This window comes from Cygnus atratus, chromosome 28, assembly GCF_013377495.2.
Source record: "Cygnus atratus isolate AKBS03 ecotype Queensland, Australia chromosome 28, CAtr_DNAZoo_HiC_assembly, whole genome shotgun sequence".
Classification (NCBI taxonomy): Eukaryota; Metazoa; Chordata; class Aves; order Anseriformes; family Anatidae; genus Cygnus; species Cygnus atratus.
This window is the reverse complement of record NC_066389.1, coordinates 1,427,336-1,495,052: the sequence shown is the minus strand read 5'-3', so window position 1 is coordinate 1,495,052 and position 67,717 is coordinate 1,427,336. Positions and strand designations below refer to the sequence as shown.

Genomic DNA, 67,717 nt, shown 5'->3' with positions numbered 1-67,717 from the left:
AATCGGTTTGATTTTCCCATCCCTGCGTGGCACCGGGGGCTTCAGGCTCCTGGCGTTTGGGTGCTGAAGCCCCCCTGGCACCGGCTCGGTTCCCGGCTGGTCGCAGGTCACCTCCCACCCTCCAGCTCGCCGGCACCTGCCCAAGGGTTGTTTGGGGCCAAAACCCCCAAGCTTGGAGCCGAGAGCACCCAGAGGTGTCTCCCGACCCCATAGAAGTGGGGAGCAGCTGCTGGGTTTGCCCTTGGGCGAGCTGGCGTCTCGAGTCCTGATGGGGATGGGGTGGGATGGGATGGGATGGGATGGGATGCAATGAGATGCAATGAGATGGGATGGGATGGAATGGGATGCGATGAGATGGAATGAGATGGGATGCCACCCGTGACCCTGCTGCAGGGAGGAGAGGCGGTGGCAAACGGAACCAGAAAGGCCCGGCCTCTCTTCCTGGCAAAACCCAGTTGCTTTTGACACCCGCTGGGTGCTGCAGCGCTGGATGGAGCTGGGGCTGCCCCAAAACAGGGCGCTGGGGCCTCGGGACCCCACAGCCCTGCTTTGGGGAGCCTCCACCACCCTCCTGAGCCCTATGGGGTCGGCAGCTCCCCCGCTGCTGCCCCAACGGCACCCAAGGGTGGGCACCCTCCCGCCCGCGCCTGGACCTCTCCGCCTGCCCCTGCAACGGGCTGCTTGCTTTTTTCCCCTAAAAGCATCCCCGGCGCAGCTCGTCCATATTTCAGCCTTCTTCTCCCTACCGTTCTCGCGCTGAAGTCTATAATGCTGAAATTATAGCATCACCGCCGTTTCCGTGGCAACTCTCAGGGATGTATTTAAAAAAAAAAAAAAAAGAAAGAAAAAAAAGAAAAAAAAAAAAGGACCAGAAGCCCTCCGAGGATTATGACTTCACCGAGGGATCAGGCTGGAGGGGAATCTGGGTCAGGCTTTTCTGCCAGCCTGTCCCCGGTAATTCCCGCTGCCGCCGCGGGGCAGAGCCGCCCTCAGCACCTTTGGGTGCCCCCGAGCACCCCGGGGTGGCCGTGACCCGGTTGGGGTGCCCTTGGCCGAGCTCTTTGGCCGTGCCGGAGCTGGCAAAAGGGGGACGTGGTGGCGACCCCGTAGGGGGGACCCTCACGGAGGGAGCACAAACCTTCCCGTCCCGAAGCGCGCCGCGGCTGCAGGAACGCCGGAGCCGCGCTCCCCGCCTCCCCACAGCTTGCGTGTTGCAAGTTTTCTCTCTCATCCCCCAAAATAAACAGGACTTTTTTTTTTTTTTTCCCCGTTTTTTTTTTTTTTTTTCTTCTTTTCCTCCCTTTTTCCACACCCCCAGAGCCGCTGTTGCTGGTGGCAGGAAGCCCAGACTCCGTAGGAACTCAGCAATGCTGCAGATCCAAGCCCCGGCTGCCCTCTCGGTTTCGCAATCCTGGGGAAGGGTGGGGGGGGGGGAGGAATAAAATGGGAGGGGATTTTATTTTTTTTTTCTTTCTTTCTTTCTTTCTTTTTTTTTTTTTTTTTCTTTATTAGAGATTTATAGACTTTCCCACCAGTAGGGACAAGCAGCCTGGTGGAGCTGGGCGGCCAATTTCCTCAGTAAGTTTCCAACACCGGGTTCGGTTCTCCGGCTGCGCGGCGGGCGGTGGCTTTGGGGCATCCTCGGGGGGCGTCGGGGCGGGGGGGCTGCCGGCTTCCCCCCTCCCCTTGAACCCCGCCGAGGCCGGGGGGGATCGGCTCAGGTCAGCCCGAGCTGTCAAAATCACCAAAATCGGATTGCCGGGCGCCTTCCCGCAGCGCGGGTGCCGTCGCCGCGTGGTGCCGAAGCCGCGGCGGGTGGGTTGTTTTTGGGGGACGGCAGCGTCCGAGCGCTTCCTCGCTCTTCCGCGGTGGCCGGACGCGGGAGGGTGGTGCTGGCGAGGGTGTTTTGAGCGCTGTCACCGTCCCCAGGCCCCGTTTTGCCGAAGCGGGGCTGGCACGGGCAGGGAGCGAGGGCTGCGGGGCCGGATCCGGCCGGCGGGCAGGGCTCCCGCTGGGGAAAAATCCTCCCTCTTACTCGGAGGGTGGGATTGGAGCCCCGGCCGCTCGGGGCCGAGTGTCCAGCGTGCAATGGGATCGCTGGTTTTAACCGGTGGTCGCCGTGCTGGTTTTTCTTTTCTTTTTTTTTTTTTTTTAAATCCGTTTCGCATCTGGTTTTCTCGAGCCGTTTCGGGCAGGGAGGGGACAGGGCCGCGTCGCCGCGAGATGCGATTAGATAAGGGCGAGGAGCCTGCGAACAGAATCCCGGCCGGCTAATTATTTATACCTCCGCCTGCGTCACCAGTAAACAGCTGGAGCCGCTCCAAACATCTTCGTTTGATTTGTTTTGGTAGGCCCTGACGGGGGTGTTTGTCCGATCCCCTGCCGGCCCTCCCCAGATCCCTCCTGGGCGCCTCGGTTCGGCGGCTCGCCCGCAATTTTGGGCTGGGTTTGAGAGGTGGCCCCGGCTGCTGGGACGCGGCCCCCTTTTTTAATTTCCACCCTTTTCCATTTCGGGGCGTCGCCGCCGTTCGGGCACGTGCCCCAGAGCCCCGGCTCCTGGCTTCGTTCGTGCGCGCGCGCACGAGGCCGTCGGGCGGCCGCTTCTTGGGAGCCGAAAGTTTCTGGTGTTTGCGGTCGTAGGAGAAATGCGCCGGGCAAAACAAACAAAGAGCAACCCCCAGCGCGCTGCTTTCTATTTTGGAAGCGCGGTGCCTTGCTTTCGGACGAGGCAGACTCCTGACCTTTGCGAGCGCGCGGTGCTGGCAGTCGCGCCGAGCTCTTTGAGGCGAGGGCTGACTCCTCGCTCCGTTTGTGCAGAGCCAAGAAATTAATATTAATAACTTGCCCTGAATGAGGGCTGAGTACCTGCTTCCCTGGGGCTCCTTGGAAGGCTCGGGGCTCGGGCGGATAACATCAGCAGTCATTACGGCCGGGGCCGGAGCATCGCGGCGCGCAGCTGGGATGCAGATGGAAGGGCTGGGTGTGGGAGGGGAGAGATCAAGGGAGCCACCGGCTCCGTTTTAGGGCGCCTTGGGCAGGGCTTCGCGACGCCACTCGCGATTTTGGTGCGCCACCGTCCTTCTGCAGCCCCCGCCCCCCTCTCGTGAGCCTCAGCCCCTAAAAGCCACCCCGAATCCGCAGCCCCTGGTGGAGGCCGCCTTTTGCAGGGGTTGAAATCTGGGGCTCGGAAAAACCCTCACCCATAAAACCCCCCAGCCGTCTCGGTGCTGCGCCCAGCCTTAATCTCTTTAAACTGCCTTTTGCTAATCCTTCATTAGGCTCTCGTGTGGAGCTCGTTATCCCGTTAGGGCCTCGAGCTGCTCGGGGCGTTATTTGGTGGAGCCGGGGTGGCACGGCCGGGGCCGAAAGCGCCCCTCCGGGGTTTGGTGGGGGGTCAAGGAGGGACGCAAGCGGCACGGGGGCACCCCCTGTGCCCGCATTCTCGCTGCGGGGCGTCATCGTGGCCATCTCAATTCTTTGTCACCCCCTCCATCGCTCCCCGTGCCGTCGCGGTGCCGTGATGTTAAACGCGCCTGGAGTTTGGTTTGGTCGAGGCTGGGTGCTCCCGGGGGGGTATTTTTGGGGGCTGCAGCGGCCCTGGGCTCAAAGGGAGAGGTGTGAGCGAGCTCGCCAGTGGTGCCGTGGACGGCTCGCTGCTTCGGATGTGCCCCCAAGCCCTTCCCCTTGCTCCGAGCCTTAAATAGGGCATCGGGCAAGCGTGTGCCACAGGGCGGATTCCTTCCCCGGGGGAGCAGCCGCCTTCCCGCAGGGAGTCTGGGGCCGGTGCCTGCTGCTCCATCCCTGCTCCGTCCCTCCTCCCCGTGTCCCGTCCCCGAAATGCTCCGAGCTGGGGTCCGGGAGCTGTGCTGGGAGGGAGAAGAGCAGAGGGAGAAGAGCAGAGGTCCGCAGGCAGAGGGGCGGAAAGCGCGCCCGGCCGGATGATGGAGCGGGGCTGAGGAAGCTGCGATCTGCAAGGCACCGGGAGATGGTCTGCAGAGCGATTGCAGAAAGCAAAACAAAAACCACACACCCACACATTCCCACATGCGCATGCAAACAAGGAAGCGAGCATAAAAGGGATAAGCGAGCAGTCAGAGTTTAGGCTCAGTTTTATCTGGTTGAAAATGAAAAACCATTGCGGCGAGGGAGAGGGCTGCTGGCTTTATTTATTTATTTTTTTTATTGCGCCCCCCCCCCCCCCCCAAAAAAAAAAACAACCACGTTTGGTGGGATTTCTTTCTCTCCCTGCTTCTCGTTTTGTCCTGGAGGTTGAGGAACGTGGCCCTGAAGAGGAGCTTCGGTGGCTGAAACGTCACCGCCTCTGCCACCGCCTTCCTGCCCGACCTCTGCTGCTGGTGGATCCCGAGGGCACCGTGTCCGCGTGTCCTTGTCCCCACCAGCCAAGCCCAGGTTCCTTGTCTCACCTCGATGGAAAGCCCTAAAAATCACAAGAATCAGCCGGTGATTCGGGCACGACGCCTGCCGTGGCGTTCCTTCGCCCGTTTCGCAGCTCGTGCTTTCGGGGCGCCGCGGGCGCGGCGAGGGGGGTCCGGCACCGCCTGGCGTAACGGGGTCTCCGCGGGGAACCCCAAACGCTGAAATTCCCGGCGTGTGGGTGATCGGGTGGGCTTCGTGCGGCCGCCCGTGCCGCCGCGGTGCCCCTCGCCAGCCCGATTTCTGCGGGGTCCCACGAGCGCCTCGCTCCCCTTTTCCTGCGCTCTGCTTAGCGCTGGCTCCCTGCCACCGCGTGCTGCACGATCCTGGAAAGAGGTCGCGGCTTTTCGGCGGTTCTTGGGAACGGAGCTGCCTCGGCAGCTGGGAAAGCAGCGCGGTTTCCAGGCTGATAAAGAAATAGGGCAAATGCAACCCGGCTGGAATTCGTGGGCAGCTTCGCCCCACCGCGGTGCTGGGGGCAGCGGATGGATGCCTCTGGGCGTCCAGGGTGAGATGCTGCCGGGTCCGGGCTGGAAAAAGAAGGCAAATCCCATTCCTGGGTGTTTCTGATCCTTCACACTCCTAAAACTTTCCGTTTTCCTGCAGTCCCCGGATGTTTCTGGGCCTTTGCGCTCCTAAAACTTTCCGTTTTCCTGCAGTTCCTGGGAGCTGCCTTTGCGGCGCGGTTTGCAGCCGGGTTAGGAGCAGGATCGCGTTTTTCTCCCACGAAGGAGGGAGCGGAGAGGGCCGGGGGGGGGGTTCCTCCTCCCTCTGAGCCTTCCCGTGCCGAGCGGGGAAAACTCAAAGCGAGAAGAGTATTTTTAAAGTACAAAACTCCCTTCTTCATAAAACGGAGAGGCGGCAAGAGAGCAAAATCCCCTGCTGAAAAGTTTCCAGCCGCCCTGATGTTGTGTCTCTAGCCTCGCACAGTAATTCTGAGAAAAAACTCGGGATAAATGCGAGCAGAGAGGGCAGGAGGGGAGAGCGAGGGCTCAAGCCACGGGCCTGGCCGGGGCGGCACGGCACGTGCTGCAGCAGACGAGCCCGCCTGCCCGTTCCAACGGGGAGATTAGCTACAAAAAAAAAAACAACAACAAAAAAAATCCCGAGATTACAAAGCAAACCGCTTTCCACTTGTTTTAATTGGCTCCTGGGCCGGGGAGATTTTTCTCTCCCTCCCTTTTAAATCGGAAAGCTGTGATTTTCGCTTTAAATTACAGGACTTCGGAGCTGGGGCTTTAAGGGGGGGGGGAAAAAGCACCGAGGGTGCTGTGCTGTGAAGCCGAGCTTTGTGCCAGAGACCTTCCAGCTACGACCAGAGGCCACAGAGGACGATTTTTGGGTGCCCAGTGCTGCCGTGGCCGAGCTCCCGGGGCTCTGGGGGCTGTGTTTGGGTGCCTGGAGGGGCCGAGGGGGGCAGCCGAGCCCCATTTCCTACGGATCCGTGCTGCTGGGTTGGCTGGTTAACCAAATTACCCAGCGAGATCTTCTGTTTGCTCCATAGGTGCCCACAAAAATCCCCCTTCTGCTTTCCCCTCGCGGCGGCGCGTGGCGGGGGCGGTGTGGGAGCCGGTGACGACGGCGCCGAACGCGCCAGCGTTGCGCCGCACCTCGACGGCGAGCGGCATCGTAATCCTGCCTTCAAAGAGAGGATTTCCAGCCCGGGGAAGAAGCAGGTGGAGGCCGGGAGCTGCCGTTGGGGTGGGCGTGGGGTGGAGGTGGTGAAACCCCGGTGGGAATTCGTCCTCACCCCATAGAGCGGACGCGGAGGCTCGCCAGCCCCGCCGTGCCGTGGGGAACCCGAGAGCCATTTGGGGGTTTGGACCCGCGGCGGGGGTACCCCTGGGGCTGGTTTCCTTCTCCGCGTGGGGGCAGCTGCTTGGCCCCCAGTTTTTCCTGGGGGTCCTGGCTGGTTTTTGGATGCTCCCGCTATGTTTTGGGGGGACGAGCAGGGTCCGGAGCGCGAGCCAGCGTTAGGTGCGCCCCTCCGAGGCATCCCACGCCCGACCGCAGGCTCAACGAAGAATTTTTCCCTCCCATGTGCAAGCAGGTTTAAAAAACCCTCTTGGCTCCCAGCGTGGAGCTGAGCTGGGATTTTCCAGCCCGGGGGAGCGTGCGGGGGGTCCCCGCGCAGGGCTCGTGCCCACCCTGCCTCCGTCCTCCCCCTGGTTTGCGAGGTGTCGGGGGACCACCGCAGACGTTGGCCCCCTCCCAGCTCCCCCGCTGCGGCCAGAGGGTGCCGTACGCCCTGCCGTGTTTGTCAGGGCTCGGGCGAGCGTGTTTGTTTGGTTTCCATAGGGAGAGCAGGGCTGAGCCGCCCGGGGAGGCTGCGGCCGTGCAAAACCTCCCGGGGGGGGCCGGCGGCTGCTGCTGCTGACTCAGGCGACAGCCGAATGCGGGCGGCGAGGGGTCCGGGCTCCTAATTGTCCTCCTTTTTTCCCCATCCTCCCTCCCGCCGTCTCCGGTACGTGCCGGCACGCCGCCCCGGCCGCCCGCTCGCCCCGCCTCACCCGGTGGCCCTGGAGTTTGGACCCGATGAGCCGGGGCCGTGCCGAGCGGTGCTGGCGGGCGCGGGGTCACCCGGGGCTCGGCCCGTGCGCGGGGAAGGGGCGAGAGCTGGAAGAAGCCCGGCCCCGGTAGCCTGTGCCCCGCGGGTGCGTGCCGTGGTGCGGGGATGGTGCCTGGTGCGGGGATCTGTGCCCCGTGGGTGCGTGCCGTGGTGCACGGATGGGGCCCGGTGCCTGGATCCGTGCCCTGTGGATGCGTCCCCCGGTGCGTGGATGGTGCCCAGTGCACGGATGGGGCCCGGTGCGTGGATCTGTGCCCCGTGGATGCATCCCCTGGTGCGTGGATGGTGCACAGTGCATGGATCTGTGCCCCGTGGGTGGTGCCCGGTGCGTGGATCCATGCCCTGGTACGTGGATGGTGCCCAGTGCGTGGATCCGTGCCCCGTGGATGGTGCCCAGTGCATGGATGGTGCCCGGTGCGTGGATGGTGCCCGGTGCGTGGATCCGTGCCCCGTGGATGCGTCCCCCGGTGCGTGGATGAGTTTCCTGGCACCCTGGCTCACTTGGGGGGCGTTTTGGACAGGGTCCTTTGCGCTGCCACCCGCCCGTCCCCGCGGTGCTGGCGCGGGCGCAGGACCACACGGCAGCTCCAGCACCACCGTGGCTCGTGGTGCAGCGAGCTCCTGGCCGGCCGGCGCCGTGAGAGCGGTCCCGGCACCTCTTCCCCCTCCCTCCCTCCCTCTTCCCTCCGAAAAAAGCTCGGAGGCGATTTTCTCGTGGCCATACGCGCTGTGGGTTCGCGTCCCCGGCATCGGGTGCGGGGTTTTAGGCCGGAGGGGAGCGGTCGCAGAGGGGCTGCGCAGGGGCAGGATGGCCAGGGCTGCCCCCGCTGCTGGGGACGTGCCTCGGAGCCGCCTGCGGGAGCTGGAGCTGGAAATCCGGAGGGAGGAGAGCGGCGCCGAGACTTTGCTCAGCCCCGTGGGCTCCTCAGCCAGCCCGGGCTGCCGGTACCTGGGTGAAAAAATCAGTTCAGTAAAAAAAAAAAACAGTAAAAAATCAAAAACTGAAGCAGTGGCTGCTGCGATGGGACCTGGGCACCTGGCGCCCTTTTGCCTGTGCCAGTTTCTGGTGGAGCAGATGCTGAGCTGTGGTTTGTTTTTTTTTTTTTTCTGGGGGGGGCAGCTGCTTTTGGGGGGAGCGGCGTGCTTTCAGCTGCCGAAATCTGGAGGCTCTGACTTGTGGGGAGCCTTTCTGAGGCTTTTTGCCGGTCTTGCGGGTTAAACCCTGCAGGTGGAACCTGCGTTTTCCCACATCCCTCCCTCGGGCAGCCGAAGTCCTGGCGTGGGAGACGGGAAAACCCCAATCCCGACCCCCGAAACCTCTGCGGGGCGGCCTTCCCGGGGAGGTGCTCGGTGCTTTGGGAGCAAAGGGTGCGGGAAGGGGAAGGTGCCACCCGTGACGGGGTGCGTGGGTGCCCGGGGGCCCCCCCGGGATGGTGCCAGCAGGTGGCAATGTGGCCCGAGGCAGCGCGGGGCGAGGGCAGATGCTGAGCACGTGGGGTACGGGGCGCCCCCGTTCGGGTTTGTGGGCAGGAGCCCCCTCTCCCCTCCTCACCCAGGATGTCCTAATGTGGTTTGGGGCTGTTTCAGGCGCTGGGGTGGTGCTGTGGGGTGGGACAAAGAGGCTGCGGGGGGGGGGGGGGGGGGAGGTCGCGTTTCCAGCTCTGCTGTTGGCTTGTGGCCCGCCCCCTGCCTCAGTTTCCCTGCTCTGGGAGGACCGAGGCCCCGGGACCACCCCGTGCGGGTCCCTGCCTGCAGCCTCAGCGGGTGCCCGGGGATGCCCTGGGGCGGTGTCGCCACCAGGAGGGCTTTCGGGGAGGGCTGAGCTAAAGGGGCCACCCCAGGTGCGGCCCCCCCCCAGGTTCCGAGGGGCGTTCCTGCCCCAGCCAGCTGTGCAGGGCTCAGCCCAGCTGTGCCGGGGGAGCAGGAGCAGGGTGAGCGCGGCGAGCCGCCGAGGAGCCCACCTCTCGTCCCACGTGTGTTTTCCGCCTCCACCCCCCCCCCCCCCGGCATCCCCGTCCCGGCCACGGCACCCCGGGGTGCTCCGGGACCCACGCCGGTGCCTCTCGCCCCGCCGCCCCCGCCCGCCCGCGTCCATCCAGCTGCAGGTTTCGCTTCTGCATCTCCGCCGCCCAAGGGGGAACTCGGCTGGCGAGAGCGAAACTCGGCGGCTGCAACGGTCGCACGGGCGCACCGCCCCCCCCCCCCCCCGCCATCACCCCCACCCCCCACCCCCGGCACCCCCTCCGCATCCCCCAGGTCCTGGCGGGGCCGTGCCACGCGCTCGGTGACCTCCCCGGGGAGCCCGGAGATGGCTCCGGGGTTCGGCGATCGCTTCCCGGAGCTGGAAGCTGCCCTGCTCCGTCCCTGAGCTGGGGGAGCACCGGGGGGGGGGGGGGGCGCCTTCGGCACCGCGTGGAGGTGTCCTGGGTGCACCTGGGCCGTGGTTTGTCCCCGTTCCCGTCCCACCCAGCCGACGTCCTCGTGGCCCCGCGGACCGCGTCCCTCACGCCTTCTCCCCGCTGCTCTCCCATCCCCGTTTCCGCAGCCCCTGCGGGCTCCTCGGGTTTAATTTCTTTTCTGCTGCAGGCCGGAGGCAGGGCGACGACGCCCGAGGGGCTGGAGCAGTTTCGCGGGCCTGGAGAAATGGCGGAAGGTTTGGGGACGGCTCCGCGAGCCCCCGAGGCGGGGACGGCGAGTGGGATCGGCCAGCGGCCCAGGGGGAAGTTTGGGTTTGGAGCCCAAATGTTTGCGGCCCCGGCCCGTTGCTAGAGGAAACGTGAAAAAAGGGAAGGAGAGATTGCGGTCGGGCCGCTCTTCCCCTCCGCAATCTGCGCCTCCGTCTTGGCCCCTTGGCATGGAGAAGCCCCAAGGGGGGGGGGGGGCAAAAATGCCCCACGCCCGCCCCCCCCCCCCCACTTCCCACTGCCCCCCTGCCTTTCCCCCCCAGTTCTCTGCCATCCCCGCGGTGGCACCGGGTGGCGGTGGCCCCGGGGACGCAGGCGCCCCGCGAGGAGCCGGCCGTGGCAGGGCTTTCCTGCGGCGGCGTGCGGCGGCGGCAGCTTAATTAGCTCGGGATTGATCTAATGACGGGGCTGGGGCCTCGTTTGTGGGATTTAGCGCCTTCCAGCCCCCTGCGCCAGGCGAGGAAGGTTGCCCCGGCCACCCTCCTCCAGCAGGCCCTCGGGGATAAGAGCTACGGCGCGAGGCTGCCGGGGCGGCGAGGCTCGTTTTGCCCGATTTCGCCTCGTTTTGCCCCGTTTCGCCTCGTTTTGCCCCGTTTTGCCTCGTTTTGCCCCGTTTCGCCTCGTTTCGCCTCATTTCGCCTCGGGCTGGCTTCCAGCAGCAGCGCGGGACCGATCCTGCTGGGAGGCCGGGGCGGCAGCGCCGTGCCGCAGCCCTGTGCTCCTGCTGCCCGCGCCACGCGGGGCGAAACCGAAGCTCGGGCTTCCGAACAGGAACGTTTTTTTTTTTTTTTTTTGCCCGGTCAGCACTTCTGCGCGGCCAGACAAAAAGATCGCCTTCCCTTTCCCCCTTTTCCTCCCCTCATTTCACTTCGAAAAGGGAATTCGCTGCCCTGTGCTGCCTCCGTCGCTCCCGTATGTTTTTTTTTTTTGTTTGTTTGTTTGTTTTCTTTTTCCAGCTTGACACACAATTTGGAACACCCAATACCTTTTTCCCCCAGGGGGGAAAAAAAGACAAAACAAAAACCCTTTTCGCCACCGTTTGGGGACAGTGGCCGAGCGCCGGTGCTGCTGCCTGCGTTAGCGGAGGTGTTTCCATGCTGGCGGGCACGACACAGGTGCTGGCACACGGGCACGGCTCCAGGCTCCGGTGGGCGCACGCGGGGTCCCCGCGGGGGCTCGATGCGATCTCCTCCTCGGTTCTTTTTTGCAGGCAGGGGCCGGCCGGCAGCCGAAAGCGGCAGCGCGGAGCACAGTCCCCGTGTTCGCACGTCCTCCACCCAGCTCGCCGCCCGGAGCACGGGGCTCTGCAACGCGGCGGCGCCTCGAGCCTCGCCGGGGGGCCGGGGGAAGGAGAAAACCCCTGGGAGGGGGGCTTGGTGCGCACGCCCCGGGCGGGATGGGGACGGGGACGCCTCGCAGCCCGGTGTCGGGGCTTGGGCGCAGCCCCCAGGGCGAGGGTGGTGCCGTGGTCCCGCCGGTGCTCCCCACCCACGCCCTCCCGGTCTGTGGGTGACGCCTGGCTCTGCTGCGGTGACACCCGGCCGGGCGGCGAGCTTCGAGGGCGGCAGCGGCCCCGGGGCCCCGGGGCTGGCAGCTGAAATGAGGCGGAAAGGAGATGCGCGGGTAGAAAGGGCAGGGCGAAGCTCCCGCTGGTTGTCCGTCCGTCCCGCTGCCCGGCGTGGCAGGACACGGCTCTTTTTGGTAACAGAAACCGAGGGGTGGCCCTCGGGGGGTCGTGCTTGGCCACCAGGTTGGTCGGGCCGGTAGTTCTTTCGATACAGCAGGTGCAGCAGGGGGAGAGGCTGAACTCGGCATCCCCGTCCCCGGTGCTCTCCCGTTGCAGAGGTGAAGGGTCCAGACTTGTCCGTCTGTCCTGCAGCTGGGAATCCTGCGGCCGATCTGTCCGCAGGGCCCCATCCTGCGTGGCGTGGGGACAAAGACGCGGCCGGGAGCTGCTGCGGGGTCTCCCCAGGACCCCTCCAGCCACATCCCTTTATTTCTGGGGGGGGGCCGGGGCGGGCGCAGCCCCGGTGCGAGCCGCGCGCTCCTGGGTCCCTCTTTGTTGGGGCTGAATTTTGTAATGCCAGGAAATGAGCTGGCCGTGGGAGGGGGAGGCGGCCGGGGAGAGGAAGGCTGGTTTTGTGGTCGAAGCGGAGGACGCGGACGCCGGAAAGCCGAGCACAATTCCTTGCTTGGTTCGCCGGCGCCGGGGGGAGGCTGCAGCTCGGCTTGGGAGCGCAGGCGCGCGCGCTGCGCCACCGCGGCCCCACGCGCGCGCTTCGCCGTGCCTCAGTTTCCCCTTGCAGCGCTCCCCTCGCCCGCCGCGGGCAGAGCTGCCGTCACCTGGAGGACGGCGGCGGCCGCACCAGGAAGCGAGCTGGTAAATGAGTGACCAGCACCGGGCTGCGAGCCCTTTTCTGCCCCGCGTGGGTCGTCTCCGCGGCCGGCCTCTGAGTCACGAGTGGGATGAGCTTCGCCGCCGCGCTTCCTCCCGGGCTGCTTCGTTCGGTTCCCCGCCAGGGCCGCCTTTGGCCCAGCTCGCGCGCTTGCGTTCCCCGGGGGGAAGCGTCCCGGGGCTGCAGGTCGGTGCCGTTCCTCGGCGGGCGCGCGCGAGGCTTTGCAGGGAAACGGGGAAGTCGGTGCCGGAGCCCCGGCGCCGTGCCGCAGCGCCCTGCTCGCGCGGAGCGGCCGCTTGCCCCTGCCCTGGGTTAACGATCACTTGGATTTTACGGTTGCTTTCATTCCCGGGCTCCTCTCAGTTTCTTTTTCCCCCCGCTGTCCTTACACTCATCTCTCTCGCCTTGCTCATGTCCCCCTTTTCCTTCGCTTGTGCCCCTTCCCACCTCCTGGCACCGACGCCTCCTAGGGTCAGGGCTTTCGGCTGCTTCCCCGGGGCTCCGCGCAGGCTGCCCCCGGTCCGGCTGCGGGGTCACCGCGGGAGGGGACCCCCCGGCCGTGCCGTGCCCTGCTCGCTGCCTCCCTCCCCTCAGCCTCACGGCCGTTCCCTTTTTTCTCTTGCAGCTTGACTGACGAGCGGTGGCCGCAGCTCCTCGGCTGGCAGGAGCCGAAGATGCAGGAGTCCGCGTAGCAGGTAGGGGTGAGGGGGGCGGGGGGCGAAAAAACCTTTTCCTCCCAGATTTGCTTTCCACGGGACGAGCATCTCCCCCCCGGCCCCGTGTTCGCCGGGAGCTCACGTCCCAGTTTTTTGCAGCGGGCGCCCGAGGGGCTGAGCGCCGCGGCCGCGCTCCTTGGAGCAGCCGCTTGGGCACGCGGCGGCGTGGGTCGGGGCTGGCAGCGCTTCCAGCCCCCGTGGCAGGGAATTTTGTGGGCAAGGCTGTCCCGGGGCAGTCGGCTGGACGAGACCTGCGGGCAGAAGCCGCTGTTATTTTGTCCCCTCGCCTTCCCCAGAAATAAGGACGGAGGGAGGGCGTTGCGGTGCGGCTCAGAAAGGGCTCGGTGTCTGCGCGCTCTCCCTTCCTGACCTTCTTTGCCTCTTTATTGCTGTTACGGTAAATGTTTGCATCTCCGCTGGCTGTAACGAGCTTGTGGGAGAGCCGCAGCCGCGTCCCTCGCTTGTGCGGAATCTTTGGTTTCGTGTAATGCATGTTCCCTATCTGCTCTTCAAATCAATAAAAGGAAAGATTTTAAAAATAATCTGAGCCCAGCTCCTGAAAGGAGGGGACTCTCTTCCCTCTGCTTAGCAAGCACTTTTGCTGGCTTGAGATGGCTTTTTAGTGCCGGAGAGGGGGCAGGTGAGCTGTTTGGAGGCTTCGGGCTGGGAGATGGGAAGAGCTTTGGCCATTTCCCTGCAAGGTCGGGGCCAAGGACTTCTCTCCTGCTGCCGTAAATCCGCGGGGCGAAGCGGTGGACGGGCCCCGCCGTAGGGGGGCAGGCGAAGCGTTGGGCGATGCCCCCGTCCTGCCGCGTGTGACAGCGACGTGGCGAGCCTGGGGACACGGCGCAGGGCTGGGCGAGGACAGGGCTGGCTCCTGAGCACCGCGGTCCTGAGGCACCCCCTGCCCCGCTCAGGATGCCGGCGGGCAGCAGCGGGTTCTCCCTCTAAAAGCCTTCATTCGTCCCCAAATGCTGCTGGAGGCGGCCCCACGGCGGTGTCTCTGCGTGTTTTACGCCAGCACAAGCGCTTGGTTTTGGGGCTGGAGGTGCCGCTGGTGGTGCAGGCGCTGAGTTTGGAGCCGGGGAGGAGCAGCTCAGCAACCCCCGCGCCTCCACGGCCGGCACGTCGAGCTCGCCGCTTGGCGAGGTGGCTTCCGAAAACGCCTCCGGGGGCTGCTTTGAAACTCGTCCCCCCCGGCTCGCCGAGTGACAGGAGCGGAGGGATGGCACAGGCGCTATCGACCCAGCCTCGGAAGCGTGCGGCGACCAGTGCCGGGCGATTTTATCCCCTCGAAGCCACGTCCTCGCGTCCCGTGGCGCTCGGTGCCCGCGGTCGATAGGCATTTTGTGTTCCCGGCTCCGGCCCCATTTGCGGCGCACCAGGAAAGCCTCGCTCTGCCCGAGCACGGCTGATGCAGGAGCTCTTCTAGGGACCGTGACCTTAAAGGAATCGACTCCTCCGTGTCCTGAAGACAGTCGTATCGCCGCTCAGGAAATCACGTGCCCGGTACCGCGTGCGTGAGCTGCAGGGGCCGTGCCAGCCTGCCTCTCTCTCTCGATGGGATTTTGCAGCAAAAGGCTGATTTCCCTCTGACGGGGAAGAGACCTGAGGTTGCCGGGTCCGGCTCGGGCATCGCGCCACGTTCTCTTTATGAATTTTGGAGGTTTAGTTTTGGTAGACACCTGGGCTTGCGTCCGCTGGGTTCCCACCGTGCCGTAGCCACGAGCGGCCCCTCGCCCGGCGCACTTGGCACGGGGCAGGGGGGGCGCTGGAAAAGCTGTAGGGTCTCGCCACAATCCCCCCGGGGTGCCCTCCTCGTCCCGCAGGAGAGGTGGAATTGGCAGGGCGATGCCTCCAGCCCCGCAGCCTGAGGTCTCCTTTCAGCTCCGGGGGCGCCGAGCGACGCCTCTCCGGGTGCCAGAACCCGCGGGCGCCCTGACGCCAGGAGGGGGGGGGGGGGGCGGTGAAAAACATTTTTTGGGGGGGAAATCCTCGTCTTTGGGGGCAGAGCCAGCCCTGCCGCACAAAACCACTGCCCTGGCCGCGTGGCTCCGGCCGGGGGCTGCGTCCCCTGCCCCGGCCCCCCCCCCCTGCCCTGCGCCCCGTCCCGCGCTTCCTCCCGGCCGCCAGCGCCCCGCGGACGTGGAAGGGCCGCAGCCAGGCTGTCTCCTGTAAGTACCGCTCACTCTTTCCACTGGAGAGTTAAAATTAGCAGCTGCTTTTTTTAAAACAGGCGTCGCTTTAAAAACCCTGCCAGCCCAACTGGGTTTCCTTTTATTGCCCCCCCCACCTCCTCCCCGAGCTCCTTTTTCTCTGGAGTTCTGTTGTTGTTGTTGTGGACCGTGTGCTGCACTTTTCTCCTTTTTTTTTTTTTTTTTCTTTCCCTCCTCACTTCTTTATTTCATTTTTGATTTTTCTCCCCTTTTTGTCCCTCTCTGTTAAGCGCGGGTGCAGGGTTTGGAGCCAAACAAACAGCTCGGGGCCCCCCACCCCGATCACCTTACGGGATTTACAGCCCTTATCTCTCGTCAGCCTCCCCGCTGTGCCGGGGGGGGGGGGGCTGCTTCCCCTGCACCCCCGTTTGCTCTGGCACACAGCTCCAGCATCCCGTTAGCTCCACGTAGCCACAACCTGGGGTGCATGGGGGGGGGGGGGGGTCAGGGTCCCATATCAGAGACATCAGCTGCACGGGGAGGGGGAAACTGAGGCACGGGGGGAGGACGCGGCTCGCTTATGGGATTGGGATGGGAGAGCCGGGATTTCCCCAACAACTGTAGGAAAACTCGCTCAGAGCCCGGCTGCTTGGTTAACACGGGTAAAACCCAGCCGGGGCGGGGGGGGGGCACTTTTGCCCCCCACCCATCATCACAGCGCCCCAGGGGGACGCTGAGCGATGGCACAGGACGGATCCGTCCTTCTCCCCTCTCCACGGGGCTCGGGCAGGAGGTGCCAGGGGGGGACCCCACTCACCCCAGGGGCTCACAGGCGCCGAGGGGACCCCGAGGCCGGTGCTCGGCGCTGGCCGTGGCAGCCCGGATCTGCGAAAGCAAACAGGAAGCCGAGCGGGGAGCAGCCCACCCTATTTACTCGCCCACGGCGCTCTTGTTTACTGGGGGTTCCCCCTGAGGTCGGTGCTGGGGTTTTTTAACACCTTCCTGCTCGGCGCTGCCCTGGTTCGGGCCCCCCCGGGGCGGGGAGGGGGCCTTTTTTTTTTTTTTTTGGGGGGGGGTGGGGGGACCCAAAATTTCCTTTCCTTCCAGCGGATGCGGAGGCGCTGGGGGTAGGGGCTTGGCCCTGCGGGATGCAGGGATGCTTGAGGCCGGCCGGCGTGGCTTCTCCAGGGTTTTTTTGGGGGGGGGCAGAAGGGAGGTGAATTGGGGTCCAAAAGGAGCCGGTGCTGGCGGTGCTGTGCCCAAACTTCCCCAGCTGCTGGGCGTGCAGGAGGAGTGGGGTGGGCTCGCCAGGGGTTTCGGCTGATGGTGCCGTCCGAGGGGGCTGAGGGTGACCAGCGGAGGTGGAGGGGTCTCAGCTGTGGGCTTGCCCCCCAAGAATAAGAAGTCTCGGAGGCGTCCGAGCCTGGGGATTTCCCGTGACCATCTCCTGGTGTGGGGACGCAGGGACCCCAGGGGTTTGGGGACGGACGCCTCTGCCCCTGCGCTTCTTCGGGGTTCCTCATGGCTTTGGGGCCGGGACTGCTCTGATCCTGGGTGGGCCTGGGTCAGAGCGAATCACCCCAGTAATACTGCTGCTAATACCCGTGGGAATTTTAAGATCCATTTCCGTGAAAACTTAGGTGCACAGCCTGTAGGAGGGAGGATTTTTTTAGGACGAGTTTTAGTTCTTTAGTTCTTTTAGTTCTTTAGTGCGCCGCCCTTGGAAGAGGATCTGGGGAAGGACCAAAACCAGCTCAGAGGCTTCTCTGTGGCCACTGAGAGCTTGGTGGCGACAGCCGTGGGGTGGGTGAGAAACGCCACGATTTGGGCTAAAAACCAACGTTTAGCCCGTGCTGGGGGGGGGCTCTGTGGGGTCTTCGCTCTGGGTTTGGTACCATTTGGGGACGGGGTTTGTGGCCACGGGTCCCATCCCTGATCTTCTCCTTTGGAAACCAAACTTGGGTCCCGCTACCTGCTCCAGGCCTGCTGGGAGAGTGCTTTCCTCCTCCTGCTCTACCCCTTTTTTTAATTATTTTTTTTTTAAATTTTATTTTTAAATCCCCTTTCTTAAGCCAAAATTTTGGCTGAAACGCTTTAACTTCTACCCGCCAACTTGTTCCTCCTGAAAACCACGCATTTTCTCCCCCCCGCCCCAATTTGGAAGCCTGCAGAGAAAAAAAAAAAAAACGCCTCGTGGCTGCATTTTCTTTTCTCTTTTTTTTTTTTTTTCTTTTTTTTTTTTTTCCCTATTTTCCCTTTTCCGAGAGGACTTTCCCCCACTGGGACTCTCCTTCACCCACAACACTTGTGCAACGCCGAGGGCTCCCGGCTGCCTTCGGGTCCCGCGGGTGCCCCCGCCGGGTGCGGGAGCATCTCCGCAGCTTCCCCACGTTTGGGGGACTTCGGGGGCGAGCTGGGCACGGGCATGGGGCCGGGCGGTGACTCAGGCTCCTGCTTTCTATTCCTGGCAGGGCCAGGAAACGCGTCGGGAGCGCGGGCGGCGTCGGGCTCACGGGGCCGTGACTGCAGCCTGCGCTCCCAGCGCCGCCGGGCCGGGCATCTCCTCGCGCTCGCCCCCGCGGCTCGCTGGGGTGGCTGAAATTGCAGGCCCCGCGGCGTGCTGAGGCTTTTCGCAGCCCGGCCGCCCATCCCTCGCGGAGTTTTGGGGTTATTTGCATTGTTTTGGGGTTATTTGCATTTCCCGAACGCCCTCGGGGAGAGGTGTGATGTGACGTGGGCGTGTGCGTGAGCAAGTCACGGGGACACCCCAGCGAGGGATGGGGACGGGCGTTTTCGGGGCGCAAGCAGCCATGTAAACGTGTCAGAAACAAACCCAAAAGCTTTTCAAAACCCAAGGATTAGCTCCAGGGCCGTGGGACACGGATGGGGTTAAAGCAGCTCCACGTTTGCCTTCCCCGCTAATAGGAAACACACCGCAGCGGGGCCGGCTGGCGCAGCCGGCGGCGGCCCTCGGCACGGGGACCCTGCACGGCTCGGTTTGGTTTTGGCTTTCCAGTTTGGCCCGGCTCGGCCCCAGTCATCGCCTGCAGCAGGGCCAGCTGCGTGGGGCGGGGGGGACAGGTTCTGTGTCGGGAACGGGAACAGGAATGGGAATGGGAACGGGGCACTTGAGAGTGAGCGGCAGCAGCTGACGGCCAGCTGTCTCCGCGAGCCGGGGCCGGATCCTCACCCCCAGGCCAGCCTGTGCCGCCGTCTTCGCCCCGAGGAGCGAGGGCTGCGCGTGGACCTTTTTTCCCTTTACTCCCCAAATAGCTCTGTCTGGTGGAAGGCTTCCACCGAGGGATGGGGAGCAGAGTTTGGGGCTGGAACCAGTCGGGGAGGCGAGCAGACGTGCCTCGGGCTGATTTGTGCCGTGAGAATGGGGTCTGGTGGCTGGGATGGAGGCGCAAACCCGGCCCTGGATGTTCCCAGTGCTGCTGCCTGAGTTCCCCCATCCCTTTTGGGGATGCTCCGGCGTGCTCTGCCCCACGGGCATCCAGCACGGCAGCAAGCTCTGCGTTCCCATTGCGTTCCTGGATGGCACGGCGCAGCAACAGTAGCCAGGGCTCGTGGAGTTTCCCCTGGGTAAAACCCACCCTGCGGAGAGATTTGTCCTCGCTGCCACGGGGGGAAAACCCGGCCCCACTCCTGGAGAGCCCCAGACTTTCCTTCTGGGCAGGTTTCGCCCTCCTCCCCCTGCAGAATCGCGGTGCGGAGCCACGCTCCCGTGTCCTGGTCGAGGCGGGGGTCCGGAGGCAGGGGCGATGCCCATCAGGCGTGTTGTATTTTGGGATTTTTGAGCCATCGGCATCCTTCTGATGGCCGTCGGAGCTCGCTGGGCTGCACCCAGGGGTGCACCCTCGTGCTCAGGAGCAGAGGTTCGGGTCCCTGCTGCACCCTTCTCGTGGCGGATGCCCGGCGCTTACCGTAACAGGCGCTGGCGCCGCGCGGCGCCGCTCCGCCTCAGCTCCCCCACCCCTCGTTTGTGCGGCGCTGCACCGTTTCCCATTCGAGAGAGAAAACCTCAAAGCGAAACACCGAAGCGTCGCCACCGCCGGGTGCAGGGGCTGAGCTGCCCTGGGGGGAGCAGGGCTGGGTGATCCCAAAACTGCAGCCGCTTCGTCCCCATCCATCCCCTTTCCTCCCCATCCATCCCCTTTCCTCCCCATTCCTCCCCTTTCCTCCCCACGTCCTCAACCCAAACTCCCCACTCTTGCTCTGCTTTGGGATCCAGCCCTGCTTTTGCTCCCCCCGGCACGGGGACGATTTGACAGCCTCCTGCTTTCCATCCGGGCTCGGAGCGCAGGATCCATCCCCTAACTCAGCTCCCTCTCCTTCTCTCCCTTTTTTTAATGAGTCAACCTCTCATCTGTCGTATTAAACCTCCTCATTACCAGGTATCTAAATTTTGCTCTGACAATAGTGACAGGGGAAGCTGCGATATCATTGCCGCGGCGCATGGCTACGGGGAGCTGGCAGGTGGTTATTTCGTGCCCTGCAGGGAGCCGTGGGGGTGGGCGACGGAGCCGGATAATGGGCTCTCGCTTCCCTTCATTTAGAAAACTGTACTTAGTGCCGAGGGAAAATTACCCCGCTCCCCAGCGCCGGAGCTGGTGACGGATGGAGGACAGGAGGGAGGCGAAGTGGCCTCGCGATGGGGCTCCGGCATCGCAGGTGACGGCGGGCGCGCGGGGTGGGCGCGGGACCCTCCCCGGCACCACCCGCGGCCCCGACAGCGCCCGGGAGGGCTGGGTGCCACCTCCGGGGGTGCCATCGTGTGGGTGCCACCGCGGGGATGCCACCGCCAAGGTCGTGCCGCTCAAGGTGACGGCTGTGGCGGCGGCGAAACCCGTCCCGTGCCCAAGGGCGCTTCGGAGGTCGCTTGGCAAAGCTCTGCCTGGCGCGACGCCTCCGACCCGTGGTCCCCTGCCCTGTCTCCGTGGGGTGGCTCCTCGGGGGGCATCCCAGTCCCGCGGGTGCTTCGTCCCAGCGGCTGCCTTCTCGCCTTTGCACAGCGCGAGCGTCTCTGGGTGGCTTCTGGCTTTTGGCCAGCGCTGAGCAGGACCGCGGGCGTACCGCTGACCTTGTCCGGGGGGCCCCCTCCCCGCTTCCTTCCCCCGTGTCCTTTCCATTTAAGCGGCGTGGGCAGCCACGAGCCTCCGTCGGCTCCGGCTGTGCTGGTGGCATGGGGAGGGTGAGAAGGGGACCCCGGGGACGTGGTCGGCCGCGGGCCGTGAGGGCACCCCCAGCTCGCCGCGGCCCCTTCGCCTCGCGCCCGGTGTGACGCTGGCGCAGACGAGCGCGGGAGCTGCAGGGGAAGAGAAAGCGTGCCCCTGGTTAATGCTCTCCCCAAATCCTCAAAAGCCCCCCCCGCCGTGAACGCTGCTTCTCCAGCCTCGTTTAAGGGCTGTGCTTTTTTTTCCCCGGGCTCGGCCGCTGTTGGCACGGCCCGCGGTTTTGTTACAGCTCGGCGGAGCCGGCGGCGCGGTTGGCATCTGCTTTTCTCCAGAGAACGCCTGAATCTGGGTCAGGAATATATGTATCTTTTCAAATTCCTCGGGGGCCTGATTGAATCCAGCCTCGATTCCGCCCTCTGGAGCCTCCCGAGGTCTGTACCTGCAGCTGGTGGGACGGATCCTGCGCCGGCGGCGGGGCTGTTTTTGCTGAGTCCCCCCCCCCGGGAACCCGCCCGGGCTGGGCGCTCGCTGCTCCGGCTGCGCGCACCGGGCGTTGGGTGCGCGGGAGGGACCTGCCCGCCCGCTCGCTGCCAGGCTCCTCGCCGCATCGCGTCGGCTCTGCACCTGCTCCAAGAGCAGGATTCGGCCCCTGGGAGGGCTCGGGCGAGCCCTGCAGCTGTGCTTCCGAGCCAGGTTTGCTCCGGAGCCGCGTTTCGGCCGCCTTCCTCTCCCCTCCCCCTGCCTGCATCTGGAGGCTCGGCACAGGAACCCAGATAGCATCATCCTGAAACCAGAATAGAAGCTTTGGAGGAGACTCGAGCGTGTTTGTGCGGTTTTGATCTCGGTTTGGAGATAAAGAGGTGCTAAACAATGCTGAGCTGGTGAGTTAGCCCTTCGCACGGCGCGCAGCGGGGCCGGGGGCGCGCGGACACGCGGTGCCCGACGGAGCTGTGGCCGTGTCCTGCCCGGTGCCACCGTCCTGGGCGAACCCGCGCGGGGCGATGGCTCGTTGGGGAGGTGATGGCGAGCACGAAGCGGCGACGTTGCAGGAGGAGGAGGAGGAGGAGGAGCGGTGCCAGCTGAGCGCCAGCGCCGTGCGTTAGCGCTGGGGGCTTCTCGTCCCCCCTTCCCCGCGGGAGAAGGAAGCGGGGTCCCGCGGATCCCGAAGCCGGCAAGGAGGAAATGAAAAGTCCTTGGTGTCAGCGTAGAGGATATGTAAAAAACAACAATTAAGGCACAAAAGGCCGGCCCAGCCGTCAGTGAGAAAAGGAAACAGGAAGGCAAGAACTGCAGCTAAACAGTCAGGTTCAAGAGGTGACCCGAGCGCAATCCGTAGCCTTGGGAGGTGGAAGTGCAGCCCCACGCCGCCGCCGCCGGTTCGTGCCGTGGTGAGACGGAGACGTGTGATGCTGGGGGCTTGGACACCTCGGCTGCGCTTTGCTGCTTCGTTTGCAGGTGCTTTTAGGGCTCTTTTGCCACGGGAGAGAGCCCGGGGGGTGCTGCCAGGCTGCTCTCAGGGCACTGCGTCGCGTCTCCCGGACTCGGCTGCTTTTCCCGGGGGAAGCTGCGGGTTTGGCACCAGGGGGGCCCCGCGCTGGTCCCCGCACAGCGCCGGCGCCTCCCTGCCCTGTCCGGAGAAGGATGCCCCAGCTTGAAGGATGCCAAGCAGGGATAAGCCCATCTTGGGGATAATTCCTCCAAATCCTCGTTAAAGGGTGGTTTTGTGCTGCGGGAGCGGGTGGTGCTGGGGTGGAAAAGGCGCTGGCTTTTGGCCGTTGTGGTTTTATTTCGGGGCGTGCTTCCCCGTGCCTGGCCCCTGCTACCGGCCGCGGCCGCTGGTGCCTCCACGTTGCGGCTTGCAGCGAATCTCCTTTCCTCGTGCCTTGCAGGAGGTGGGAAACAGCCTTTCTCCCTTTAATTTGGGATTCAATTTTGGATTTAATTTGGGGATTTTCTGCACCGCTGGCAGGCGTTCTCCCTCCCGTTCACCTCCTCCACCAGCTGAGCAGTGCAGGGCCCTCCAGCCTCTTCCCAGGGGAGCGCTTTTCTTCTTTTCCTTCCTCTCCAAATTTCCTTCCAGATTTTGCTGTCACTTTTCACCCTGCTTCCACCACGGATTTCTGCCCTGGCGCCCCGGGGAGCGTGGATCCGTGAGCGCGCCGGGAAGGGCAAGGCCACGCAGAAGTACAGAGCGGGCAGCACTTGAAAGGAAAATAAGTTGTTGGGTTTTTTTTGGAAAGGATATGATTATTTGCCTTTGCCTTCCTATTCCAAGGGCTTTGGGGTTCGCCGTTTTGATCTCGCCTTTACAGCTGCGCGGCCGGCGCTTGGTTTATTGGAGCTGACATTGTGCTGAGCTCACAATGCGGCTGACTTCAGCGAGGAGGCAACGAAAAGGGGATGCGATAAAAGTGCCTCAAAAATAGCAAAACGGCCCCAAAAAGTGGGTGTGAGACCCTGAGCGCCCCCGCTCACTCCTAGGGAAACGTGGGGCTCTTTGGTGGGGATGGAAAGGGGACGGCGCGAAGGACCCCGCTGCTCGTGCAGCGCCAAGGGAAGATCATTTAAAAATCGGTAAAATAGGCAGTAAATATGTAAAAAGGGTCAGGAATGCAGGAATAAAGACTCGGGGGAAATGGCAGCTCTCGCGCCTCCCCGGCTCCTGGGCTCAGCACCCCCAAATTCCTTGTTTTGTGCAAACACCTCCCAGCTGAGAGGCTTCTGCTCCTCTCCTTTCTTCCCCCATTTGCAAAATGCTAACTCTGCTCCCTCGCCCGTCTCTCCAATTTGAAGCAATTTGCTTGGAGCCGGGTATGAATTACTCAGCACAGAGTTAACCAGCACCTGCTCGCAGTTAATTGGCATGTGTGTTAATTGCCGTGACAGTCATGCTGGTGCGAGCGCGCGAGGGGGTGCCGGGTGGGAGGGATGCGGCCCCGTCCCAGCGCGGCTCGCGGGGGCAACGCCAAATTTCCCCCCGGGGTTTTGGGTCCCTCTGATCCTCGCAGCAATTCCCAGGTGCCCGTGATTTGCCGGGCTGAATTTTAGGGCCGTGGGGATTCTCCGGTGTCTTTTAAAGGCTGGGCTTTCTGCCTGGAGTGCCGTGGCTTGGGGACGGCGACGTCCCCTGGGCTTGGTGGGCACATGGGGTCGGTGCCTCCTCGTCCCGCGATGGAGCGAGCCTCGTTTCCTTAGAAAACCAGGCTGAGGAGCGAGGAGCTGCTGTCTCAGAAGGCCAAAAAGATGGTTGGGTCATCGGGGATATTACTCGGAATTAAAACGCCCGAGGCCCCGCGCGTTACAAGCTATTGAGGAGTTTGAAGTCTCTTTAAAAGTCCCGAGCCCTGGGTGCTCGGGAACGTGTGTCCCGGTGCTGGAGTCCCCCCTGAGCGTGCCGGAGGGCGGTGGGAGACCCCGGTGCTTTGGGGTGGCCGACTGGGGGCTGAAAGGATTTGCAGGGAAGGAGGGGAACCCGCCGGCGAGGTGTGCGGTGGGACCCGGCGCTCGCTCCGCGTTCCTTGTGCCTGCAGATGCTGCTCAGAAAGTGGAGCCTGCGGTCGGGCTTTCTGAAACAGCCACCTGGCCAGGAAGCTTGAAAGAATACCTGGGTTTAAAAATACCTCGGGGGAAAAAGAAACCCCGCAACGCCCTAAAACCCCACCAGGAACATGGAGAGAAAAGGGGTGAGTTTAAAGACCTCCCCGTGGGTGAGCTTGGAGAGCAGCAAGCGCCGCTGTGCGGCTCTCAATCCCTTCCCTTTTCCCATCGGAGCCCCGAATTTGGCGTTTTCCTCCTCGGAGCCGGCTCCGGATCCTCTCCCCTGGGGACGAGCAGGAGGAGCGGCATCCTCGGGGCGGCGTGGGCGAGCACGGGGCCGGGACGCGCCGTCCCCATCCGGCCGGGGCAGGCTCCAAGGAATGCGGTCTGGTGGTTGAGAAAGGTGATTTGCGTCGGGACACCTGGGTTTTATTTGCGGCTCGGGGAGGGGAGCGTGGTTCTGGTGAGAGAAGCACGAGCAAGGCTCGGGGCAGGGCTGGGCTTCGCTCCTCTCGGCCCCGGCTTCGTGAGCGCCGTGGAGCTCTTGGCTGCGACAGCATCCTGTGAAGGAGTCCCACAGACGAGTAACGTTAAAATATGTTTCCTTTCACTCGCTTTAAATTTACGGCCCGTTGTTCTGCAGTGTTTATTGTTGCTGCTGGAGAGTTCCTCTCTGGTTTGGATAGCAAACCCGCCGTCGTTTTGGAGGGTTTCTCCGTCCAAGCGCTGCGACAGAAGGAAAGAATTAGCGGCCTGCCCCGGGTCCGGATGCGGAGCTGTTGCTGCTTCGTCCTGCCGCTGGCGGTGCCGAGGCTGGGGAAGGTGCCTGTTCTCAGCCAGCTGAAGGAAACGGCTCCGAAGGGAGAAGCTGCAAAGAAAACTTTGCAGAAAGCTCCTCCTGCTTTTCCCCAAGTCCTCGCGCTGGCCCCTCGCCTCCCCGCGGTGCTGGGAGCGCGGTGCGCAGCCCGGGTACCGCGTGCGCGCTCGGAGAGGCGATGGCACCCCTGGCACCGGGCCTTTCTCAGCCTCTGGCGTCCAGAGAAACCGGTGCCCGAAGTGGGAAAGATTCAAGCAGCAAACGGGCGATTTGTCCTCGTCCCGTTGGGGTTTGGAGGAAAAGGGGCTTTGGTCGTCCTCTGCCTCCCCGAGCAGTCGGGCTCCTGAGCGCTCGCCTGCTCCAGGCAGCAAACGGTGGGGGAAATCTTCTCCTCCCTCCCCTGCCTGGTGCTCAGATCCGTGCCGACACCGCTCAGCGCGAGGCACGATGAATAATTGCACCAAAAAAAAAAAACAAAAAAAAGGCGAGTGACTCACAAGCCGCCACGAGCCCCGAAAAACAAGCGCGGGAGCGTCGGGGCTGCTTTGGGGTCGCAGCAGTGCCCGGCGAGGAGGCAAAGGATGGGGCAAAAATCCCCGTGGGGCCCGGGGTGGGGGCTGCGGGGTGGGACAGGGGCAGGGAGGAGGCTTTGGGATCGTGCCTCCCGGAGCCAAACCGAGAGCGTTTGGGGCTGCCAAGCGGAGGCAGATACGGGGCTATTTTGGGACTGGCTTTTCCCTCTGTCCGGGCCTTGGCACGGGGCACCGTGGCGTCAAAGCGCGACGTTAGCGCTGCCCCTTGGCTTTGCCAAGTCCACCCGTGCCGCCCCTCCGCGTCCCGGTGTTTCACCAAAGGGGTCGGGCTCGGGGCCGCCTCGGCTGCCCCCCTCCTCCACCTTCCTTCCCCCCTGCCCCTGGGAAGGAGGTTCCCGTGCCCCGGTTACGCGTTATTTTTTTTAAAGTAGTCGAATAAAAACAGCTGAAAATGCCAAATTGAAGCGTAACGCAGGAATCGGAGCCGTATGGAAATGGCCCGAGCTAATCACCAGCCGCTCCACCGCTTACGACTTTATTAAGAGGGAAAAAAAAGATCCCAGAGGATCGCAGAGGGACGGCGCTGTGCCCCCCAGTGCCTCCGTGCCCCCGCCCCGGTTCCCTGCCCTCCCTCGGTGCTCCGGCTCCGTCCCTGGGGGTTTCCAAGACCAGGTGGGACAAACGCGACGTCCCCGACCCCGTGCGATGGATCGGAGACCTGCCGAGGTCCCTCGTCCCCAAACTGGGCCCTGGTGCTGGGGGGGGGCGGTCCTGGGGGGCCACAGCCTGGGCGCGGATGGGTTTGGGTCTCACTCCCTTCTCTCTCCCTCCCCGCAGGTTTCTGACGGCTCAGCCCCGCCGGACCCGGCCGTGCAGGAGGGTGCCATGAACTGAGAGCGCAGCGCCCCGCGGCTCGTCGCTCTTTGATTTGATTTGATTTTTTTTTTTTTCCGCTCGTTTTTCATCGCCTCCCCCCCCCCTCCCCCCCCCCCCCCAAGCTTTTTCATGAAAGCCTTTTAAAAAGGGGGCTCCTCTTCGCCTCCCCTGAGCCGAGTCGCCCCGCTGCGGTGAGGATTTCCCGAGAAGATGGGGAGAAAAAAGATCCAGATCCAGCGGATCACGGACGAGCGCAACCGGCAGGTGGGTGCCCCCCTCCCCAAAACCCTTTTTTCACATATTTCCAGGGTCCCATTTCTAGAATCCCCATTTCCACCCCCTCGGGGCCAACCTGTGCTTTTCTTTCCTAAGCCATAAGGTAAAGAGACGGGCGGAGCTCAGCACCTGGGGCTGGATTCAGGCCGTTTGTGACAGTTGCCCAAAAACAGGGCAAATAGCCCCATTTTCTTGGGCCGGCCGCAGCCGCGTCCTGGAGCCGCTCGTGCCATTTCCATCTAAGTGCTTTTCCAGAAAAGCGTCTTCTCCACTTAGCTGCTGCTATTCTATTTTTTTTCTTCTTGCAGAAAATATATTTCGTTTGACATTTTCCGTGAGGTTTTTCCAACAAAAAACAGCCACAACAAGTCTCCATTTTTCTGAACGCAAACAACCCAAACAATTTTTATATTTTTATTTTTATTTTTATTTTTATTTTTTTTTGCTTGAAAACTTCTAGCTGCCCGGGGATCTTTTTTTTTTTTCTTTTTTTTTTTTTCTTGTTGTGCCAGACTTGTGCTGGGCTGAAGCCAAGCCGCTGCCACGCGTGCTTGTGTGTGCATGCGTGAAAAACACAGGCGTGTGTCTTAGAGTAAAAAAAAAAACACAAGTTTTTCCCTCGTTTTTTTCTCTTTGCTGAGCCTGACGGGTGGAGTGGCAGCGCTTTGCTGGAGCAGCTTTGCCCTGGGATGGATCCATCGATGTTTCTCCCCGTAGCTGTGAGACTTCCAGCTGCAGGTGCCGCAGCGTGTCCCGCTCCGCTTCTTTCCTGCTGCTTTTTTTTTTTTTCCTAAGGAAAACCCCAAAACCGTGGGCACGGTGTGCGTTCCTAGCGCGTAAAAGGTGGTGCTCCGCAGCTAAACAAGAGAAAACCTCGGGGCCGCTTCCTCCCGGCTTTATGGGGTGGTGCTGGGGGGACAGGACGGGCGTGAAATGGTTTCGGTAAGGTCCCAGACGCTCGCGGCGCTGCTCGGTTCCGCACCGCGCAGGGGCACGAGGGGCTGCTGCAGGGATGCGCCGGCGCTGCCCGGCGTTGGGTGCGCGCAGCCGCTTACCGGCGCCCCGTGGGAGGCTGAAACGGAGGGCAAACGTTTGGTCACCCCGGGGCTTGGTGGCACAGCCCGGCGCTGCTGTAGAAGCCATCGGGAAGGGGAAGAGGCGGCTCTGTGCCAGCAGCCGAGGCGGTGGCAGGCGTTTGCGGGGCGGCGCGGAGCCTCCGGCGGCGCCGTGGCGTTGGCGCCGCGGGGAAGCGGCTTTGCGGGCTCAGGTCGCCGGGCTCACCAACGCCCCCGTCTCGCCTCATCTCGTTTGTTCCCCTCCTTCTCCTGCTGCCGCTGCTGCAGGTGGGGGATGTCCGTGCCGGCGCTTTGTGCACGGCTGCTCGGCGAAGCCAGCTTAAAACCAGGGTGAGGGCAGGCACGGGGAAGGGCTCGCTCTCCATGCTGCGCTCCGGGGTTCGCGGAGCCCGAGGCTGCTGGATTACGCACGGGGTTTCGTGCTGCTGCCCTGCAGCCAGCTCAAATGGAGGTCCCGTGGTCACAGCCTGCATCGCCCGGCCGGATCCTGCAGCCTGGCAAGGAGAGGGCTGCAGAGGGGGAATGTTGCGGCGGCACCCACGTCCCCGCCGGGGCTGCTGCTCCCTCGGGTCCATCAGCAGCCGTCCACAAGCCCGTGCAGAGGAGACCAGGATTACAGCAGAAGCCAAAGCCCGGGGAGGAAAGCGAGTAAGAGTCACTAATGTCATTAGGGGAATTACTGGAGAGGATTTGCCACGACAGATCAGACCATCAGCCCTTCAGGGCCAGGCTGCTGACTCTGGCAGCGGCCAATATGGTTTGCATCAGGGAAAAGGCAAAAAGCCGCCGGTGGTGCGGGGCTGTGCGGGGCAGTAATACCTTCCTGACCCCTTCGGTGATCGGCTTACGCCCCGAAGCATGAGATTTGATTACCCTCTTAGCCTTAGGAGGTTAATTCTCGGAGATGAGGCTCGCACCCGTGTGCGCCCCGGCCCCCGGCTTGGCTCGGCCGGGTTTGGGGTTTCTCTCCCCGGTCCCTGGTGGATGTGCGGGGCGGTGGTGCCGGGGACGGTGGCGCGACGGGGCTGGTTAAAGGGCAAATCTGAGCTTTCCTCTGCGGGGCACTGAGACAGGGGGGTTCTCCTGAGCCCTGTCCCCCACCTGTAGGGGAAACATCCCCTCGTCTGCAGAGCCACGGGGGGTTTATTCGGTGCTTTGGGTCCTGCTGGTGGCTGCTCATTATGTGGGTTCATTCTGACCCCCAGAGCAGGAGGGGGGGTCCCCACGGGTGTTCGGAGCCCTTTGGCCAGCGAGCGTCTCGCTGCACGGCGAGGCCGGGCTCGCGCGGACGCCGGCCACGTGAGCGCACGCTCGGAGCCGCTGGAGTACCGGGGCGAGCGGGCGCACGTGGCGGGGAGCAGCGGGTGAGGCGATTAGAGCTGAATCTCATTAATGCTTAATCATCCCCGGGAGATGGCAAGGGGGTGGTGGGCAGCTCCCCGCGCCGGGGCTCCCCGGGCTGTGCCGTGGCCGGCTCGGCGAGACGCGCTCCATCCATCTGCGCCGGGGTGGAGGGGGAAGCTCAGGTGGCCTCAGGCTCAGCTCTTTTACTCCTCCGAACAGGGACTCGTGGAAGCAAAATCCTCATCCACGCTCGTCCCGCCGTGCTTCGAGCTGAAGCTGTTGGGCTCTGAGGCTGTAATGGGGTCGAGCCCTCCCGTGCCCGTGGGCGGCGATCCCCGGCCGTGCCCCGGCTGCTGCCTCACCCTCAAGGGCAGCGCTCAAAGCGGCGCGGGAGCCTCCCTGCCTCTTTGTTCCCTTTTGTTCCTGTTTTTTTCTTCTTGCTCAGGGAGCTTTGGCCAAGCGTCGCGCCTTTCTCCAGCAGTTTGTCGCTGGAGGGTTCGTTGGGGGGGGGGGGGGGGGTTCAGCGTTTGCTTGAGGGCACCCGGAGCATCTGCGTGTGAACCAGCCCCAACCCGGCCAGCGGGGTCCTGGTGGGGCTGGGTTTGGGCTGTGAATTGCTTGGGTTTGGAGCTCGTGCCCAGCTCCCTGCAGCTGTGGCCACCTCGTTCCTGGCCCCCCGCCTTCTCCTGACCCATGCACGAGGTGCTGGGGGGGGTGCTGTCGAGGTGTTAGGGGGCACCTCGTTGGAAGCAGGGGCAGGATAGGGCCGCGGCGACCCTGCTGGCCGGGCAGGCGGTGCGGGAGATGCCCCGGCAATGTCACCAGCAGGGCAGGGAGGTGGCAGCAGGAGCCAAGTTGCAGAGTGGGACACGCAGAGGGGCCAACCCCAAGGCCCAAAGCTTTGTTCCCAGCGCTCCTTTTCTGTGCCAGGGGGGGACTTGGCCCCGGCTCCGCTGCTCCCGGGGTCCGGTGCCATCCGAGCGGCCACGGCGAGCGAGGAAGAGCTCTGCGCTGCATGAATGTCGGGCTGGGAAAAAAAAAAAAAAACAAACAAAAAAACCCAACAACCCTCAGCCCCCGGACAGATGGTAGCTCTGCTGGGGATTTTGCTGAAATTTCTTTTCTCTTGATTTGGCAATATGCGATTTCCAATGCTGATAATCATCTCTGTGCTTGTGAAGTGTCTGCCTCGCACCGAGCCCAAAATAGGCATCGGCACGAATCCGTTGGGCCGCGTGAGCGTGCGGAAGAGGGAGGTGAGAGGGGAGAGCTTGGGGCTGTGGTCCCCGTGGGGGACCGAGGACAGGAGATGTCCCTCTGCCCTTCCCTTTGGTTTCGCCCCCGGTGCTCATCCCGAATCCTCTCCGCTTGCTTCCAGGTGACCTTCACCAAGCGCAAATTCGGCTTGATGAAGAAAGCCTACGAGCTGAGCGTCCTGTGCGACTGCGAGATCGCCTTGATCATCTTCAACCACTCCAACAAGCTGTTCCAGTACGCCAGCACCGACATGGACAAGGTGCTGCTCAAGTACACCGAGTACAACGAGCCCCACGAGAGCCGGACCAACGCGGACATCATCGAGGTGAGGCCGGGGCCGGGGCCGGGAGGAGGCTGGGGCCGGGAGGGGGACGCGCAGACGGCCGGTGCCGGGCTGATTTTGCGTCTTTTTGGTTGAGCGTGCACAAATCCTCACTTCTGGGCGGCGGAGTCGGAAGCCACCTGGAGCTGGGTGCTGTTTTAGGGCTGCGAAAGCGAGGTGTGCTTTTGGGATTTGCTTTGGGGGATCTGCCCATGGCGCAGGCGAACCCGGGGTGGTTTCGGAGGCACCTCCCGGGGCTGCGGCGCTGGGCGCGTGGCTGCAGCTGGCGCTGTTCCCCTGAAGCTGCTCCAGGTGCTCACGGTGGGGTTGCAGGACACCAGGACCTGCCTCATCGAATAATTCGGGCTGGGAGGGACCTTTGGGTGCCTCTGGTCCCACCCCCGCTCAGGGGTGTTCACCGGGAGCCCCGCAGAGCAGCGATGGCACGAGGGCGCCGCGCGCTCCTCGCTCCTCGGAGGCGAGCCGCGTGTGGGCAGCTCCCGTTTACGCCTGGGCAAATTCAGACAAACGCAAGGGGCCGGCCGGGTAATTATTGACATTACAGGCGGGCAGGAATTAACCCCCGCCGAGCCGTCAGGCACTCGGGGCAGGTGAGCAGCAGCAGATCAGAGCGGTGCCGCGGGGGGCGCGGGCACTCCCCGGCACAGAGCCGCTCGCACCTCGCGCGGCGAGGCCCCGAAGCGCTGCAGGGATCGTCCTCCCCCGCCGCTCGGACCTGTCACTGCTGCCTTTGAATCTCTCCGGTGCAATTCAGCAGCCTCAGGCTTTGATTTCGTGAAGGGAAAAAAAAAAAAAAAAAAAAAAAAAAAAGCCCACAGCCCAGCTCACGAATCGGAATTTTTATTATTTTTTTTCTCGCTCCTCCCCGAAGCGTCTTATTTCTGAGCCGTCCTCTGCGCCAGCAGCAGCACCTGCCCGCCCCGTGGGCCTTTGGAGACCTCCCTGCCCGCGCACGCTTGAGCCTTAAATTGTTCAAAATGCCTTTTCTGGACCCTTTTTGAGGCGCACGGCCCCGTCCCCAGGCAGGGAAGCGCCCCGAGCACCACGCGGTGGTTTTACAGCCGCGGTTCCTCGCCCAGCCTCTCCAGGATGCTCATACTGGAGCTCGCAGCGTCGAACAGATTTGTCTTGGCCTAAAAATACCGTAAACATTTTGGGCAGCATTCTCTGTTCCCTTATGGTCCAAGATGCAAACACTCCCAAGCCGACAAGTTACACGCAGTCCTTGGCACCCAAAGAAATTCTGTGTTTGCACCACATGAAACGATGAATCTGCATCCAAAGCTGGAGAGAGGAGCGTCGGGAGGGGAAGGATCCGGGTGGATGGCGGGGAGGAGAGCCTCAGCTCGGCACGCAGAGCTGCTGTCACCCGCTCCCGAGCGCGGGGAGATCCTGCTCGGGCAGGTTTGAAGCTGCTCGAGCATCCGTCCTCGTCCCTTGGAGCAGGGCTGGGGCCGCTCCAGGGTTTTCCTGCTCCAAAGCTGACTGCGAGGGGCTGAGCAGCAAAGATTTGGCTGGGCGGAGGTGGCCGTGACACCCGTGTCCCGTCCCCCCAGGAGGGCCGCAGCCCCCAGCAGCATCTCGGGTGTTTGAGGGTGGCCGTGGGGCCGTTGGCAGCCCGGGGAGAAGCCCCTCGAGTTGGTTTTCCCGGTGCAAGGGGAGCGAGCGCGGGCTCGTGACGGAGGGGATTTGGGCTTTTCCTTCGCACCAGCGCTTGGAACAAGGCGAGGATTTCACCTTGCTCCCCTTGAAAGAGAAAGAAGGAAAGCGAGCAGCTGAGCACCCTCGGAGCAAAAAGCCTCCGGATGGGAAGGTCCCGAAATTAAAGAGCTCGGCGAGGGGCGGCGCTCCCTGGGGACGCGTTTACCCCGTGCGTCGGGAGGGCTTTCAGCCCCTCCGCTCTGCGCCCGGCCAAGTCCTGGCTGCGGCAAGCTTTTAAGTCTGAGAAAATCTCCCTGCCTGCACGGGGGGGGGCTCCTTAATCGGTCGGGGGACAGCTGAGGCCCCCGGGCAGGCACGCTGGGTGCCACGTGCGCGCCCGGCCGGGGATCACGCCGGCTTTGCTCTCGCTGTCGCTCCTCGTTTCCCGCAGCCCCGCTGACGTGCCAGCTCCCGACGGACGGGGCAGAGCTGCTGGGGGGGACCGGGGTGCTCCAGCTCTTAAAGTCAGGCTGCAAATCCCCTGCTTTCCCTGAGCGTCCCAGGGGAGCTGCATCTTCCCTAATTCCCCTTCCCAGGGCTGTGCTCGTGTGGGTTCAGAGCCGTGGCCCCATCTCGGTCCCCCTCCAGCCTTCCCCGAAGCCGGGGGCAGTCTGGATCCCAGTCGCCCTCCTTTAGGGGAAGGAGCCTGCATCCTGGTCGAGCATCGTTTCCTCTCCATGCTCCGGGTTTCCTGCTGCTCTCTCACCCTCCTTAGGTTTAAACCCACTCCTGGATGAGGCAGGAAAGCTAGGAAAGGGCTTTTTTTGGGGGGGGGGGATGTGACCTTCTCGCCCTGGTTTCATCCTTCGAAAAATTCCTGATGCGAAGGTGTTCGTCTTCATGAGAAATGAGAAGTGGGCGTTTTCCACTGGATGCAGCCCGGTGAAATAAAGGTTTCCTTTCTCTTCACGCCTTCTGCTTTTCCCCCTAGCAGCGGACTGAACCCGGTGGGGCTCGCAGGTTAATTACAGCAGGACTAATTGCACGAAGTGGCCGGGGAGAGGGAAGGGGCCGTGGCACCGCTCCGGCGAGGCGACAGCAGCCATAATTATGCACTTGCTGCTCCGCTTGGGCAGTAAATCCTGGGAGTTTGGGGCAGATTCGGTGCAGCTGGGCATCGCCTAAAGCCTCCTGCCCCGGTTCTGGGCTGCGGGGTTTAGAAAGGAGCAGAGCGGGGGGGTCCCGCTCGGCTGCGACCTCCTGCAGGGTAGCAGGAGCTGACCCCGATGGAAGTTTCGACTGCAGCTGGAGGGGATCTCCAGGGGGGCGAGGGGTTTCCCTGCTGTTTTGTGAACAGAGAGGAGAGAGGTGGGAGAGCCACGAGGGGGGCACAGCCCTTATTAGACACCGGAGAGTCTCCCCAGCACGGCTCCCGCCGCACACATCTGGAGGAAACCCGGCTTCATCGCTTCCACGGCTCACGGAACGGCGTTTTCCACTTGGCCTCTGGAAGAGAGAGAAGGAGGAAAAACTCTTTGCAGAGCAAGGAGAGAGGCTCAACTTTCCGTCTTCCAGCCGCAGCAGCGAAACAAAAGGTTTTGGAAAAGAAATGCGCAAAAAAAAGCACTTTCCAAAAAAAAAGGCGAACCTGTCCCTTCCTTGCTGCGGGAGCGCGGGGCTTTTTTTGGCCCGTTCTAAAAACAAACAAGGGCACGCACAAAAATAGCAAAATAACTGGGAAAAATCCTCGGGAACCTACAAGAAAAAAAAAAAAAAACAGCCTCGGGAACCTCCCCTTCGGTGCAGCCCTCGGGGTCAAGCCCCAGCTCCGTGGGTGACGCCGATGAAATTCGCTCCCGGCCATGCCAGTAAAGGGCATTTCCACCACGTCTGCCCCTGCCTCCCTTCCCTGGGGAAGGGGCAACAAATGGCACGATTTTGTAGGATTTTGGGGTACGACAACGCCAAACGGGGCTTCGGATGCCGCCGCGGCGCTTGGGCGAGGACGCGGCCAAATCCCGGGTGCGAAAACGCCGGGCACGAGGGAGGCACGAAGAAATTGGGCCGCTTTTTTGAGATATCGTGTCCAAATCCGCTCGTTTTCTTTGCTGTTGGGGCTGAATTCCCCGCACCATCGGGCGAGCGGGCAGGTCGGGGAAGTGCCTCGGGTGGGTGATGGAGAAAGCGTCGAGGCACGGCTGCAACGCGGGGGGTTCGGCTGGAGATTCGCAGAGTTTTCAGGGGCTGCGGCGAAAAAAAAAGCGACTTTTGGGCAAACCACGCTGCCCATACGGCCCCCAGGTAGATGGAGAGCCGCTCCAGGATGTTTTGGCCCCGAAACAGAGCTGTTTATTGCTGTTTAGGAAGACAAGAGGAGAATTGTCAAGGCCTTTCTTTTTTTCTTTTTCTTTTTTTCTTTTTTTTTTTTTTCCCCCTGCTGGATTTGGCATGAAAAGGGACCAAGACTTCCAGGAAATTCTGTAGCTTTGACTTTCAAAAAAAAAAAAAAAAAAAAAAAATTGGCAAGCGGCGGTTCCATAATAACGCCTAATTGCCTTTGGTATTTTGAAAATAAAATGATTAAATGTGCCTGCGTAACGCAATCTGCAGATCGGCTCCTGAGCACGACGGAGGGGTTTTTGGTCCAAAGCCTGCCCGGGGTCTTTGTGCCCACCCTGCGTGAAATGGACGGACCCCAAAGCCGCTGCACGGTGCTGGGGTGATCGAGGCCTGGGCCTGCTTTTTACCTTTTTTTTTTTTTTTGGTTTTGGTTTTGGTTTCCTACGTGTAATAACGGTTTTTGTGTTTCTAGCAGGAGAGCGCGTCCCGTCCTTAGGGTTTATTTCCCCTCCTTGTCGCTGCGGTGACCCTGGGTGACAAAAACGTATCCGAGCTGGTGCGGGGCCGAACTCAGCACCAGCGCAGTCAGGAAAAATAGGAAAAAAACATGAAATCCGGGAAGTTTCTCTCCATCCATCCACCAAAACCCCCTTCGGACCGACCCGGCGCTGACCCTTTTTAATGCCACCGCGTGCCAGGGCCGCCCCACGCCGGGGGGCGTTTTAGGGGGGGACACCACCCGTCCCCGAGGGCTGCCCGTTGCCCCCAGCAGTCCCAGATCTCAAAGTGTCCCGGTTGTGTTTTCAGACGTTAAGAAAGAAAGGTTTTAACGGCTGTGACAGCCCGGAGCCCGACGGAGATGACTCGATAGACCAGAGCCCCTTGATGGAGGATAAATACCGTAAAGGCAGCGAGGATCTGGATATCCTGTTCAAGCGATACGGTGTAAGTACCTGCCCCGTGGCCGGAAAGCCTTCATTACCTGTTCTTTTTGTTTTGTTTTTCTTCTGTTCGATTTCCCCCCCGACCTCGTCCCCGCTCCCTCCCCGCCACCCCCGTGTCCCCCCACCCCACCCCGCACGTCACAGGCGCTGAACAAGAAGCACAGGGAGTGCGAGAGCCCGGAAGGGGACGAAGTGTTTGCGTTGACCCCGCAGACGGAGGAGAAATATAAAAAGATTGATGAGGAGTTTGATAAAATGATGCAGAGTTACCGGCTCGCAGTGAGTAGCTGGTGGCCTGCAGCCCCCCCCTTCCCCGGCCACCTCCAGGTGACGGGGGACTTGCATGGCTTTGCTTCGGAGCCGTGCTGTGCCGTGGGAGCCGATGCACCAGGGCCCCGAATGCACCCGAAAGGGCAGGAAATTGGGGAGAAAAAGGGCGAAAGTGGCTCCTAGGGGTGGCGGCACCGGGGACCCTCGGGGTCCCTCCGGTTTCCCAGCTGGAGGAGTGGGAGCAGCCCCTGGGGGACCTGTCCCAGCCAGCTCCAGCACCCCCAGGGCGGGCAGCTGGGGATGCCTCCCCTCCCTGGCCCCAAATACCAGCCTCCTTTTGCCCCCGAAAAGGGGTTTTCCCTGGCTCCTGCGTCCCGAGATCCCCACGAGCCGGCAGGGAGCAGACGGGGTCAGCCCGGTTTGGGCGATTCCGCCTTAATTCCCCCCAAATCCATCAAGCCCTCGGGGCAGCTGGCGGCCGTGGCAGGAGTCCAGGCAGGTTTTAGCCCCGTGATCCCAGGCCCGTCAGCGGGGTGGCATCGGGACAGCGCTGGAAGGGATTTGTGTCAGGAGGCGGGGGGGGGGGGGGGGGGGGGGGGGAGCGTGTCAAATTAGTCGTTAGGGCAAGGCAGCGAGGGCTTGGAGCAGGGGGGATTAGCCCCGAGTCGCTGCAGCCGTAATCAACGCCGCCGAGAGCACGACGGAGGCGAATTTTCAAGGGCTGCCTGCAGCGTTCGAAAATTTCACGCCCCCCTCCCCCCAGAAAAACAAACAAACAACAACAAAAAAAACGATATCTGCCCTTCTGCGCTTCTCTCAAGCCCACGCAAGTGAAAATTGGGGCTTTTCTCGAGATTTGGGGCTTGTGAAATCCACCTCCCTTGCTCTTGCTGACTCAGCTGCCAAAGCGCGAGGCGTTTTCGCCCCGGTGCCGCTCGCCCGGTGGCGACGACAACGACGACGAGGTTCCAAGCCCTTGCTGGGGCTTGAGCGGGGTGGGGGGCGCAGCCCCGGCCCCCCGGCTCCCTGCAGGCCCCAGGGGAGCTCCCCGTGCCCGCCGCGGTTCGGCGGGTGGCATTCGGGCGCCGGGGATCGGCGGCAGGGCATCGGGCTCCCCGACTAAACCCCTCGCGCGGCAGGGACGGAGCGGTGCCGGCGGTTGAAGCCGACGCTTCTCCTTTTTAACCGGCTGCGGTGGTTTTGTGTGTGTGTGTGACGAGAACTAACCGGGGGCGCTAACAGCAGCCTTGCTCGCTAAAGAAGCCTCTGCGTTTCGCAGCGCGTTTGCGAAGGCTTTCGGTGAAAGCAGAACCGGTCGAGGCTTGGCTCACGTGTGCATCTTCTCCCCCAGATTTCGGCCAGAGACGCGCGCCGTGCGCCCCGGCTGCGCCCCCGGGTCCCGGCTGCGCCCCCCACCCCGGGGTGCTGGCGCTGGGGGCACCTGGCACGGGGTGCGGAGGTGCTGGGGGCCGGAGGCGGGTTAAGGCCAGGCGCCGCTCTCCGGCCCCAGCCCTCCCGGCTTTGCCACGGCGTCGCCGAGGCCGCGCCGCGTTAGCTCGTCCTTCCCCTTCCCGGGGTCACGCCGCGCACCCGCGCGCTCGCGGTGATTTCTTACACAACGCCGCCGCTTCATCGTTCACACGCCCAACAAAACCTGCTTCCCCTGCCTCTCTCCCCCCCCCCCTTTTTTTTTTTTTTTTTTTTTCCTTTTTCTCCTCTGCGCTGAGCACGGGGAGGGCTCGGCATCAGGGCTGGGAGGGGATGAGCCCGGTGCCCCGGAGCCTCCCGGAGCCGTGGGGCAGCGCGGGCTGGCAGCAGCCGCAGGATCTGTGAAGGGCAGGATGCCCTTGAGCGGGTGGGAGGGTTTCCAGCAGCCAGCTGAGCGAGCACCTTCCCTTCTCCCCTCCTCTCCTCTCCCCCTAAAGGAATTCACCCGCTCGGGGCACAGCGACGGGGGATGCTCCGCTCCCCCTGCCCTTCCCCGCAGCCGGCGGGACGTGGGGCTGGCCCCGCGGCGATGCCCAGCGGCACCGGGGTGCTGTGCCGTGCCAGCCCCCGGCAAATTGAAGTGGGACTTTAGCAAAGCCTCTGCTAAAGCCTCTAAGCAGGTGCCTGCTCCTGTTAATGAAGAGCAAATCAGTGACATAAGAGAGGCTGATGGGATAAGCACGGCGAGCCTGGCTCCCGCGGGGACGCTGGTAGGTGAAACTGGGCCTCGACCTGCGGCTGAGGATAGGGCTTGAGCCGTGCTCCTGCTGCCCCGGGTCGCCTCCTCCTCCTGCCCTGCAGCTCCTGGTGGTGGCAGGACAGACCCCGGTGTCACCCGGAGGGGATGAGGGGATGAGGTGACGCCAGCCTGCACCAGGGGCTCGGTGCCGAGCGGAGCCTGCCCGAGCTGCGGGGTGTCCGTGGGGCAGTGGTGCTGGGTTAGGGGGCTTGTCCCAAACCTACGGATGGGGAACGGCCTCGTGAGGTCCCCCTGTCCTCTGCAGTGGGACAAAAGGAGGTGCCGGCGCCCCTCGGGGCACCCCAGGGCGCTGCTCCCCCCCTGTGATGCTTTGAGTCACGTCCTGCTGGGGCTGCTCTGGAAACACATGGCCAGACACCAGGGGTAAATAAATAGATGTGGCCTCAAAGAGAGGCAAAGCGGCTGGTGGCGAAGCTCGGCTGTGTCCGAGCGGACCCCCAGCTGCTTTTCCTGCGGGGTCCAGGCTCCTGTGCTGGGGTCCCCAAGTCACCGGGACGGACGGCAGCAGCATGCGGCAGCAGCGAGGGGGCTGGGGGTGACCAAAGCGGCCCCCACTTCAGCCGTAGGACGTCGCCGCCTCTCCCGAGGCAGGATCCGGCCCCTTCTCGGCCGCCGCCTGCCCGACGGCCCCCCTTTACCTCCCGCTCTCTCTTCAGTCCGCAGTGCCCGCGCCGAACTTCGCCATGCCGGTGACGGTTCCCGTGACCAACCAGAGCACGCTGCAGTTCAGCAACCCGGGGAGCTCGCTGGTCACCCAGTCCCTCGTCACCTCGTCGCTCACCGACCCCCGGCTCCTCTCGCCGCAGCAGCCGGCGCTGCAGAGGAACACCGTGTCCCCGGGGCTGCCGCAGCGGCCGGCCAGCGCAGGTGAGCGGCACGGCGGGCACCCCACGATATGGGACACCCTAAAATCTCACTCCAGGGGGGTCCCGGTGACCGTCCCCCCCCCCCCACCCCCCCTCTCCCGGGTGTGCTTTTCCAGAGCAGGATGTTTCGGAGCCAGGCGGAGCCGAGTCACCCTGTGCCAGTCCCGGCTCAGAGGTGGCAGCCGGCGTCCCCTGTGCCGGCGGTGTTGGGGGACACGGGACCGCTGCGTAAAAAGGGTTTTTCTGGCTGCAGTTGGTCCCTGAGCTGTCAGTGACACCGATCTGCCGATGGGTCGGAGGAGCGGCCGCTTCCAGCAGGGGCTGGTGGCCGAGGGACGTGTGACCGCGGTGCGGTCATGAATAATAATAGCGTGCAGAAAGCCCCCGCCTGCTATTTTGGATGTGGCAGATGGTCCGAGCCAGTCGCACGGGCTGCAAGCGGCTGAGGCGAGGGCGTGGGAAGGGGGCCAGGGGGTGCCCCCAGAAACCTCTGGAGGGGGCAGAGGGTGGGATTTCAGCTGGACACGATAGGAGCCGTGGTTCGGAGGTGGCTCGTTCGCTTTCTGCTCCTTCTGCGCAGTCCCAGGGATGGCTGAAAGCTCTTGGAGCTGAGGAGCAGCCCCTGGATTTGGGGGAAGGCTCTTCGTGCTCCGGGGCTGGTCCCAAAGGGCAGCAGCTCCCCCCAGGACGGGGCAGAGCCTGAGCCCTGTGCCCAGGCCACCTGCAGGCATCGCCCCTGCCCTGCTGCCGGCCTGCGCAGGAAAAAAAGAGGCTTCGTTGCGAGGCAGAGCCCGCTCGACGCTCGCAGTTTCCATCCAGCTCACGAAGCGTTGGTTTCGGGGGGGGATAATTTGGTGGTTGGGAGCGCAGAGGTGTTCCAAGTCCAACCATCTGCGTTTCATTCACTCGCTGCCTGGGACACGGAAGAAATCCTGTTTATAGGAGCCAGGCCTTCGCATGTTAGAAGAGCTATTTCTTTTCTCTCTCTCTCTTTTTTTTTTTTTTTAGCAATGCGCTCGAGAGGGGCGCAGAGCGCCGCGTTATTGTTTCCAAAGCGAAGGCAGCGCTGGCTCCGTGTCCTTGCGCTCACTGCTGCCGCCTGCACGGGGACGTCACGGGCGCAGGGCAACGGCCAGGGGAGGTTTTGGGGGCTGGGATGGGGTCAGCATCGCTGAGCCTGCTCTCGACCCCCGGGGCTCTGCTGTGCCGGTGAGGGTCGGGGGCGCACGGGGTCCTGCCTCTCCGAGCCGGGCTTCGGAGCTGCCGGGCACGGTTTGCGCCCCCATCCCCTAAGGCAGCGCCGTGCTTGCCGTGCCTCTGGGGTCACCGTGCCCTTCACCACGCCGTAATTTATTTTGGGGACCACCACAGCCCACGGTCCCACTTTCACGCAGAGGGCGAAGGCACTTCCCGGCACGGCGGCCCCCCCAGCACTTCTGCTTTCGGGGGCTCGCTGCAACCCTCAGCTCCCACTCTGGCAGCAGGTTCCCGCCTCCTCTTTCCCCATGTAGGGGCGAGGAGCGAGGTGGGTCTGGTTTTTTGGGGAAGAAAAAGGGCCCCGGCCTGCTTTTCCCAGCGCTTTCCAAGCGCTCGCCTTCGTGCAGCGGGGCCGGTTTCCGTGCGGTGCGAGCGTTCCAGGGCAGGTTGTGTTTCACGCCGTGCTGCCGGGGCTCGCTTCCCCGCAGCACGGGCCCCGCGTCCCTCAGGAGGGCTTGGAACAAAATAGCCGCAGTGTTTTCCGAGCCGTGCGCTTCGGACCGGGCCCCCCGTGCCGCCTGGCTGCTGCCCAAAGGAAACGGATCTGCCTGGATATTGTTTCCAAACCCGATCACCAGGAATGCTGCTCGCTTTCGCCCAGGACTTTTCTCCCCGGGAATGAGACGCCGCTGATTTCCATCTGCCTTCCTCCCTCGCGTTCCCCCTCTTCCTCCTCCCTGCTCCCCGCGTTCCCGAGCTGCCGCTGACCGCCCCTTTCCGATGCCTTTGCAGGGGCGATGCTCGGCGGAGACCTGAACACCACGAACGGAGCCTGCCCGAGCCCCGTGGGTAAGTGCGGGGCAGCGCCCCAGGCTCTGTTTGCGGCCCCGTGCCTCAGTTTCCCCATAAATCCTACAGGGACAAGGGTTTCCCTAGTGCCGTTCAGAGCAGCTGGGGGAGGATGGAGAGGCGCCGGCGAGGATTTGGTGGCTCTTGGTCCCACCGGCGGGAGGGTTTTGCCCGCGATGCCCCGAGCCGGCACGTTTCCTGGAGGCGTTTCGGCACAGATCCAGGGGGTTCGGCATGTTCGGGGGCTCCTTGGTTTTGGGATTGCCGCAAAGCACGGGGCTGGCCTTGGGCAGCCGCATGGCGGGGATTTGGGCAGCTTGGCATTTAGCTCCCCGAGCCAAAACCCGCTCCTCCCCTGACCCCGGGTGAGTCACTTAACACCTGATTCCTTCTCGCGCCTGGGCCCTGTAAAGGAACTTTACAGCAAGGAAAAAAGCTCATTAAGGCCCCTTTCCACTGCGAGAGCCCCGGCGCTAACGAGGCTCAGACCTTGTGGCTTAGCTCCCTGGCTATAAAATGAGCTAATAATGCCTCCTGCCTCCGCTGGCTGAGCAGCGAGGGCTTCGGGGCCGGCACCGGGACCGGTGCTTGCGTGGGCGCAGCCAGCACCCGGCGATGGCTCCTGCAGCTCCACAGGACGGGTGCTGACCCCCCCAGGGGGGAGAGGGAAGGTGACCCCGCACCCAGCACCCCAACCATCCCGTTTTGCCGTGGCGTTGCCGGCCGCCAGCACGCCGCAGGAGCACGGGGTTCGCCGTTTCCCCGGTTAAAACCCAACTGGGACCTGGATCCCGCTGCTCCGGCGGCGCCCCCGGCCCCACAACCGCCCTGCGCCGGGGCTGGGGGCTGGGGGGGGGCCTCTGCAGCTCCGTCGCGGCCCCCCGAGACCGCCCGCCGCCCCCACGTCAGCTGTCGCGAGCAGCCGCGGCGGCGCGGAGCTTGGCAGGGCCGGTGAATGTCAGCATTGACGTCAGCGCAGCATTCCCCGCGTGCCGACGGGCGCGAGGAGCGGGCTCGGTGGCCCCGGGGGCTCCCCGAGCCAGCCGACGGAGCCCGGGTGGGTTTTGGGGTACCCGGGGCATCTCCTCCCCCCTTCCTCCTCCTCCTCCTCCTCCTCTTCCTCCTCCTCGGCTCTGCACCACCGTCACCTGCTGCCTCTGAGTCATCGGCCGCCGTGCCTCTGGCCCCGATCCCGCAGCGATGCGGGCGGCATCCCCGGATCCAGCGCCCCCGGTGCCTCGGGGAGGGGGGCGAGCACCCTGCCCACCCCCGGCCTCGCCGCAACGGGGACGCGGGGGCAGCAGCAAGGGGCCTCGCCGCGATTTTGACTTTTTTTTTTTTTTCTTTTCCATTTTTGCATTTTTGACTCGTTCTTTTCCATTTTTGCATTTATTTTTTTTTTTTTACTTCTTCTTCTTTTCCGTTTCTGCGTTTTTGACTTCTCTTTCTTCTCCATTTCTGCATTTCACCACCCCCCCCCCCCCCCACGGCGGTCACGCCGGCGGGGCAGGGGGCTCTCTCCCAGGCAGACCACCCCGAGCGCTGCACGCAGGGGGGGGTGGCAGCGTCCCTCCAAGCTGCAGTTGCCGTGGGAGCCGCGCACGCAGCGGTGGCAGCGCCACCTTAGCAAGGAGAATTTTGCTTTTTAACGCTTTTTGGGGGGGGGGGGGGTGGGCTCTGCCTCCACCTCCGGCCTTTGGCACGGCTCCGGGCCGCTGCCACCGGCGGTGAGGATGCGCCGCGGGTGGTGAAGGTCACCCGGGAAATGTCACGGGCATCAGAGCCGGGGGCTTTGCACGCTGATGGTGAGCAGCTCCCGGTGCACGGAGGCGACGCTCAGGACCCCATGTGCTGCTTCGGGGCCGGGGGCCGGTCCCCTCCCTCGGGCAGGGACGCTGCTGCAAGCGTTGCCAGCGTGCCGGGGCAACGCCGCTGCCACCAGGCGCCTGCTGAAATGCAGATGTAGCAATGCCATGGTGGATGTGATTAATAATGCAATCAGCGACCTATTTTTCCCGGTCTAACGTGCAATGAATATGAGGGCTGAATCCTGGTGATTGCTAAACGCCTTTCTATCTTTGGGGCCTATTCATAAAAAAAAAAAAAAAAACCCTCATCAGAACAGTAATCTGATCCAATTTATTCCTTTCCTGATGTTCATCAAATCTTTCCCTTTTTAAATTTTTTTCTTCCTTTCCTTTCTTCTTTTTTTTTTTTTCTCTCCTCTTTGCACATAAAATCCTTAAGTGGAGCAGCGGGAGGAGGAGGAGGAGGAGGGATGCTCAGATCTTCAGAGGGGCAGCAGGATCAGTGAACCAGCTCCTCTGCTCCGCCACAGCCCCTTTTCGTTGCTCTGGTCCCAAAAAGGGGCCTGAAAAGTAAACGTAAGAGTAATTACCCCCCCCTCACCAGGGCCCTGGTGCCCTGCTGGAGCAGTGCGAGGAGTCATCGCCCCGAGAGTTACCGCTGGTTATTGCGGCGATGTCCTGCAGGCAAGGAGCTGCCCGGCCACGGGGGGCTCGTGGCCACTTCCCCGTGCCCCCCGCGCACATGGGGGGAACCTTGGGGCATCGCCACGGCCGCGCTCTCACCTACTTCTCGTGCCCGTTTTCCCCGCAGGCAACGGCTACGTGAGCGCCCGCGCCTCGCCGGGTCTCCTCCCCGTCTCCAACGGCAGCACCTTGGGCAAAATCATCCCGGCCAAGTCCCCGCCGCCGCCGCCGCCCTCGCACGGCGCCCAGCTGGCCGCCAACAGCCGCAAGCCGGACCTGCGCGTGATCACCTCGCAGAGCGGCAAGGGGCTCATGCACCATTTGGTGAGCCTGGGGGGGGGGGCTCCGTGGGGCTGGGGGTCCCGTGCCGGGCACTGGGGGGGGGGCTTTGCCGTGGAGGCGCGCGGCGGCGGCGGGCACGGGCAGCGGGGTTAACGGTGCCTCTCGGTTTTCTCCCCGTTCCTGCGCGGGCAGACGGAGGACCACTTGGCTCTGGTGAGTTGCCTGCTGAGTGCGCATCGTGGCGGGGCGGGACGTGGGCTGCTCGTCCCCGTTGTCCCCGCATCCTGCCCCGGCTCTCCGCCGGGAAAGCCACCGGCATGGGCACCGCTGCCCCCGTCCCGAGAAAAAGTCCTTTTTTAGGGAAAGCAGAAGGAAGATCTGAATCGCAGGCTAGGACGTGAGCGCAAACCCTGCTGGCCTCCCCCAGGGGCTCAGCCAGGTCCCCGTGTGCCACCCCTGACCTTCACCGGGGCCACCGCAGCTTGTGGCATGGGGACACCTGGCCCGATGCCCCCGCAGGAGAGACAGGGGGCATCCTCCCGTGGGGAGGATGTTATTTAAAGCCCGAGTGAATCCCCCAACCCCCCTGTGTGCACAGGGGGCGTTCTCCCTGTTATTTTTGCGGCAGTTTTCCCTTTTTTTTTTCCTGCCAGCAAAGTGAACGCCACCTTGCTGGTGGCCGTGATTCACTCGGCTCCGTTGCTATTCTGGTGCAGGGCAGATGGGCGGCAGGGCAGCGCAGCGAGGAGAGGGCGAGAGCCGCAGCGGGACGCAGCTCCCGCGGCCAGGGAAAAGCTCTCCAAAAGCCCGGCAGCGAGCCGGTGCCTCTGCAGCCTGCGAGGAGACGCTCCTGGCCAGGGCAAGGACCGAGCAGGGCCTTGGCGGATGAATTCTGCTGCTCCCCGTGCCCTCCAGACCTCCTGCCTTCCCCTCCCTGGCAGCACCGTGCCTCAGTTTCCCCAAAAAACACGTCCTAAACCTCCTGCCCCTGCACAGGATCTGCCCCGCTGTCCCCACCGGGGTGCTGTGGGTGACCTCTGGCTCCTCGGGGGGCTTTGGAGAGGCGCCCCCCGTGCCCCTGCAGGGTCTGCTCCCCACGAGCACGGCGGTCGCACCTTTGGGGCATGCCCGCATGGTTTGGGGGAAGCTTTGGGGGGCTTCGCAGCGCTTTGCAACCTGCCTGGCACCTGAGGCGCGGAGCTTGCATGCCTCGGCACCTCTTCCCTGCGTGCATCGGGATCAAAGCTCGGGGGGGGGGGGGGGGGGGCGCTCCCCACAGCGCAGCTGGGGCTGGCACCCCCGGGTGGAGGGGCTGGGGGCTGCGGGTCGCATCCTGCTCGCTCTTGCCGTACACGGGACGGGGCTGAGCCCACCGCCACGGCGTTTCCCTGCAGCATCCCTGCCCCACGGGTCAGCGGGCGCCGGCGGGCGCGGGTGCCAGCGGGATGCACGCCAGGACAAACCTTCCCCCGACGGCCCCGGGGCTTTAGCAATTAGCACCCGGCTAATCGCTTTCCCTGCGTGGCTGCAGCACCCAGCACCCTGCGAGGGCAGCATTCAGCCCAGGAGGGCCCTGGGAGGCTGCAGGCCATTGCCCAGCCCCGTGCCCAGCCCCAAAACGCCGTGGGAGCCCCGGGGTCCCCGCGCCGGTGCCCGCCGTGCCGCGGAGGACGCGGTGGCCTCGTGCCGGGCGCGGTGGGAGCCGGGCACCGCCCCGGTCTTGCCAGGGTGACGTGTGCCGGGGTGCTGCAGCTTAAAGGCAAGCCTCTTGAGTCCGGTTTAAATCAGATCAAGCAGAGGCAGCACAGATTATCTGCCTTGTAAACAGGGCTGAATCCGACCCGCCGAGCCGCCCACGTCGCTGCCTCTCAAACCCCCGGGGGGAGGCCGGCGCGCGCCCCTCCAAGGGCAGGATTTTTCCGCAGCGGCCCCGCTGACGCCCGAGCCCCCCAAACCCCACGAAGGCACCAGCCCCACGAGCTGCCGAGCGCGGGGTTTTTTGGGTGCGAGGAGGCCGGATCGCCTTCCGAACCCGGTGCTGCAGCTCGCGTTGGAGGCCGGGGAGGAGGAGGAGGAGGCGTCAGCCCCACGCGGCGTTAGCCGGCGTCGATTTTGTTCCGCGCCTTTCTCCCAGCACAGCAATCACATGCATCCTCTGGAAAATAGTGCCTGTTCCTTTTTTTTTTTTTCACATCAGAAGGGAGCTGGGAGGATGGGTGCCTTACGGAGGCCGTTGCGGCGGCGGAGGCTGCGCCCTCCCAGCCCTGAGCAGAGAAGTGCCCCGATGCCCACCCAAACACCCCCAAACCTCCCAAGGCTCCTAAAAGTCTCTAACCGGTGGGCTTCGTGCTGCAAGGAAGGAACCCCCAGAGTGTTTGCTTAGCCCCGGGACCTGCCTGGGGGGCAGCTTGGGGGGGGGGGGGGGATTTTTTGGGGTGGGACAGCAGGGTGCAGCGCAACGCCTTGTAACAACCTCTCCCTTTGCTTCCCCAGCAGAACACGCAGCGGTTAGGTGTCTCCCAGGCGACCCACTCTTTAACCACGCCGGTGGTTTCGGTGGCCACCCCGAGCCTGCTGACGCAGGGGCTGCCTTTCTCGGCCATGCCCACCGCCTACAACACAGGTAAGGAGCGCGCAGCCCCGGGGGGGGGGGCTCCGTGACCGCTCGCCCAGCTCCCTGCTGCCAGGCGTGGTGAGGTCCAGGAGCTTCACGGGATTAAAAGCGAGGGGAAGCTCGTTATATAAATATAGTGGGACCTGGCTGTTATAGCCAGAAGCGCTGTAAGGGCACGCTTCTGGTGCTGCAGCCCATTGCAGGGCGCTGGCAGCGCGGAGGTGCTGTTAAGCGGCTGCTAATTGCAGCTACGCCCTGCTCAAGGCGAGCTGGGGGCGATGTTGTAACAGGGGCTTAACGAAAATGAGCGTCGGGGACCCAAAAGTTGGGGAAGAATGCAAACCGTCCTGCTCGTAGGCAGAGACGGGGCTGGTGGGGCACGAGCCCAAGCGGAGGGCTTGTCAAACCTCCCGGAGGCTTCAGGGCTTTCCTGCCTGACTCCTTCTGCCGTTTGCGCCGAGAAAAGTTTGCAAAAAATGTCAAAAGCTGCTGGGCTGGAAGAACCCGGGCTAGGCGTGCTGGGAACTCCCTGCCGTAATTAGTAGGTGTTGCCCAGGAGATGTTTGTGCGTGGCGCGGAGGCTCCTCTCCTCCCGTGGAAGTCGTCCTCGGCCACCAGCAAGCCTGCCTATTGCCAAAATCCCCAAAATAGGCTTTAATTGGGCCCCGCGCTGCCTCCAGCCCACGTGGCTTGGGGCCGAAGGTCAGCTTCTGGGATTTCTTTTCCTCCTGAGATGAGCCACGGGTGGAGAAGCGATTCCCACCCGGGCGCCTGGGGTGTCCGTGGCCGGGGTGTTTGGTGGAGGCGCTGCGGGGGCTTGGATCGTCGCGGGGTCCTCACCAAAACCCCAACCCCGTGCCCCGGCTGTTGCCCCTCGTTTCTCCCAACCTGCCAACTCGCTGGGAAGTCTCTGTTTGGGGCCGCGGAGATGACCTGGAGCTTCCCGGGGCCCTTCCTGGCGCCGGCACCGCAGCCGGCTGGTGCCGAACCCAGCGGCTCGGGGCTGCTGGAGGGACCGGGGGGGTGCCGGGAGCTCCCCGACCTGACGGGTTGGTGCCGGGGTGAGAAAAAACCCCGTGTGGGGCAGGAACGTGGTGCGGGGAGGGTGTGCAGGGCGTGCCTCCCGCCAGCCCGCCGGCCCTGGCAGCGGTTCAGCGCCTTCGCAGCCACCTCTCCGTGCGCCGCCGCTGCCGCGGGCGGGTTCGGGCAGGGGGGGGGGGGCTGAAACCACAGGCACCCGAAATGACAGAGGGGAGAGGGGTGAGCGGGGTCGGGGTCGGGCTCGCTCGGCGGCCGAGCATCTGCGGGTGGCCGTATCAGATGCAGACGTGGCTCCAAGGACGCAGCCGGTCGCGGCTTTGGACGGCTCCTGGATAAGCAGCTCCCTCCCCGGCGCTGCAGCGGTGGGAGAGTTGCCACCACTCCCCGCAGCCCCATTTTCTGCCCTGCAGCCCGGTGGCCTCCCTGCAGCCTGGCGGCCTCCCTGCATCCCAATGTCCTCCCTTCATCCCAGCGTCCTCCCGGCATCCCAGCAGCCTTCCTGCATCCCAATTTTCTCCCCTGAATCCCGGTGGCCTCCCTGCATCCCAGCGTCCTCCCTGCATCCCAGTTTTCTTCCCCGCATCCCAGTGCCCTCCTTACATCCCAGCAGCCTCCCTTCATGCCAGTGTCCTCCCTACAACCCGGCAGCCTCCCTGCATCCCAATTTTCTTCCTTGCGTCCCAGTGTCCTCCCTGCATCTTGGTAGCCTCCCTTCATCCCTGAGTCCTCCCTTCCATCCCAGCGCCCTCCCTGCACCCCGATTTGCCTCCCTCCACCCCAGCAGCCTCCCTCCACCCACGCGGAGGCCGGCCTCAGCTCGTGCCTCCTTACCGGCGGCCGGGCAGCGCCATCTGCTGATGCGCAGCGAGGGGCCGGGGGCGTGCAGAGCCGAGGGGTGCCCCCCCCCACCCCCCTCCCACCCCCTCCTTTTGGCTCCTGCTGCCCATGCCCGGTGCTGCCTGGGCCGGGGGGGCACAGGGGGGTGCCCTTGGACCCTCCAGCCCCGTGTGCCGGCGAAGCTGCCGATTCCTTGGACCGGCCGCCGCGCTCTTGGGGAGCTGCAGCGGGCAGTGGGGGCTGCATGGGGGGCTCCTGGGGGGGGGGGGGGATAGGGGGCTCGTGCCTCGGAGCTGGGAGAGAGGTGCCCCGTGGCCAGCGCTGCTGTGAAACTTGGTGACAGCCGTGCTGCTGCTCACGTTGGCGTTGCTGCTCCTTCCCTTGCAGATTATCAGCTGACGAGCGCTGAGTTGTCCTCGCTGCCCGCGTTCAGCTCACCCGGGGGCTTGTCCCTTGGCAACATCTCTGCCTGGCAGCAGCAGCAGCAGCAGCAACAACAGCAGCAGCAGCAGCAGCAGCAGCAGCAGCAGCAGCAGCAGCAGCAACAACAGCAGCAGCAACAGCAGCAGCAGCAGCAGCAGCAGCAGCAGCAGCAGCACCTCGTTCCCGTCTCGCTAGGGAACTTAATGTAAGTGACACGGGTACCGTGGGCGGCTCACTTCGTGCTGCAAAGGGAAAAAAAGAAAAAAACACATCCAAAGGGAAATGGGAGCCTGTGGCAGGATGAGGTGACTGCGAAGAGCGGTCCCGCTAGTGCAGGAGGAGTAACTCCTAGTGCCGGCGGTGAATTGCTCGAATTACAACGTCCCGTGCGGTTCCCTCGTGGAGCAGGTGTGCAGAAATAGATCTGCTCACAGCCAGGAGCAAAGCAGCCACACTCCCGGAGCTTTTTCAGGGTGTTTCAGTCAAAACCAAGGCCTAAGCAGCTCGCCCTCGGTCGCACAAAGGCTGTGAGGCAGGGATTGAAGAGAGAGGGGCTCAGTGGCAGCCCCAAAGCCCGCTCAGGAGGAAGAAGCTGGCACTTGGCTCTCCCCCCGGGGTGCCCGGGTCCCACGCGGGCACGGCAGCACCTCTCTCCTCTGCGTGTCCAGGGTTCGGAGGTGGGATCGGGGCTGTAACGCGGGGTGCTGGTGGTGAAGGGCTTGGGCAGGGTCTAATCCTGGCTCGGCAGCATCACGGCCCATTCCTCCGCGATGCGCGGGTTAGGAGCTCAGTGGATTGGAGGGCGAGGTGCCAGCGACGAGATGAATAACGAGAGCCTTCCCATTATCTCCTCCTCACCTCTTTCTCCACCTCCTCCCTCCCTCCTCCTCCTCCTCCTCCTCCTCCTCCTCCTCATCCTCCTCCTCCTCGCACGCTCCCCGCCCTCGGACGCCCAGACAAGGGAGCCACTTGTCCCACACCACCACTTTGACTGTCAACACCAACCCCAACATCAGCATCAAGTCGGAGCCCGTCTCGCCCAACCGGGAACGAAACACTGCCACCCCGCTCAGCACCTTCCCCCACCAGCCCCGGCACGAGCCCACCGGCCGCTCGCCCGTCGACAGCCTCAGCAGCAACACCAGCTCCTACGAGGGCAGCGAGCGGGACGATCCCGCCCGCGCCGATTTCGGCTCCTCCCTGGGGCTCCTGCGCCCCAGCAGCGAGCCCGAGGGGGAGAGCCCCTCGGTGAAGCGCATGCGGTTGGATACCTGGGTCACATAACGGGGTCCCCGCCGTCCCTTTTTTTTGGGGGGGGGGAGGGGGGGGGGGAGGGGGGGAGGCTCCGCCGGCTCGCAGCGGGGAAGGGGAGGGTGTGTGGGGGGGGGGGAGGGCTACGGGGTGAAGCGGGTTAGGGGTTGGGGTGGGGTTGGGGAGATTATCATAAACTGCCTGAGAAATAGCTTTAGGATTTTGTAGGCATTCATTCTAGCACAGCGGGCGGCGCGCGCGGCGAGGCCGGCTGGGGGCGGCGAGGATGGGGATGGAGGCGGGGGGGGGGGGGGGGGGGGGACGGCGAAAATCGGATGGCTGCGTCCGTGCCGGAAGGAGCGGTCCCCAGCGGGGCTCATCCCTGCGGGGACAGCGGGGACGAGGGGTCCCGGGGTTGGGACATCCCCGGAGCAGAGCTTCTGCGGGGGGCGAGGGGCGATGGGGCGCGTGCTGGCAGGCGCTGAGCATCCCCGGAACGCCTCGTGCTGCCCCGAGAGCCCGGGGCAGGGAGAGGAGGCTCGGCCGTGTGAAATCGGGCTGAAATCCTCCCAAAAAGAGGCTGCCCGAGGGCCACGTCCTCCGCTGGTCCCCAGGTAGCGGCGGGCAGGAGCGGGGTTCCTGCCGGGATGGAGCGCAGCGCGCGCGTCCTTCGCCACGGGAAAGTGTCGGGGGCACGAGAGGCAGATTTTTTTAAGGCTTAATCCTGACTTTTGGGTTGAAACTTAGCTACAGAGAGCATCTTTTCCTGCAGATAAGGGAACTGTGTCTGGCCGCAGTCACGTTAAACCTGCCCTGACCTCTCCTGGCCGCGTCCTGCGGGGTGCAGGTGGAGCCCGGCCGTGGTGGCGCTGGTTTTGGAGAAATTGCGGTTTTTACCAAACAAAAGGCGCAAATGCATTTCAAATGCATTCCCATCCCACGTGGGTCAAAGCTTTAAATTAGAGGAATAGGAGCAAATAGCGTTTATTTAGGGATGCAGCTGAAAAAACGCCCTTGGGATTTCGCCCGAAGGCCTCGGAAGACGGGGATGAGCCACGCGGAAAATCTGCTGCAGCCTCAGCCGCGTGATCCAGGGGCAGGAAAAAGGGCACGAGGGAGACGGGGGAAGTTGTGGTGCTGCCGGCTGCTCCGGCGGGTCCCCTGGGTGCCGCAGCCTTTTGGGCTTTCCCCTGCAGGCTCTCTGCTCTGGGATGCCGTCCCCGTCCCCATCCCCGTCCCCAGCAGGGGATGACCTTGGGGACATCCCTCACGCCGGCAGCGCTCCCCCTCCGCTGAAGGTCGCGGTTGCAAAACGGCACAAAACCTGCCCAAATGCCTCCCCGCCAGCCGCAGCTGGTGGCAGAGGCTGCCCTGGGGCCTGCGTTGTGGGGAGAGGAGCGAAAATTCCTGGTGGGATTCACCCCCCCCCCCCACCTCGGCTTCTTGCTCCTCCCGGAGACCTCTGCAGAGCGTGGGGTTTCCAGCCCAGCCTGCTGAAACGGGGAGTGTTGCGTGAAAACGTGCTTGGGTGATGTCAAAGGAGAAGCCAATTGGTGTTTTTCTAAAGTTTTTCCACCCCTTTTTTTTTTTTTTTCCCCCCCCCCAATGTGATTTCCCCAAAGTGTCTTAATTGGAAAAAGCAACAGAAAAAAAGTAAACGGTTGTGATGGAATGAACGTGGGCAACTTAAAGCGAGTAGTTTGAGGCGAGGAGACAGAACGTCCTCCAGAAATCGGGTGGAAAGAAACGGCTAGGAGAAACGATGGCCGGGGAGGGAAGCACGGGGCGCTCCTCCTGTCCCTGCACGAGCCGCCAGCTGGAAAAAGCATCACGAAGACTTTCCCAGCCCGGCCCCGCCGCTTCTCACCCCAAAATCCCCGCGCAGGGCAATGCCACGCGCCACCGGCTCACCCAGGGACGTGCCGGGCGGAGATTTCCTAACGAAAAGCTTTGAAATTTCAAACCGTTCCCACATTTTTTTTTTCTTTTTGATGAAAAATTCTCGCTTTCCTCTCCCGATCCAGCACGGCGCTCCCGAGGGACTCGGGCGGGCGATGGGAGCCCCCGCAGGCTCCCGGCAGGTTTTGTGCGGTTCTGCTGCAGCACCTCTCTCCCCGCGCCCCAAGCCTTGCCCAGCGCTTACTGGGGCGTACTGGGAGGCTTCGTGTCGCGAGCGGGGCGGGGGGGGCGGACGTGCCTCTGTCCGTCCGTCTGTCCAGGAGGCAGGAGCCCCCCCGCCGCGCGCTCCCCACCGCTTTCCGTCACCGTCCGGCTCTGCCCCGCGGAGCCGCACCGCAGCTCTTTGCACGGCCTTGCTTTGGAAATTAGGCGGGATTGACGACGACGTCTCATCGGTATCATTTTGTTTTCTTTCCTTCTTCACCGTCCTGCGAGGAAAACCAAACCACAACCAAACGTTTTCCGCCCCGCCGGGGTGGGGGGGAGCGGGAGGGCGGCGGCGACGCTCCCCCGGGGGGAGGCGAGGAGCGCCGGGCACCCTGCGGCGCCGAGCAGCGGCACGCGGCCGTGCGGGGGGCAACGAAACATTTCCGCTCATGGACTTCACGCCCCGACTCCCGCGCTCACACCTCTACCTTGAAGCTGAGAGCCTGGAAAAAGAGGAAAAAACCAAACAAACAACGACAACAACAACAAAAAAAAACACAACAAAACAAAACACAAAAACCCACAAACGGAACAAAACAAACCCAGGAAAACGCACTCGGACGCGGATCCACCTGGAGGGGCGAGCCGTGCTGTGCCGTGCCGATGTGTGCCGAGCCGTGCCGATGTGTGCCGTGCCGTGCCGATGTGTGCCGTGCCGTGCCGATTCGTGCCGAGCGGATCCGCAGCAGCACGGCCCCGGGACTCGACGACCCCCGGCTCGTGCCACGGGCAAGTACGGCTCGTGGGCGAAATGATTTGGGGGTTGGTTTGTCGGGGGTCTCTCCGTTCGTTTCATCGGGGGCTTGGGGTATTATTTTTTTTCGTCCGGGCCATTATCCTCCCTTTCCCCACAGACTGTAGAGTCCAGTAAACTCCTCCTAATTTTCAAAAGACACCAAGAAGAACGACAATCTAAGAAACCAACACCCTCCTTTGTGCTTCTATAAATATGTTTCTGATCTTATAATTTTATTTCTCGTGCTCATCTGTACTGTTGACAGTTACAATTGTGTATAATTTTTTTTTTTTTTAATTTGGAATTTTTGCGTTGTATAGGGTTTAGTTTTAAAATATATATATATATATTTTCCATTTTTTAAAAAGGGGTGTTGCAAAAAAAATTGCACGATTTAAATGACAATAGTTAAAATGCTGCAGTTTTTAGAGATGTGGAAGCAAAATGGAGCTTATTTATTCTCAAAGGCTATAAAGGTGTAAAATGCATGAAGAAAAAAAAAAAACATTTACAAAAAAAAAAAAGACAAAAAAAGTGTAACCTGAACAAAGTGTAGCGTTAAAAATTTTAAACGACGACAACAATGACAACAACAAAAAAAAAAAAAGAGAAAAAACAGCTAATATATTGTGTTTGGGCTAGTTTGCTTTTGTTTTTAATTGTTCCTTTTTTGGAGAATGAAATACAATTGTGTATATTTTCATATAAGAAGTATGCACTGATATGTTTCAAAAATGATATATTACTTTCTAAAAGTGTGGTTACTTACCAAAGCCTGTTTCTGATCTTTACCTTCTTGAACCCTCCGTGGATCCCTCGAGCGCGCACCGCCGGGGGGCTCGACGCCGCGGGCCGGACCCAGAGGTAACCCGGCGCAAGACCCCGGTGCCGGCTTCCTCCTTCTCCTCCTCTTCCTCCTCCTCCTCCTCCTCCTCCTCCTCCTCCTCCTCCTCCTCTTCTTTCTCCTTGGGGGCTCCGTGCAGGTGGGGATGGGCTCGGGACCCCCCCGTGCTGGCTGATTTGGGGGATGCTGGCCTTTCCCCGATCCCACCGGGGCTTTCTGCAGGGCGATGCTGAAACCCACGGGGGGGTCCCCGGGTGCGCGGTTCCCCTCGGGGTGCCCGGGACGGGGGGGCAGTGGGTGATGCGACAAGTGGGGTTTGCCCTCGGATGGGCGTCTTGTGCAGAGAGGGGCTCGTGAAAAATAACCTGGGTGTAGGGTACTTAGGGAAAAACCCAGGTGTAGGGTATGGAGGGGCACCCAAAATACGCAGGGGGCTGCTGGGGGCTTGCCCCCACGGGGGCTGCAGGGTGCTCGGCTGGCGGAGGGACGGGGTGGCCCCTGCTAATGGGGTGCTGGTGCTGGCTGTGGCTGTGCGAGGGGCACCCCAAACCTCCGGGCAGGGGTCTCCGTGTCCCCCCCATCGCCCCCGGTGCTCAGGGAGGGGATTCGAGGTCGCCCCTGGTGGGTGGAAGCATTGGAAGCAGAGCCGGTCGCAAAAAGGGCGCGCGTGGTCCTCAAAGGGGGGCGAGGAGGAGGGGGATGCTTTCTCCCCTTCCTCACTTTCCGCCCTTCGAATTCTCACCTAACCAGGGAAAACGCAGAATTACAACAACAAAAAATCCTTAAAAACTCCACCTCCTGCCCTTTTTTTGCACCGGTTTGCCCGGCGGTGCCGGTGCTGGAGCATTGTGCTGCGGTGCCCGCGGCATCGCAGTGGCATGTGCTGCCCCCCCCGCCTGTCCCCTCCGGTTGAGGGTGACACTCGGGGTCCTCCAGGGACCTCAAGCACCCAAAGTGACAAAAACCCATCCCTGTCCCCTCTCCCTGCCCACAGTGCCAGTGGGCTTCAGCCAAAGGTTTGCTCGGTTCCCATCTTGGCATTGCTTTTACTCTGTCCTTCCTTCTCCTCCCCTTGCTTCACTTTTTTTTCCTTTTCAATTTTTTTCCTTTTCACTTTTTTTCTTTTTCATTTTTTTCCCTTTCACCTTTTTTTCCTTTTCACGTTTTTCCTTTTCACTTTTTTCCTTTTTTTTTTTTTCCTTTTCACTTTTTTTTCATTTTTAACCCCCCAAACCCCTCCAGGCCCCCAAACGAGCATCGTGTGCTCACTACCTCCATCCCCCTTCCCCTGCCCGAAGCCAGAAGCCATGCTCGGGATGCAGGAGGGCCACTCCTCCCTTCGTGTTCCCCATCCTTCTCCCCTCCTCTCTCTCTGATCTCTCTCTCGTAGGATTTTACCTGGCTACTGTAACTGTAAATAGCGAGTTTCGATATGTTAGCAATGGTAACAGTACAGAAAACTGGTTTTTGTTGTATTGATATGAAATGAGATTATATTTTTGTCAGAGTATATTGTAATAATACTGACTTTGGACATGGCCGAACTGTACAGCTGTTTCTTGTTTTACCCCTGGCTCTTCCCCGGTCCTGCTTTGCCCAGCCCGGACCCCACCAGGATGCGGCCAAATGGGGCCGATGGGGGGGGGGGGGTGGCAAGCCCAGGACCCCCCGATTTGGGTTCTACTGCGGGAACGTGGAGAGACCCCGGGCTCGGAGAGGCCGAGGGGACCCTGCCACCGAACCCCAAGGGAATTTTTCAGCCCTGTTTTCTAAGAGCGATGCCTTTTGTAAAACCTCAAGCCAGAAGAGGGTGGCGTGGTGGGGGCAGCCTGGGGGGGCTTTTTTTTTTTTGGGGGGGGTGGTCCTGGTATTGGGGATTCTGCAGTGTCCATGGCCAAGTGGCCAGGGCGCAGGGACAGCGGCGATGTCCTGCAGCTCTGCCCAAGCAATTTGCAGGCAAATAGGATGCTGAAATCGCAGGGGGCATCGCGGCTGCGCCGTGGCCCCCCCGTGTCCCTCCGGTCACCTGTGGTGGCTTTAGTGGCGGGTCCTGCTTCTTACCCCATCCCCGTTGCCGTCCCCTGTTCCCTGTAGCTCAAGTAGGTGGTAGTATACTCTGGGGTGTCCGCAGCAACCTCTGTAAGATAGAATAGACCCTTTAAATGATGCACTAAGAGAAAAAAAATAAAAATCCCCCCCCCAAAAAAAGTGTAGATATGCAGTGGGCAGTCGGATCTCCTGCACGGCCCAGTCCGGCTGCGCTGTCCTAGGCGGCTCCGCTCCTCGCGCCTCCCCCAGGATGTTGCACAGGTAGAAGCGAACCAGGATGTGCACTCCCCCCTCCTAGTAGATTTATTTATTGTTCCAAGAAGCAATTTAAAAAAGAAAAAAAAAAAAGATAAACTGTGTATCTATAAATATATATATATATATTTTTAACCTTTTTTTTCCCCCCGATGCTCCTCCAGCTGTGTGTGCGTGTGTGTGCGTGTGCGAGTCGAGGGGTTCTGCGGCAGCGGGGGGCAGACGCGCGACATCGCTTTTGCCCTGGGGAAGGGGCACAGGGTGGGGGGGACTGGGGGGTCCCGCCACCATGCGCAGGTTTTTTGGGGGGCAAAGCAGGGAGAGGGAGGGTTTACGCCAAGAACTTGCGAGCGTTGCACCGGGATTTTTGACCAATTCCATCTTCCTTTGAGCGTTTGCACCCTCGGGTTCCGCCTGGCCGAGGGGCTCCCGAGCCCCGGTGGCGCCCCCGTCCCCGTCTGCACCTCTGACAATCAGTGGCTCCTTCCTGGGGACCGCAGCACGTGGCTGAGACGTCCGTTTTGGTTTTTCAATATTCCTTTTTTTTTGTGCTGTATGGTGATGCGTTATTGTATATTCCACAATAAGAAAAGGGAAAAAAGAAAAGAAAAAGAAAAAAAAGGATTAAAAAAATGCTAATAATAATAATTATCATGAGAAATTCTTATGAGTTTTGTTTGGAAACTCTTTCACTATATTTGTTGTAAAGAGGTTTACTATTAAAAAGGAAAAAAAAAAAATACACGTTTCTGATAACTTTCTGTGCCTCTGGCTCTTCATTCCCCTCCCTCCTCACCCCCTCATGCTGTGGGGCGGTTGTTGTCTCACCCAGCCCCGGTGGCATGAGACACCCTTGGGTGCATTGGCACAGGCTGGCCCAGATGCCGTGGCGGGGCAGCGGGACACATTCGGGGACGCCGAGCTGGGGACAGCGCCCCCCAGGACAGCCGCTTCTAGCCCCCCTCGCAGCCCTGTCCCTCCCTGTGGGCTCCGTTCCCCAGCCTCACCATGGTGTGGTGGTGGAGGCAGCGCAGGGGGCCCACAAGGACAGCAGTCCCCATGGCCACCCACATTCCACCACCCTCTAGCACCACATTCCCTATCCAAATCACTTCCCTGATGGCTGATGAGACCTGCTGCTGGTTTATGGGGCACGCTTAACCCACCGCACCTGCACAAGGTTAGATAAACGGCCTCCCAGCCTCCACCTGGAGGTGGGCTCCAGTGCAGGCAGGGGGCTGCAGGTAAGTGCAGGTGCATTCCTTGGGGCCGAGCTGTGGGGTCCCACAAACACCCGTGGGGCTCATGGTGTGGGCATTGGGGGCAAGCGGCACCGCACCTGGAGGCTATGGGGTGGGAGGAGGCACGGGCATCCGATGTCCTCCTTGTCCCAAACATGGCTGGAGGGCTCCCTAGGTCACAGGGCCTCCATACTACAGGGGGTGCGTCCACTTCATGGGGCCCTCATGTCATGGGGGTCTTCATGTCTTGGGGGGTCTTTATGTCGTGGGGTCTTCACGTTGTGGGGTTTTCACTTCATGGGGGTCTTCACGTCTTGGGGCCTTCACATCGTGGGGTCTTCACCCCCTGGGCCTCCCCTGCCCACGAGGCCCGGGTTTTGGGGTCGAGGCCAGGCCGGGCCGCCAGATGGCGGCAGAGCTCCGTCCTCAGCCCGGCCCCGCATGGCCGCGGGATGGCGCGGTGGCAGTGGGGCAGGCCCCGAGAGCCAGGGTGGGCGCGGAGGACGTTTAGGACCCCCCACCCCCCGAAAACGAGTTTGGGCCTCCCTGCTGGGGGTGGCCGGCGGGCTCCCGGCGTTGGGTGCGAATTCTGTGAAAATGAATAAAAAAAAAAAAAAAAGGCGAACGGCCTGGGCCCTGTGTTGGCCGCCATCATGTGCCGACCCGCGGCCGTCCTTCAGCCCAGGCGGCCTCAAAGCGTGGTGGTGGCCTCCTGGAGGCTTCGGGGGGCACGAGGGCGGGTACAAGGCCCTAAAAGACCCCCAAAACTTCCAACACAAATGTTAAGGTTGTGAACCACCACTTCATCAAAATCACTTTCCTACAAGGCCAGACTCCCGTGTTGCGAGAGCTGGTCCCCACCGCAGCAAGCACACGCTTGGGGTGTAAATAAGGAGGTTTCATCAAAAGAAACTCGCAAAAACGGAGCGATAATCGTGTTTGTACTGCGGCTGTTCGTGCTGGAGGGGCTTTGGCACCGGCAGGTGCTGGGAAGCATCTCTGCCCTCCGGGGACAGCCACAGGGAGAGGGGAAGAAGAAAGAGAAAACCGTTTGCCTCATTCCGCTGGCAGCCTGGGCTTGTCCCCCCATGCACTGCTAAGGTTTGGCAAGCGAGGAGGCTGGGAAAAAAAAAAAACCTTGGTGCCTCCCTGCGTTTGGGGTGACCCCTGGGCAAGGCATCCTCCAGCGATTTCCCTGTGTAAACCGATGGCTCCTTGCAGCCAGAGCCACTTGGTGCACGGCAGAGCCAGCCGCTGGGCTCAGAGGCTCGTTTTTTAACTCGGGAGAGCCAACGGGGTGAAAAGAAAACCCCAAGGAAAGCTCCCGCGTGCCCCGAGAGCCGTCCGCACACTCCAGGCACTCCCTGCCTGTTTTACAGACCCCCCCCCCCGTCCTCAAACTTTGAAGTAGATCTTTTAAACAACAGCAACAAGCTCATGTGCCCGGTATAAATCTTTAATCAGAACATGCTTTCCCCCTCGGAGCCCGCACCACTGTGTACAATCGGAACGCAAATCAAAAGAAAGCGAAGTGAATTATTCATTGGGAATCTTCCCGCGCCCGACACGGCGAGGCTCGGAGGAAGAGGCCGGGGCCGCACTGCGGTCTTGGGGCTCTTCGTCCTCTCCCCTGCACCGGGAGCTGAATCCCCACTAGAAACGGGTCGTGGAAGCGGACCCCCGTGTCCCTCCCCAGCTCCCCTCATAGCCCTCATGCTCCCCTGCTCATTCTGAAACAACGCTTCCAGCGCCAGCATCGCGTCGCGGGGCTCCTCCTGTGTTTTGCTGCTAACATGACACAGAGGCGTCGAAGGATCTAAACATTTAGGCAGAGTTGCCAAAGCTGCGCGGAGAACGGCACCGAGCGCGCTTCTGGAGCGGGGAGGATTATTATCAGTATTGTCGTCGGCATTATTATTATTATTTGAGGGATGCTTGGGCCTATGTATTGATAAATCTCTGACACGGCGCATTGTTCTCACTCTTCAGTGGAAGGAAAAACCTTTTCTTGTTGGTTTTTTTTTTTAATTTTTTTTATTTCACAGTCACGCTCCATGACACAAACTGTAAAAATACATTTTTAAATGGCAAAAACAGACAGGTCGAGACCTTTCTGTTAACAATCCTCCACCCCATCCTTGAAATCTAAAGTAGTGAAGGATTTTGTGGAAAATAATGGATCATTTTCCCATTTACCCATGATTCAAGGATTAATAACTAATCCCATCAAAGGACATCTGCTTAGATTGTTCCTTGTCAGTGAAAGTAAATAGAGCCTTTTAGTCTTTAGACCTAAACTCCTCTGAGGTTATTATGCCGAGGGAACCTCCTACAAGCGGTCGCTTTCTCTTTCGCTCCTGCTGTGCCTAACCCTGGAGGGAGAAAGCAAACTTTGCTAGTCCTGGACATAAAGGTTATGTGCTGGAAGGGGGGAGACCTTTAGGAGAGGCCGGTAAGCCGAGACCCTGCCCTAGCCTCGGCGGGGCGATGGCAGGAGGCTGCAGCCTCCTTGTCCTGCCTCCATGCACGACTCCCGGGTGCTGCTGCGGTGCCCTGGCTGAAAACATCTCCCTGGTCCAAGCTCCGCTGTTTTGGTGATGCTTGGGATCGGATCTCTTGGGATCCGAGGAAGGGAAAATGGGAAACTGCTTGGGTCTGAGTCCAAAATCCCTTGGGGCAGCAGAAAAAGCACACGGGAGCGGGGCCGGGGCAGAGCCCAGCTCCATCGGCACCCGGGGGCCGCCGATCCCCTGGCTGGGCAGCGGTACGGCCTGCCTGTGTCACCGCAGGGAGAAGCAGGGGGACGGTACGAGTCTTTCACCCCCAAGACCCAGGAAATAATGAACTTCTCGATAAATCACCAGCTGTGGTCGTGTGGTGTGGTCCGGCACCAGGCAGGCTCCGGATGCTTCATAGAAAGCAGATTTTGGGGGACAATCGGGCAGAGCCTTTCCCCAAAGAGCTCAGGATGAACCCTCCAAAGCAAAAATGTGACTAAATTACCCCAAATAATTGCCCAGGAGCTGCTTTTCACATGGAGGGGGCAGCGGGACCCCTGAGGATGATGCTGAGGGCACCTGGGGCCAGGGTCAAACACCGGGCGAGGGATGCACGCATATCATTTGTTGTAGGCATTTCAGAACATCTAAAATTAGATATTAGGGTTTCTTTTTTTAATTTTTGTCCCCTGCCAGAACATGGCTGTGTCTCATCCACGAACACCAGCTGTGGGTTTTGCTCTTGCTTCGGAAAGGCTTCCTCGGAGACGCAGACAAAAAGGAACGCTGCTCCACCCTCTCCCTCGCGCACGAAATCCGGGAGGAATCACAAGACTACAGCCCCAAACCCCGCTCTGGGGGAACTTTTCACAACCCGGGTGGAAAGCAGCCCCATGGACCCCGCGCCCCCGTAATCCAGACCCTGCTCCAAGCCCTGGCTGAGGGAACAATTGCAGGCAAAGCCAGTGGGAGTTCAAAAGGAGCAATACTGAATTAAACGATGGCAATTTCCCTTATTTTCCGCCGCTTAAAGGTGCACGCTGGGAATGTTTAAATATCCTTGTTATCCCCTTCAATACCTAGAGAACATTTTTTTAACGAGCAGGGCTGTAATCAGGCCGCGTTCGTGCCAGGCATCTCTTACTAACAAACGCCATTCTCCAAAAGAGCTGTCCAGAGCCCATCCAGAGCCCTTTGAAGCAGAAGAAAAGGCACCTGCTGGACTGAGCGCTGCGGGCAGCTGCGCGAGCCGGGTAGGTGCCGGGGGACACTTCGCCCAATTTCACCGAGACAAAACAGAGCCCCCCCTTCAGTGTGGAAAGGGAGATTTTATTTATTTAACTATATATTTTTTGGGGGGGTTACTGTGCATTTGGGGATGAACTGATGAGGACAGCGTCACACCTCGGGTGAGGATTGCCTGGTGTAAATGGATTTGTTTCCAGGCTCCAGCCCCTTTCCCCTGCGGAGCTCCCTGGCAGCATGGGCGCTTTGGAGGCATCTAGCCGTGGCTTGGCCTTTGGGAGAACAGTTAAAATCTCCATCTCGGGCAGGAAACCCGTGCTGTGGAGAGGCAGGAAGAAGGCTGGAGGCTTCCCAGCCTGGATCCAGCTGGGGGATGAGGATTTGCCCCAGTACCCGTGGGTGCCTGGGTTACGGTGGAGCTGGGCACGCGGTACCGGAGGCTGCCCGTGCGCAGCGCAGCCCCGCAGGCCTGGGGATGGCTCTGGAGCATCTTTTGTTGCGATTTTCTTTGTCTGATGCGTGCTGAAACGGGGGCATCGCATGGCCCAGGTGGAGCAAAAAATGCCCGGTGAATGAAAATGCCAAGTACAAAACGCCGGGTGGGTGCTTACCAGCGAGACAAAGGCTTTTCCCTGGGCATCGCCCAAAAAAAGTCCCCAAAAATCAGTTTAGCCATTGACCTGTTCACACACCCACACCCCAGTTTTAGATGTGCTTGGGGCCATAAAGAGGATTTCGAACAAAACCTGGGTGTGCTGGGCTGGGTGAGAATCCGTGCGCACTGTCGGAGGAGGCAGCGGTTGTTGCACGGCCGTGGTTTATAGGCAATAAGCGCACGCGGCTTGTCTGGAGTCACATGTGTTGGTGCACATCTCGGTGCAAACACTTAAAAAGCCAAAAAAAATCTCTGGACCATCTGTGGCGTTTCTTCCGGAGCTCAAACATCTCCCAAATGGAGCCTCTCCGAGCTGGCAGGCAAAAACGAGGGAATTTCCCTCAAAAACCCCACCACGCGCTTCGCCCGTCTGCGTGCTCCCCGTGTGTGCCCGCGCTCCCCAGCTGGACGTGGCTGCTGGGCGCACGCCTGCAGCTCCGTGCAAACCCCACCGTGCCTTGCACGCTCACCGCCTGCGTGTGCTGCACGCCCAGCGTGCCCAGGGCTTCGCTGCGGGATTGCTGCGGGATTCCCGCACCGGCTCTGGCACCGCACACATCCTGCGTATAGGGCACGTCCCTGTGGGGTGTGAGCGCACCCCAAAGGTTTTGGGGCAGCTCTGGGTGTTGGTGCTGCTGGATTTGCGCCCTGCTGGCATTGCAGCCCCATGCTGAGCGTGGCCTGATGCGGGCTGGGGGGCTCAGACCCCTCGCAAGCCCCCCTGAGCCCCCCCTGGCACAACGCCTGCACCGTGCCACGCACACGAGCCCAGCGCCGGGCGCGTTTTGGGGCAGAATGGAGGCATGGCGTTGCTGTGGTGGTTTGTAATTATTATTATTATTATTATTATTATTATTATTATTTACATTCCCTGAAAAAGGATTTTTTTAATCCGGGTGCGGGTCAAACGACCCCGGGGACTCCCCCGCGGCCCCCGGTGCGCGCAAACACCGTGGGGATGGGGAGGGTGCAGGGGGTCCCCCTGTCCCTCGCCCCCCCGGGACACCAATTGCACAAAACTGCGGCTTTCAGGGGTGAAACTCGCCTCGAGCACCTGCGATTATTGATCCCCCCTGCACGGCAGCCCGGAGGTTGCCTGGCTTCGAAATTTGCCTGGTTTGGGAATTTTTTCTTCCTTCGAAATTTGCCTTCCTGCGAAATTTGCCTGCCTGCGGGATTTGCCTGCCTTCGGGATTTGCCTGCCTTCGGGATTTCCCTTCCTCCTGAATTTGCCTTCCTCCTGAATTTGCCTTCCTTCACAAGCTTGCTAGGAAAAAAAAAATAAAGTTTAAAACGCCCGTTTTCCTTAAATAACGTCCCCCCCCCCCCCCCCCGAGTGCTCGGACTGAGAACCGCCGACGCCTTAAAAAATAACCGCGAGCCTCGGTGGGCGCAAAACTCCTCGGCTGTGGGCTGTGCTGCTTCCCGAGGTGGTGCCGAGCAGGCTGGGGGGTGCCTTATTTCGGTGCCCCCCCCCCCCCCCCCCGGCCCCTGCTCCTGCAAAGCACCGCGGAGCTTTGTCCCCCCCCCGCCCCGGAGCTGGGCGCCCGCCGGAGCGCAGCGCCCGCAGCCGAGCCTGGTCCGGAGGCGAAAAGTCGCCGATTTCTTTAATTTCCACTTAAATTTCCACCGGGGGTCGAAAGAGCGATTTTTTTATTTTTTTTTTTTTCAGGAGGAGGGGAACCGAGAGGCTTTGTGTTTATTTATTTATTTATTTATTTTTGGTTTATTTTCTCCTTTTCAGACGGTGTTTGGGAACTCGCCGGCGGTTTGCAGAAACTAGCGGGAATTAACCCCAAATAGAAACGCGAAACAAATCAAAATAGGAGATAAGGCGAAAGGGGGGAGGAAAGTCCCTCCGCCTGTCGCCTCCCGAGCTATTTTCCAATTTGGGGCCATTCACGGTAAATAAATGAATGGGGGGAAAAAAAAGGAAAAAAAGAAAAAAAAAAAATCCTGGTGCCTGAGGAATTAATGAGGGATGGGGCAGAGGAATGCGGAGAGCAGCGACCCGCACGGGGCTGGGAAAAGCGGCTCAGCTGCCGAGCTGCAAATTCAGGAGCTTGAAAGGGCTTTTCCCAATTAAAAAAAAAGAAGTGCCCCCCCCGGGCCCACCCCCAGGACCCCCTGCAATTACCTCGTTCCCCGCGGGGCCGAGCCGGGCTGCGGGGCTGTTGCTCGCCGGAAGAAAATTTTGGGGTTGTTTTTAAGGGAAAGCCGTGAAAAATCGCGCCGGGAGGGGAAGGGATCGGTTGCGGGTTTGGTCGCGTTGTCGGGGTTTTGGGGGTGTTGCAAAAGAAATAAAAAATGCTGCGGACGAAGCGAAAGGGAAAAAAAAAAAAATCCCAAGTAGGGAGGAAAATTGGAGTCCGGCTTGGAAGGGGGATTTTTTCTGCGGAATAAGCCAAGTTTCGGGTTTGTGGAAGGGGGGGGAGGGGGGGGACAGAAGGCGTTTGGGAAAGAGAGGGGGGAGAGCGTGGAGCTGGGGAAACTTGGGGAAATGCCTCGGTGCCGGTGCCCCCTGCCCTGGGTGGGCACCGAGGAGGAAATCCTCCGGCTTTGGTCAGGAAATGCCGGGGGGATTTTGCTGCTAATCTGTGCTTATCGAGAAAAATAATAATAATAATAATAATAAAAATAAAGAAATAGGAAACCCAGCCGGCGATGCTTCTAAAATCGCAGGTAACTCTCTATCGCGATAGGGAACCCGCGGTCGATCGTGTGCGCCGGGAACTCCCAGGTTTGGTTGATTTGCTTTTATTTTTCAGGAAGAAATCCGTATTTTCCGAGGTTGGTCGTGCCCGGGCCGGAGCCGCCCGGGTCCCCCGGCATCCTGGCACCCGGCGTTTCGCTAATTACCAGGCGCTTTCCCCAATTAGCGGCCGTTTTCCCCGGGCTGCCGCTGCCGGGAGCGAGCCGGGGCCGTGCCGCCCGTCCTGCATTTCGCTTTTTGGGGGCCCCAGCGAGCTCTTAGCGCCCTAGAAGCCCCCCCCAAAAAGTCCCCTGAGCTCCCCCCGCCCTCTTCAGCCCCGAACCGGGGCGCGTTCGCTCGGAAACGCTCCCCGCATCTCAGCCCCGCCGCTGCGCCTATAGCTTACCATATTTGCATATATGCTAATGAGCCCCTAATTGCCAGGCTGCGGCGCTTCGCCGATCGATTTCCAGAAATCCAGAGGTGAAAGGGGGCTCGGAAATAGCGCAGCTCCCTTCCCCCCTTCGCAGCAACCCCCCCCCCCCCCCCCGCCCCGGCGGACCCCCAGCCCTCCCCCCCCCCGCCCCCGGCCGGAGCTGTCCCCGCGTTTTGCAGCGCAACTTTTGCACCTGGAGCCACGGCTGCGCCGCGGGGAGGCTGCGGGGAAGCTGCGGGGAGGAGGCTGCGGGGAGGAGGCTGCGGGGAAGGCTCCGCGCCCGCTCCTCCGGATCCCCGCGCCCGGCTCCGGCCCCGCTCCTCCGCCGACGGATCCGGCCCCGGCCCCGGCGCGGGGGCTGCGGAGGTGGGGGGGGGAACCCGCGGCGGGCAGGGAGGGAGGGCTGTGGGGCAGGGACAGGGGGATGTGGGGCAGGGTGTGGGGCAGGGCTGGAGGGATTTGGGGCCGGGATAGAGGGCCGTGGGGTAGGGACACGGGGCAGGGCTGTGGGGCAGGGCTAGAAGGATGCGTGGCAGAAATGTGGGGCAGGGATGCAGGGACGTGGGGAAGGGACGCAGGGATGTGGGGCAGGCTTGTGGGGCAGGGAGGGTGGGATATAGGGCAGGGATGCGTGGATATTGGGTAGGGATATAGGGCAGGGATGCATGCAGGGATGCAGAGCGAGGATACAGGGATAGAGGGCAGGGATATGGGTCAAGGAGGCAGGGAGAGGGGGCAGGGATGCAGGGATATAGGGTAGGGATATAGGGCAGGGATGGATGCAAGGACACAGGGCAGGGATACAGGGATAGAGAGAAGGGATAGAGGGCAGGGATAGAAGGATATAGGGCAGGGAGGCAGGACAAGGATGCAAGGTTATAGGGCACAGATGGATGCAGGGATGCAGTGCAGGCATAGAGGGAGATAGGGCAGCAATATGGGGCAGGGATAGAGGGATATGGGGCAGGGACAGAGGGATAGAGGGCAGGGATGGATGCAGAGATACAGGGCAGGGATGCAGGGATATAGGAAAGGGATACAGGGATATAGGGCAGAGATACAGGGATATAGGGCAGGGAGGGATGCGAGGCAGGGATACAGGGATATAGGACAGGGATGCGGGGATATAGGGCAGGGATATGGGGTTATAGGGCAGGGATATAGGGCAGGGATCCGGGATACCGGGCAGGGAGGGATGCAGGTGAGCAGGGCAGCACAGGCAGCCCCAGCCCCAGCAGCAGCAGCCCTCGGCCCCACGTCCCGCCCCACGCGAACCTCCCCGCGGGGACAAACCTCGGGGACAGCCCCGGGGGAAGGGGGCGGCCGAGCTCCCCCCCCCCCAACCCTCCAACCCCCCCCCCCCCCCAGCAGCGCGCCCCCCCCCGGGAGCGTGTGCGCGCTGCGCTCGCCCGGCCCGGAGCCGGCCAAACAATGTGAGAGCCTCGGCGGAACAAAAGCCCGGGGGCTTGGGTTGCTGAACACGTCTGAGGCCAGACGAGCCGCTCAATTTATCGGACTTGGTGAGAAAATCATAATAAAAAAAGAGAGAGAAAAAAAGAAAAAAAAAAAAAAAAAGAAAAAGAAAAAAAAGAGAAAAAAAAATCGGGGGGAAGCCGGCGGAGGCGCTGGAGGAATTTGGCTCTCGAAGCGCCTTTATCAGGGGCTGAGGGCAGGGGCCTGGGGGTGTCCTGATAGCGGGGGGGGGGGGCCCGGATCCCAAAATATTCACGGTTGGGGTCACGGGGATGGCCCCCCCCCCTCCCCGGGCCGGGCTGACCTTGGCGCTCCCCCCAGCCCTGCTCCGGCGGGGGGCTTGGGGTTTTCTACCCCCTTACCCCCCCATAACCCCCCTGATCCCAAGAGCCCGCTGTCGGCACGCCCCGATCCCCCAAATATTTGGGGCGGGGGGGGGCCTGAAGTCGGGCCCAGGATACCCCGGGGGGGGGGGGTACATCTGGCCAGATGTGAGGGCAGCACAGCTGCCCAGATGTGAGCCCTCCCCGGAGCCGGCGGGGCCAGCAGAACCCCCCGCCCGGCTTTTTCACCCCAGCGCAGGGAAGGGCCCTTTAATTTTCATTTTAAATTCATTTTAATTCATTTCTTTTTTTTCCTATCCGCCCCCCCCCCCCCCCCAAAGACCCGCGCCCCGCAGCCCGTCCTTAATTCGCCTCCAAGGAAGGAGCCGGGCAAAGAGGGGAAGGTGCGGAGCTCCGCCAGCCCCCAGATTTGGGCTTTTTCTGCGATTTTCTGCAATTCTCGGTGCGATTTTTAAAGCTGGACACCCCCACCTCCCCCCCGCCCCCCCGCAGCCGCTCATTGTATTTGGGTTTTGTTCTGCCTTCGGGGCGCGGAAAGCGACTTTTTGTAGGGAGGCAGCAAAGCATGGAGCGGGGTTTGCATTTAGCTACGGCAAAACCCAAGCCGGGAGGGCATCCTCTGCAAACCCGACACCCCCCCCCCCCCCCCCCCCCCGCGAAGGGAGGGACAAGAAAATAATTTAAAATCAAATCCAAATCCAAATCAAATCGCAAGGTCATGGGGAAAACCCCTCCGAGCGGCCAAGTTTGGTCGCGGTGCGGCTCGGGGTAAAGAGCAGAAATATCGTTGGTTTTTCTTTTTTTTCTTTTTTTTTTTTTTTTTCTCGACGGTTTTTAAAAAATTCTATAATTCCGGGAGGGTGTTGATTTCTCATTTTAGCTCGATTTGCAATTAAAAAATCGAAAGAAAATCGCGGTCGTGTGCGGGAAACCGAGCGGGGATGCGCGGAGCCGCGCGGTGGTTGCGCCCTTTGCTCGGTCCCCGCAGGATCCGGGAAGTGAAAGTAGGGGGGAAAAAAAGCTGTAAAATGATCAAATAAAAAGGAAATGCCCCAAATCAAAGCTGTCCTTGGCCCCCAGGGTCATCCCCGGTCCCCGTCGCTGGGGGCCGGCCCAGTGGGCTCCGGGTTTCCCAGTTTGGGGAACTGGGAGAGGGCCCCGGTGGGGAGGATGCGGCCCGGGGAAGGAGGGAAAATTGATGGAAACAGCCCCAAATTCGGCTGCTTTTAGGCTGGGATAAAATAAATAAATAAATAAATAAAAAATAATAATAATAGTAATCCAAGGCCAAGGGGAATTTTAAGGAAAAAAAGGAAAAAAAAAAATCGCAGCCGCTCCAGTTCTGTTTGAGGGATCCTGGGGTGGTTTTGGTGCTAACAGGGAATAAAAGGGCGGCGTGGGGAAAAAAAGAGGCTGTGGGTTAAAAGTGGGGAAATAAAGCAGGTTTTGGTGCCCCCCCCGGGGAGCTGGGACCCCTGGGGGACGATGGGGGGCTGTTAGGGCTGGGGAGGGGTCAGGGTTGGGGGGTTTGGGCTTGGGGGGTTTGGGGTTGGAGGTTTTGGGGTTGGGTTTGGGGGGACTTGGGGGGGCTTGGGGG

The 67,717-nt window shown here is 61.9% G+C and overlaps 1 protein-coding gene across 5 annotated transcripts; it reads left to right on the top strand.

Annotated features, from left to right (window-relative positions):
- Window positions 1-26,023: 26,023 nt before the first annotated feature.
- Window positions 26,024-49,519, top strand: MEF2D (myocyte enhancer factor 2D). 5 transcript variants are annotated; one of them, XM_050715925.1, is made up of 10 exons: window positions 26,024-26,159; window positions 29,970-30,173; window positions 35,261-35,395; window positions 38,291-38,501; window positions 40,490-40,546; window positions 43,166-43,362; window positions 43,513-43,533; window positions 45,814-45,943; window positions 48,200-48,440; window positions 49,192-49,519. In XM_050715925.1, exons 1-10 carry the CDS (start codon window positions 26,106-26,108, stop codon window positions 49,517-49,519), a joined length of 1,578 nt encoding a protein of 525 aa, XP_050571882.1. In that variant the 5' UTR covers window positions 26,024-26,105. The 5 variants fall into 5 exon arrangements, with proteins under 5 accessions (XP_050571882.1, XP_050571880.1, XP_050571879.1 ...); XM_050715923.1 differs by lacking the exon at window positions 35,261-35,395 and adding an exon at window positions 34,980-35,117; XM_050715922.1 differs by lacking the exon at window positions 43,513-43,533 and adding an exon at window positions 34,980-35,117 and having other exon boundaries at window positions 45,817-45,943.
- The last annotated feature ends 18,198 nt before the right edge of the window (window positions 49,520-67,717 follow it).

Excerpts from the sequence above, each read along its gene's own strand:
- MEF2D (XM_050715922.1), top strand. The coding sequence starts at position 26,106 with ATGGGGAGAAAAAAGATCCAGATCCAGCGGATCACGGACGAGCGCAAC. Across the intron at positions 35,118-35,260 it reads TCCTGTTCAAGCGATACGGT|GCGCTGAACAAGAAGCACAG; the intron begins GTAAGTACCTGC and ends CGCACGTCACAG. Across the intron at positions 38,502-40,489 it reads GCAGCGGCCGGCCAGCGCAG|GGGCGATGCTCGGCGGAGAC; the intron begins GTGAGCGGCACG and ends ATGCCTTTGCAG.